Raw genomic sequence first — 72089 nt, 5'->3', positions numbered from 1 at the left:
AGATTGTACTCAAGGTCTGATTTTTCCAGTTAAATCAGCAGGTATATTTTGATGATGTTGATGAACTTAACTTTTCAGTAACCTAAACCCAAAATAGTGTTTATGTTGATAATGTGCTTTATTTGCTCAGCATGACACAACTTCTAGGGTTTTAAAAATATCTCACAAGTGATTCACTTGAAAGGACGGTTAATATTTGCCAGGGGCTGTGAGAAGTTTACACGTTCAAATAGATCCCGATCTCCAAAGAGATCAAACTGGATTGTTTAACATTAACACCGGATTGTTGTTCCAAAATCAGCACTTTATTGATGATTTGTTGATAAATTCACATATTTTTGTAGAACTTCAGCATCCAGAATTGAGGCAGAATTTTTGCTATTGGAACAGGAGTTGCCAACAAGTAGCTACTTGAATTGTGTCCCTCGATTAAATGAAGATCAGAAATCTGTGTGTTTGTTAATTCATAACCTGTAGGAAGCTACCTATTGGCTATACGTAGAAATATTTAGCAGGTAGTGGTCGCTGTAAACAAAACATATTATACTTGTCCTTGAGTGGTGTAGGATCCAAGATGAATTATCTGATTTCCGCCTCTTCCCATTCTTTTTTCCACGGGGGTAAATGGCTCTGCTGTGCTCCGCAGTTTGCCCCAATGCAAGGGATGACACATTTTCTAATTTTTTGTCTTAAAGTATCAGCTCAAGTGGGGCATCGGAGCAATTTGATGCCGAACAGGCGCCTATTAAGGAACAGCCGTGTTCTTTTTACGCAGTTAAATAGGGTTAATGTACACGGATCCCCGCTGTGCTCCGTGTCTATACATTGTGTTCCAAGGCAGATCAGCGGATGCTGCTACTTGCCAAAAATGCTGAAGTGTAAAAACAGAGAGAAATCGGAGACATTACTATGGCAACAAGGCAATATTTTTACTGTTACTATGTGCCAAGGAATATGTATCATTAAGGCTCTCAGGTTGGCTTCTCAGAGAGTCCCTAGTATTGTAATTTTGTTTCCATACATTACCTTTGTAGTTCCATAAATGGGTATTGGGGAACAGAGAGAAACACAATTTTGGTCTAAAAACTCATATTCCATTTAAGAAAAATCCGCATTAAAGGGACAGGGTAAAGCTCTTACCTGACACAGAAGAGGCAGCCCTGCTACAGCAGCTGCCCTACTCCTCCATTGTCTGACATTTCCTGAAATCAATGGAAGCGCTCCCCACGTATAAATAATGGTCTGAACACCCCACCTGCAATATTAAATGAATAAGCACTAGAAGCGACTGGAGGCGAATGTAACACGTGCAGGGAGATGCGTTCAGCCGAACACGCCTCCGACGCACCATTTCCAGGGGATTCTGTGTATGCTTATGGTTTTATTTGGATTACTATTTGTCAGATATAGCCCCCTCCCCTGTAGCTGATCACATCGTGAGCGGTGCAATGAAGCCCTGTATTCCTGAATGCAGTATACATGATCAGCCAGCAGAGGGCGTCATAAATCCGAGCAGGGTCTGGACAGATGCTTTGTCATCATTGACCCCGCTGGAAAGGGAATGTGCAAACATATGGGGAACCAGTGGGGGCGCCATTGCACTGGAGCCAGCAATACCATCATTTGGCCTTGGAGTTCACGGTGGTATGAATTGTCCGGTCTCACAGTGGTAGACTTGCCTTAGTAGTGTTTGCCATCCATCTGTTTGCTTAATAGGCTTACACGTAACCAACCTCTCTGTGGAGTCAATGAAAAAAGCCAGGAAATCTTGTGCATGCAAACTTTAAATGCTTGCGAAGTTATCCGTCACGCGGCTGCCCTCTCCCAGGTCATGTGACTGATGGGTTCCTTTGTTAAACACCTTTTGCCCTATTTATCTCCCAGCCTGTCTTATCCTTTTCTCCCAACAATTTCATAAAACATTTTCTTGACCATTCCCAGATTATTAGCACTGTTACTTTCAGCCACATCAATTTTTTAAAAATTTTTTTTTTTTTTTTTTGTGGTGGGGGTATAAAAATAGATTTAATAATTTCCTCCGGTGGCTCCTCTGGAGTTCATTATCTGTATCTGTAAACACGTTTGTTGTCGCATCAAAATAATATTGATACTAGAATGATTCAGAATAAATGTGAGCAAATCTTCCATAGCCAGTGCCAAAATTTTGAGCTACAGCCGCATGACAATTACTTTGTGATTTCCCGTCGCTGAGCTGACTTGGCGGATGTTCAGTAAAGGCTAAATTAGGTCGTACCGGTTGCTCAGCAGATACAGAGAACTTGATCTCCAATGCACTAGCAGAGTCACAGAGCTGGAATATATATATATATATATATATATATATATATATATATATATATATATATATATATATATATATATATATATATATAGCATTGTTTTATCATATATGTATAAATATCATCATTTTAATAATGATGATCTTGGTCTTCGGTACGGCCCGGCAGCCAGGACTCCCCAACCAGTTTACTGCTGCCTCTAAGTTTTTGTTTCTGTTGATCTTGATGGATAAATCCATTACTGATCCATAAGTGGCTGATTAGGAGGAGGATTCTATATTATATCCCTCCTGAACTTTGGCTTTAGGTCTGAAAGCTTCCCAGCGGGTGGACTCAGAAGGTCTCCAGACGGCCTTGAGGACACTGGGCTTGCATGGCGCTCGCTGCTGGTTTGAGTTACACTGGAGGTGTCAGTCGATCTGGGTTTAACGATTAATCTGGAGAGGCTCTACCCGGGTCCCAATACTATTAATGTTTGAGTTCATAGACCTTGCGCTGTGTGAATGAGTCCAGGGACGTGGTTAAGAAGCCCGTGTGGGTTATTGAAGTGCCAACTAAAACACAGACAGTTAGTGGTTTAGCGGCTCAGAAGTTTTCCTATTACTTGCAGGTCAAGTGAATTTCACTGAGACCTTTGGCTGGGGGGCTCCCATGCACCGAAAACTGGGAGATGATTAACACGGCATCAAAAACAATTGTGTATCTTTAGTGTTGCCCCACTCAGAGGTGAGGGAGTTAAAAGGTGCTTTAGTCCAAATTGCTTGCTGCGAGTCTTGCACTAAAATGTTGCATTATCATGAAACAAAATCTAAACTGAAAATCATATTTAAGGCACTGTATAAAGGGAACCAGCAGAATACAGATAATTATAATTCCACTTTCATATTTCAAGACTTGGTAATTACTCTGAAAAACATATAACAAATATTGCTAGTTTTTGTTGCGTGTTTGGATCATTCACGTGTAATTTTAATACGCAGCATATTTAGTGAATTATTTTGTCGGAGGCTGTTTGCGGATCTGCCTATAGATGTTTATTTATTTGAAATGATCTATAATCATAATACATGGTTATATAGTTCTGGTGTATTATTTTTTTTTTTATGCTTTCTCATCACTTGGCTGGGAAACTAGAGTCTGCTTCCTTCTACAGCAACGGGGGTAGCTGGAAACGGTATTCAGGGGATACTCAGTTAACGTGAGATCCTGGAGGAACTTAATGCTATAGAGACCAGAAACATTCAGCTAATCATTCCTTTTTTTCTCCATTACAGCTTTGGATAAAGTGATGTCTCAGAAGTGACCACATTCACCGCAGTAAGTCCTTTTCAGTCTCGTTACCTTGTGGTTAGACTGTTTGTTGTGTGAAATCTAGTAATTCAGGTGACGGTATATTGATGACATTTGTTTTTGCTTAATGGTCTAAGATTTGTAATTTCGCATGTATTAAAGCATGTTTAAGTGTCTTGACATGCTGAAACATGGAGGCTTGTGCAGGATAACTTCTTCTCCAGACTATCTATGTCTAGCTATTATGCTGATTCTCCACTATTTTCCCTACAATCTGTATTGCCATCTCCCTCTGTTCATTATGAAGGTTACTAAACAGGTACACTTTCGAGAGCACTTCCATAGCCTTTTCATATTAATCTGCTGGTGGTCCCAATAAACATGGCGAATGCAGGTACAGCCAACGGCCAGGCTGTAATACCAGAAGTAGGGACTTTCCAGGAAAATTCAGGCCCGTTGGGAGCTAGATTCCATTCTTCTGGTAAAGAGTTAGAATGCCATGTTCTCTCCCTTCTTGTCGCATATCCACCCCAGCTTCAATCCCTTCTGTGCGGAATCACACAAACCTGTTCCGTACCACGCGGATACAGCGGCTTCCGATAATATGCGGTTTCCTGAGCACTTTTGGAAATGGAGAATTTGTTGTAAGGTGTATGAATAATATTTTGGCAGTTGATATCATTATAAGATGTATCTGGAAAGGCGCTCTGTAATTTGCTAGTCCTTTAGATATCCTTCAATATTTTTGCTTTGCTTGGTTTGCTTTGCGTTTTTTGTGGATTTGTGCCAGCTCAGCGCCTCTTCCATTATAAGCAGAATAAGACAATCACAAGTCAGGCATGCATTCCTCTAATGCAAGGAGATAAAAGGAGTGTCAATGAGATCAGGGGAGGGAGAGCTGTGTACTACAAATAAAATTATAGATATATATAAGACTAGGGGACCAGTAACAGACATGAATACATCACCGACACTGTAATAACTCGGTAATCGATCACAGAATCTTCTAGTCTAGAACAACAGACACCTAAATCTACTTGATTTGTCTGCCAGGGTATTACCTTCTACACCCCGGGACAGGGAATAAGCATTACGCTGCAGTCCCTCTTTGGAACCCAAGTCCTGATGTCCCTCTTCTCTAGGGGGCTCTGAGATTTGCCAGCCCTTGGCCAACCAGTGTCAGCCCTTTTATAAAGTATAGCGAAGCCAAGGAGATGAAACCACAACTCTCCATTTAGTGAGTAAACCCCATGGTGTTTTACCCTTGATGCCAGTCAGTGGCTACACCCTGGCATACTTTATAGAGGCCTCTTTCTGAATAGCTCCCCGGCATAGACATGCTACATCCAGCATTAGAAAGGTTCCTTTTCAATCCATGTTGGCGTTTGTGCCGTTACGGTTTTATGGCACAATTGATGAGATATTCTATTCATTGTAGGCAAGTTAGCCCATAGTACAGATGGTCTTACAAACAGCTCGAAACTTCTTTACTGATCGTTCTTCAGGCTCTGTTTTTTTCATACAATGTGTGATGACGAACAGACCACCTCTGTTTAATGTTCTATTATGCAGCTATTTGCAATGTATGTTTATCTATGTGATTGGGGGAGGGCTGTTTTAGTCTTCAAGCCCTCGTAGTCCCCGGCAGCCAATAGCTTAAAAGAGATGAATGGTATGTATTAGAGTTAAACTGTGTTCTACAGCCATATAAGTGAGAATAATGTCTAGATTAATCAGCAAAACAACGTAAAAAATTTGATAATTTTAATAATATAAAGACACAATTACTTTATAAAAAAAACAAAATGTTTTCTGAAGTGGAAAATACATTTTTAGATCGGAGATCCAGACATCTTATGATTTTAAATAATATAATAAAATGTTGTTTTTTTTCTAGCAACCTCTTCCTTAATTTTGACTTTGTACGGGTAAATCTGAAAAAACTAAACACATCTGGGAATGGTATGGATTAAACACATTCTTGGAAAGTTTTTGTTTCAACTGAGAAAAAGCTGGGAATATTGAATTTAATGTGGGACAGCCATTTCTTGAAATATTGGTTATTGAAGTCCCTTATTGACGCAATTAACATTATTATCTGTTACTTATTGAAGATATTGTGCGTTTATATTACAAAGCGCTGTGCAATGGATATCCCTTCCTTACTAAGAAGTGATACTTGTCCCAGCGAGAAACTGAGTACCGCGGTTCTTCCGACGACTGTGGTCCTTATGAGACGGTCATGATAAAGGCTATGTTCTTGAATGCATTGTAAGTCTGTTATACGACTCCTTCTCCCGTGGGGAGGATGGCAGCCCGTTGGCTCTGTAGTATGTCCATGACGTGTGACCGTGTCTTCATTCATTATATCCTAGCTCCTCGGGGCTGTTTGCCCCGCTGATGCCCCTCATTCTGTGAAACCAGCGAAGCTTCGCTCAAAATTGGCAGCACCTCGGAGTGTATGAGCTATGATCTGGTTTATGTTCAGAGGCGCTGGGACCGCATTCATTCTTCGCTGCTAAAAGGAGAGTTTGCAGGAGAGTCATGTTTTCATCGCCTTGACTTCACTTTGCATTTTGAAGGTCCAACCCAGTGAGTTTCTTCTGCGCAGTGAGCTTGACAGGCCCTGTATAATGTGTAGTTACTTCTCACACATTCAGTTATGCATTGTACAGGGCCAGCTCACCCCTTCTTTCTGAAGAATGAATAGTGAAGGAGTACAAAATCTATTATACATTTTGGGCCACAACTGGAAGGCTACTTGCGAGCAGCGTCTCTTGTACAGGCCAGGAGTTGCAGGAACCCAGCGGAATCATGTGAATGCGTGAATTTTTGGTTTCGGCCAAGTGAATGCGGAATTTTCGGTTTTGGTCCAGAATTTTCATTTCAGTTCATCCCTTGTTTATAGTGTCAGAATGCGTATCTGTATGTATACAGTGTTAGTATGTGCTGTAAGTGAGTGTGGTGTTAGCATGTATGAGCGTATGATTTTGTGTGTGTTGCTGTATGGAATTAGTGTGATTGCATAATAGATAATTTATGTGAATTTAGAAAAATCTATTTAGTTCATACTTTCAAATATATGATAGATAAAAACAACCTATATGGTAAGTATCAATTCTTATAATTAAGAGTTTATTAACTTAGTGTGTTACTCTCGATTATGTCGCTTTAAAACAAAAGTTTTATAGAATTCTGTACTGAGTGACAATACTGTCCGTAAGTAGTGTTCTAACAGCCATATAATAACGATTCCAGTCCCCTGAAGCCTTTACTGGACACCTGCCCTTTAGTTCGCGATTCGGTGTTCTGCGGTCTCCTGTATCTGCAGCTTCCAGCCACCATCTCTTCCTTTCCCTGTAAACAACATCCTGGAAGCAACCTCTGTCACAGGGGGCGTGGCTTCACCGGAAGGGCCAATCAGTGAGGACGAGGCACTTGCGCACCATAAAGGAACGGAATGTGGTGGTTATCTTGTACTGAAATTCAGCTTGGTGATATTTGTTTCGTAAAGGCATTGTATACGGCAGGCGGGTTTGTACAGGGCCACCTGACCTGCGGGAATGTATCTTAACGACAAGCTACCAACAGGGCCGGCCCAAGGCAAAATGCCGCCTGGGGCGAATTTTAAAATGCCGCCCCCCCCCTTATCTACCCTTCCTCTCCCTCCGTCCCTGCCGCCCCCCCCCATTATCTACCCTTCTCCCCCCCCCCCCCTTGTACTTACCTTTCAGCAGTCCTGCGGCGAGTCTCCCTGTTCGGTCTCGGTGCCGGCTTGTAATGCTGAGCGCCGGAAATCTTCCGGCACTCAGCATTACAAGCCGGCACCGAGATCGAACAGGGAGACTCGCCGCAGAGGAGAGAGAGAGAGGCGCCGAGCGGGTACTGACAGCTTGGTAAGCGAAAACCACTCGGCGCCCCTCTCTCTCTTTCGCTTTTTTTAAAAAAAAAAAAGGGCTTGGGGCGGCAAAGTGCCGCCCCTTCAAAAGTGCCACCTGGAGCGGTTGCCCCACTTGGCTCCATTGTCGGGCCGGCCCTGGCTACCAACTAAAATCACATTGTAGAATGTGCCGTTTACGCTAAAGACGTAGCAAAGACTCTTAAAGTACCTCCCGACATGTGAATATGATTGAGACAATTTTCATTTGGACAGAAAATATTCCAGTGACATCTTGCAGTGATAAATTACATTTTATATATATATTAACCTTCAAATGAAATTTCTCTAATAGAGACAATCCAGTGTCCAGTCCCAGGTAGCCTTTTATACAATGAATGCATATAAAAGTACTTTGTAATGGGGGATTCTGCAGAATGGGGGCCACGCTGAAAGTTAAGAAGGACCACTCTGCTTTTAAATGCATCAAAGTGGATATGATGGCTGGAGTGTGTTATTTTATGTTCTGTTCAAAAAAAATGTTTACACCAAATGTACTTGAATTCACAGCAACCTATTGCAAAACGTTATAACTTTTGCTTAAAGTAGAGTTTATTAAAAAAACAAACTTAATTATATGATTCTGCTATTCTGTATTATGCCAGTACTAAAATAAACAATAGCTTGTGTTCCTGTTACCTATGATTTTGAGACAAAAACATGTTTGTTCTTTTTTAAGTATCATTTTTACATTTCCATATTGTGAAGCTCTATGGAACAGCAGGGATATCATTTTCATTTTGCTATCAGAAAGAAATAATCCGGGGCTCACAATTATTATAGCAGGGTGCAGCAGAGTAATTGTAGTTTAATTTTAACATGTGGTGCCATATAATACCACGATGAAAAGGATACAATGTAAACACCTTTAAAAGGGCAATAAGGCCCCGATTTTCGTTTCACGGATTAGTAAACTATTAATTTTAGTGATCCCTGACTGACGGCTAAATAAGTTGTGTTTTCCCCTAGAAAGTCGTTGCCCATTACTGACCTCCTGCCAGAGCATCCACCCGGCCCCAAAGGTGGCCGCCTAGGGCCCTGGTTCTATTGAATACTTTGACTGCATTCCCCTACGGGACAGAATTGGGCTCCCTGCAGAGCATAGCAGAGACGTTCTGCCGTGAAGGGGACGTTCTCCTTTTAAAGGGATACTCCAGTCATCACATGCACTTTAATACATGCAATTGCCGCGTGGTCCCTTTAGGTTTAAGTGCCGTGCCCCCTGCAAATACCTGAGATTCTGCAGAGTACCCCAATACGCATTCGCCCCTTTCCCCACCCCCAGCAATTTTCTGTACAAGAAATACGTGTTGAACGCTTCTGCTTGCACCTGATCCGTAAGGTCCATCTCTGGCACGGTGAACACTGGGGGTGGTTCAGACCCCTGCATGGAAAGTGCAGCCATTGATTTCAATAGGAGTGCCTTCCTCCCTATGTATTCAATAATTGAAGGCCACTCTAGGGTTAACCCCTACCCCTCTGGCATTTAGATACCCATCATAAAGTATTTACTACATGCTTATGTTTTTCAGCAGAAAATGAAACGGCTTTACAATGAATTCCATAAATCATGAATGTTCAAATCAACAACCTTTATACCAAACGAATGCCGGGGCATTCAGTGTTTCTGTCCTGCATCTGTCCCAGGGGGACTTTATAAAAAAGACTTTTGAAATGTACCGTAATGTGTATTGAATTTACAAGAATGCTAGGGAGGGCTGTCAGATGCACAATTCCTCGGGCACAATTAATGTGTCCATAATCGCTAATATCTCTCTTAGAAGTCATTTTGTTGAATTCAGACACTGAATATTCCAGTCCCTATAATTTTTAAAAATCCTCCTTACTAATTAGTTCATGCACGCTCGTTGTGAACATTTCCTAAGATTTTTATGTATTATATGACTGCACAAGGAGAGACATTAAATATCAGAGAAGCATTTGGAATACTTGTGTTTAGTTTATTATGTTTACCAATGAACGTATTTTATAGTTATTTAATGCTTTTTGCTGTTTTTTTTATTTGTGGTGTGGTTGAGAAGAACATCCCTGTTATCCTCCTCAAACCTGCTCGGAACTATTACTGTTAATGTGTTTTTGTTTTTATGCCCAAAACTAAAAATAATAAACCCTATTTCGCTACATCGAGATGTTTTTCCTGGATTTGATTACATTGCAAAATCTGTTTAGACACAAGTGTAAGCAGGAGAAATAAGATGTTTTCTCCTTCTAATTCTTTAAAGTTAATCTCTTTTCTTTCCCAGATTGTTGGGGAGGGGGGCAGGGGGACGGTGAATGAAAAAATATAGAAAAGAGAGGTTTCTTTTCAAGAAAAAAAAAATCGGATAAACTTGGATAAAAATACCAATTATCTTTTATTTATGTAGCGTCAATCAGTTCTATAATGCAAGAAAATGCACATCATAGGCTTTAGGAACGGAGCAGCCAACAGATGGAGCCTCCGTGATCCTCACCCATCTATCCGAATAAGGTTTGAGTGAGGCTAGAGAGTTACCGTCTCCGTATCTCTGGACGTGCTCCACAATGTGCCCATTTATTCCACATAATTATGTTTTTCTAAATATTAATGCAAGAAAGTCCCTTCATTAATGGTCCCTTGATGGATGATGGTGTTCTAACCGGGCTCTCTGGTTGAGACTCCTGTCCCTGTCGGTGCTCCCTTATGAAACATTGATCGTTTGTGACCCGTGTTATGACCTTTATTGTACCAGGAAGCTTCTCGTGGATAGAAATGGGGACCCATTGGCTTGATCATCATGACACTTGGCTGTGCTGTTTACTTATGTAAATGAATGAAAATCCTGCGCTAGGGCTAATTCTTTTAATGTCGTTGTCCATTTATATTCAGCGATGCCCTTCTCTGATTGTATTCCAGAACCCAATTCCACGTTATTTGTTACTCTTCCTTCCATTCTTCTTAAATAAATGTATCTGCAGTCTTCCGCTCACTCGCCCTGCTGTGAAATCTCTAATTAGCCAGATAGTCATGAATGCTGATAGGTGACATCCCAGAATGCTTCACTCCAGAGCAGTATATATCATGGAATGTTATGGATTGCTAATTGTTCCAAGTGCTATTAGGTGGCGCTCATGGGGTGTTTTAATGGCACTATCCATGTGTGCATCCCTATAAGCTGAGATTCTGACACGTATGTTGGCGAGGCACCGCCATGCTTTAACCGTTTAAATTCCAAAGCTTATAACGGAACACGTCTCACTCATCAGTCCTTCTAAGGATTTAAATGCAACGTAGGCAGGCAATTTTTGGCTGTCAGCCACTAGAAGGGTTAAAAGCAGGAAGAAATGCGATTGCTTTTAAAGAATCGGTCTATCTTCCAGTAACGCTTGCCAGCACAGATATTTATTAGGGTGAAGAAGGCTCCCGGGGAGGCTGAATGTGTTATTTCTCACGAGTACAGCGGTGTGTGAGTGTTTCTATTGATCAGTAAATATGCATATGTCATGTTTTTAACGCCATAAGCCCAGCATGCTGTGTGTGTTTTGTATGCTAGTCACAGGAGCAGCAAAGAAAACACACTTTATCTACCAGAGATGATCCAAATACAAGCCGCTCTTAATTTGTAACGATCCTAAAATCTGTTATGATGGTTGTTTTGTTATTTTGTTTAAAAAAACAAACACTTTTATACAAAAAGACCCCAAATGATGTAGAGCTTTTTTATAAAACTCTTTATCACCATTTCTCATGAATTTAAGACCATTTCGATCCCATTTCACAGGATGCAGCGTGCTTTAGCTCCAGGTGCAGTTGCTAGGGGACAATACATGGGAAAAGCATGAACACCTCTAGCGCGTGCGTGCATTAAATTGGGTCTTTCTATCTTTGGCAGTGCTTTCCGTGCTGGCCATGTGTCCAGGGGGGCAAATACATTTGGGGGGGGTCTGAAGAATCATCATGAAAGGGGACCACGCTGCTATCCTATGCATTCTAGTGCGAATGATGGCTGCAGCAACCCTTTAAGTATAAGGGTGCATGGATCTACGCTCTGATTTATTAAAGCATCTTTTCATGCACCTAGCTGTTGGGTTTTAGGTGGCCAAGCATCCTGAAAGTAGGTTAAAGACCTTTTTGGCATTTAGGATTTCCGTAATCATCCTCGCTACGACTGGCTTTATTTTTCAATCCTCGCTACACAAACATATAGACGTAAATTGCTATTTTAATTAGTGGAGCTAATTAGAAGTGACTGTGAGGCCGGTTCACGGATCTCCAATCAAGGGCGAAGGCGAGGGCTGAAATCACGGTGACATCAGTTGGACGGCTTTTCCGGCTAAATAAGTGGTTTATTAGGCTTAATGTACAGATGGCAAAATGAGAGGCTTACGTGCAAATGGAATTTTCTTTTGTATAATAAAATTAATAAGATCAGTGCAGAAAGTAAAACATACAATAAAACATATATGATGTACTATGTATCTGTGTGTAAATGTACCTGTCTCCCTAGATGTGTGATTTATATTTGTGGTACTTTTCCATTCCTATATTATTAATGTGCCTTTAAATTAGCAAAATCTATAGATTTACAAACTCATGAAATTGCATTTGTTTCTGTTAATGCATCCAGGGGATGTCGCTTAAACTGTCGCCCTGATAAAGGCAAATAGTTAAATGTTAACATTGCTTTGTATACATAGTATCAGAGATAGTTTCTCTCCCTATTGTACACACGTATCAGCCTGAATAAAGCCCAGGATAAAAAGCTTGTCGCGAGAGCGTACGTATCAGCGGCTTTATATGTGTATTCAGAGGTGATGTCAAGGTGAAAGCCGAGTAGCAGAATGGTTGGAAATCATTGATATTCTGACTCGGAGGCTACAAATGGCTCCGTAGCAGATGGAGTCTTTGTCAAGGAAGAAAAATGGCAGCTTTGGAGCATCATAGCTTTTTTTTTTTTTTTTCTTGTGCTAGCAGCTCAGCTTACAGGCGGTGACCTTCCAGCGTTCAGGAGATCTCCTGTGTTTTAATAAATTGTCCTTCGTTCCTATCACCTAAAAGTAAAGAAATGACAGTGCCATAATTCAATACAAATTGAGTTGTTTCATTACAAAGCCGCATAAATATGTTTTACTGCCTGCAAGAGTGATCTTCTAAAGTGGCCGGGATCTGTACAAATACCCAGTAAACTCTTTTAATAGGCTTTTTTTTTTCTTCTAGAAAAATTAGCATTGATGATATTTTATCATTATATGGTCTGTTTGGTTTTTTCACTGCGCCAAATAAACGCAACCTCAGTGAGTCTAGAAAGGCAGAAATGTATCTGGAGTCACTTACAAAAACCGCTATATATATATATATATATATATATATATATATATATATATATATATATATATATATATATATATATATATATATATATATATATTGGAAAAATATTGTTATTGTTATATAAAATATTGATTACCAACAGTTTCTGTGAATTTATGGTTTTTGTAAACTTCAATACATAACACATACTTTAAATCCATCGGGCAGTCGAATAACAATATATATATTTTTCCACATATTTCTTTTTTGCCAGCCAGCTATAATGTGCGGGATTTTCCAGGAATATACACCCTGCCTTTCCTCCTCAGATCACGTAGCAGAAACATTCTGTAATTTTTTGTTACAATGTGATTGGCATGCAAGCCTTTTTTTTTTCTTCTTCCTAGAATATTGACTCATTTTGTGTGAAATTTGTGTCACTTTTTTTCAGTTGTAGACTAGCAGAAGCTTTGTGGATACTGTCAATGTTTAACGATTAAAAAAATATAGCAGCAGAAAACCTTCATTGTATGGAAATATCTTGTTTTGTCTTTATTAACCTCCTGAGTGCCAAAAGGAGCAACATCTGAAAGGAGTTAATGTAGGACAATGCAGCAATCAAGTGGGTAACATGTCCGTAGATGGAAACCTTCCCATGATGTCACGGAATTTTAATTTTGTAAACTGCGATGAGGATTTCATTTTTTTTATATGACATTTAAAATAAAAACAACGTGTTTCACTTGGCCCTGAAACTTAAGGGTTAAATTAAGGGTAATGTAGCATTTTTTTTTTTAATTTATTTTTTTTTTACTGGTGCCAAAAATTCCGAGTAACTCGGGAGACCTACTGCTTTCATTAACTACTGAAGTAATTCGTTTTTTTTGTTTTTTTAAATTGTTTTTTTCTCACTTCCCCTCCCCCAACCATCTTCAGCACCCACTGATATTTATTTATTTGTTTGTAACTCCATTGCTAACCGTTTCCCTGCAGTGTACGTAACGGCGATTGGCAAACTCTCCCTGTAAATGTACAAAGCACTCCATTTGCAGCTTCCTTTGGAGCTATGGAACCCGAAAGCAAAAAATATATACCGGTATATTCCAAGATTGAGGGAGAATAAAAAAAATAAATAACCTGAATGAGTCGAGAAATGATGCAAAAAGCAAATGACACGAGGTCTTGGTTTAATACATATGTATTCCAGGTTGATGGTTGATTTCATTAGCAAATCTCATTGTTATGCAATGTCTGTTCTTCTGCAGCAAAATGAATATTGTATTCTCGCAGGCTGAGGGTGCGCACGTCCGTCCCTGTTTATAGATAAAAGCAATGACTGTCCTTCCGCTTAACAGCTCTGCGCATCCAAGACGGCTATCTGCGTGCTTTTAAAAAAATATATTTCTAGAGAATAGACTCTCACACCGTTCTGTCCACCTCTCCAGGGGCCAAGGACCAGGCAAACTACAGTGGACGTTGCCCTGGCATGAGTGGGAGGGCACAGACTGCCCGGGGGGGACCTTAAACTACGTTAAATTATATTTAAGGTCTTGTTTGCAAACGTTTCTTTTATACTCGCTCATTGTGAATATTCAGATTATTTAAGAAATTATTTGTGGCGGTGAGGCTTTGATTTCTGACGCTATCTCTGTGCATTTATTATGTCGTTTGTTGCTCAGGTTTTAAGAGGGGGGGTCGGCATTTCTTGCATTTTGATTTTGACCTTTAGGAAATGGATTGCTGGCGATACGCCTTCTAAATGGATTCTCATTTGTGCTTTGCACGTTTTTGATGTCACAGATCACATTACTGACGGCTAAACAGACGTCCCGTGCTATTTATACATTTACCCATCTGAATCTATTACCCTCATCAGCAGCACCGGAGAGAAATGAACGTCCTTCTCGCTATTATTTAAGGATTGCTGATATATCTCTGTACCAGCATTTTGTCGTCTTGGCCCCTATGCCATTGCGGTGTGCTGTTTAGGAGGAACCTACCCCCGGGGGGCTGCCTGACGCTGCCCGCTTTGTGCTATTGTTCCTGGCTGTGGTAAGATCTGAGTTTGGGTAACCTGGGATCGACACGGAATAATGAGGCGTCCGCCACTTTAAGGCCACAGGCTGCCTTATGACATATGTGTGACCTACGGCTGGATATAACACGTTACTTTTTTTAATTATTATTTGGCTTCCGTAGTGTGTGGCCCGGTGTGCCGAATGGCTTTTTGGTAGGTTGAAAGTCATATTTTCTTCCTGCAGAAGTACTTGCGAATATCTTGGCACATTTCTGCCCACAGTGCCCAGCAGGGATCTCTTTGTAACGCTGCCATGTGCGCCAAAGTAACATTTGTGTTGTGCTTGTGATTAATAAGAAATATGGGCCACCTGCCCATGTATGTGTTGGGTCTGGTAGTCATTTTCATTTATATTTAAGAGCCCCCCCCCCAAGGGAAATGCCAGTGGAAATCGCTAAACTAACCACTGTATGTCTTTTATATGTTTAGTTATTCTGAATGTCGATGGTGGATTCCAGGTCGTTTAAAGAACTTTAATCTCCTGGTTATCAGTTGTAGATAATGGTTCAAAAACGGCCTAGGGGTATCTTTTTTTGGATGGCCTTATTTAGTCTTCTGCCTCTTGTAACCTTTTCCTTGTCTACCCTATTCCTTCTTCCCATTTATTACCACCAGCCCTTACCCCGTCTCCTGCCTATGAATACACAATTTACTCCTTACCCCGATTCACTCTGGCTTTAGCGCCTTATCTCTGAACTTACACCCCCCCCTTTCCTGTTAACCATATTCTACTCTCTCTCTCCTATCTACCCTTATACCATGACATCATATAGCCCATCATGGAATATACTTCTCAACACTCGCATATTATGTCATATCCCAATGTCAGCAACCCTCATGGGGGTCCAAACTTTGGTGATCCATGTCAGCATATGAGGGGCAAAGTGAGCACTCTTGAGCCCAGGGCCATAATGGAGATTATGAGGAAGCCAGTAAGTGGAGGGACTGGTTTATAGTCCGCAGACTCAGTACGATGACAATCTCTCAACCCTGAATATACCGTATTTGCTCGATTATAAGACGACCCTGATTATAAGACGACCCCCCCCAAAATCTGAATATAAATTTATGAAAAAAAAGAAAAAGCCTGAATATAAGATGACCCTATAGGAAAAAAGTTTTACCAGTAAATGTTAATTCATGTAAACTATGTGAACAATTGTTTGTTAATAAAAGCTACGATTGAGAAACATATTTTGTTTTTATTTACTTTTTTTTTTTCAACCTGCCCCCCCAGTTATGCACATCTGCCCCCAGGCTTGCCACTCTGCCCCAGAAATGCCTTATACCCCATATATGCCACTGTGCCCCATGATATGCCTTTTAACCCCCTATATGCCACTGTTCCCCATGATATGCCTTTTGACCTCCCATGTGCCACTCTGCCTCCAGAAATGCCTCATATCCCTATATGCCACTCTGGAATTTAGGGGGTTAAAAGGCATATTATGGGGCAGAGTGGCATATAGGGAGGTATAGGGCATTTCAGGAGGCAGAGTGGCCTATAGAGGGTTAAAAGGCATTTCTGGAGGCAGAGTGGCATTAAGGGGGTTAAAAGGCATTTCACAGAGCACTCTGCCTCCAGAAATGCCTTATGCCCCCGTTTAACACTCCCTCCCCCTCCCTCCTCCAAACTTACTGGTGCTTCTGAGTCCCCCCGGTGCTTAGCCCGGGCAGCGTGTATTCGCATAGACAACTTCCGCTCAACGCGAATCGCGTAGAGCTCTACACGCTGCCCGGACTAAGCACCGGGGACTCAGATGCACCGGAAAGTTGGGGGGGGGGCATAACACAGGAGGATCCAGGTCCCCTGCATCTGAGTCCCCGGTGCTTAGTCCGGGCAGCGTGTAGAACTCTACGCGATTCGCGTTGAGCGGAAGTTGTCTATGCGAATACACGCTGCCCGGACTAAGCACCGGGGGGACTCAGAAGCATAAGTAATTTAAGGGGGGGGGGGGCATAACACAGGAGGATCCAGGTCCCCTGCATCACTGCAGGGGATCTGGATCTTAGTCTCATAGTCAGACCTATTTGAGGTCTGATTTTAAGACGACCCCGATTATAAGACTTGTCTTATAATCGAGCAAATACGGTAAAATACTTTGTCTACAAGTCCATGATTGCAGTGATACGTAAACAGACGCTAGCAGGGGCCGGCTGGTACTTTCCTAAAACTCTTGGGAATGAAACTCTACGACCGGTCCGCCGGCAGGCAGCTGCAGTGCCGGAGGCCGCCTTTTTACTGGGGCAGGCTGTCTTTTAGAAGCCTCTGTCTGTCCATGCTGGTGAAATTTGATGTATTTGGTTGCGGGACTGGAAACCTCCGGCCTCCTTCCTTTCAACGTGAACTTAGACTGCAACTCAAGCAGTTATTAACCTCAGATTGACTAAATCACCTAGAAATGTATCCGTAGCAGCCAAAAACCCAACTTAAAATACTGTAACCAAATATTTACAAAACCCACGTAAATATTGTGCTGTAAATGCGACCCATCATTCACAAACGTGTGAATGATAATATGTGATCATGCTGGTAAAATCAGTGGCATACCTGAAATATGGTGGGCTCCATGTGCAACCGCACCATTCATTCTCCGTGTGGGGTCACGGGTAACGCGTCCACTGATATAATTGTACTTTAGAATTAAAATAATGCAAATATTTAATATCTATGAAAATAGATCAAGTCCCCTTGTTCTCGAGAGCTGCACTTGAAATAAATCCTCCCGAATGCCCCTTTAAAGTCCTGTTTAAAGGGAAAGTGTTTCTAGGAGATGTATTTGTATTGCTACCAGCTGTGCAGAAGATGTGGGTCTGCCATCTCCTGGCCCCAAAGCCACTTCAGACCCTGATTATTGGCTTCCTGCCTGCAGCCCCATTGAGATAACGCACCATATGGATAAGGGTCAGGTCTCTTAATAATTATACGCAGCACTTTGTGAGCCACTGGTGATCTTACGGGGGGGGGGGGGCATATGGAACCCGAGATCGATGGAGGGTCTTATAAACGCCCAGATATGTTATGCATAAACAAATAAAGATAATGACATTTTTGTTTTTAATACTTTTTCAGACTCTATAAGTCGCTGTTGGACATTAACCACACTAGTGTTGAAAGGGTTGACACCTGCAAAAAGGTGATCACAATAGATCCCCCTATTCCTTAAAGCAACCATTTCAAAGGGAAAAAAAATCCTATTTTTACTTCTAATTTAAATATTGGGGACATTCTAAATGTCTTGGTGGCTTTAAGATGATGTCGGGGGGGGGGGGTTAGTAAGTTAAATCACGCGTTTTGCCCGCAGCTGGCACAGATAAGGGTAATAAAACACCCCTGCTTAGGGTAGCAGCGACAGTTCAGTTGGGTCCTGTGTATGGAGCCACACTTAACTCTTTCAGTGCCGTTGCTACCAGTTGTTTATCGCCGTCCGGCACTGAAAGAGTTCCGTTCACGTCAGGTAGAGGCCAACTTGCCGTAAACACCGTGTTGCTCGTCGCGCGGTCCCCGGCTCGGGACATGCTGATGCCGCCACTATTCCTTCAGCGCTGATCCTAGCGCTCCACCTGCCTTTCGCTCTGTTTACCAGGAAATCAAGACGTGTAAACCGCAGGAAGCACTATTTGACCCTCATCCGACAGAGTCTCATTACAATAATTGCTAATCTCTGAATAAGACAGCCATGTTCTCCGTGAGAGGGAGAGAGCAGGGAAGACAGACGGGAGGAGAAGCAGCAGCTTGCGTTAACGAGATGCTTTCTTTCGCTGGAACAAGTAGATTATTGTAAATGGCTTCTTTTATGAGAATCTAGAGTAAGGCATCTGGTGACCTCCGGGGTCAGGAAGAACCGGGACATAATAGCAGAGTGTTCCTTTCACCCTCCCTACCGAAGACGGATCTCGGCTTGTTTTGGAGTGCTGTGTCTGCACTGTTAGCATCAGAAACAATGGCTACTTCCTGATTAATCCTCTCTCCACAGTAAGAACCGCATCTTAAATCTCTCTTTTCCCAGCAAATCTATTCTTGTTTTCTGGTTTTGTTCTGGACGGGGACTGGGATGCAGATCGCAATGAGAATAAAACCGGAGATAAACAATGATCTGTTACTGAAATGCATCTTGTACGTTTAACCCAAAACTACCTGACCTATGTGTCCTCCTTTTTCCTTTTAACTCTAAAGTACATCCAGTATTTTTAACCCTTTACGCACAGGGTTAGGGTCTTACTTTGGCTCTTAACAGAATTTCAGTATTTTTTATTTTATTTATTATTTAGATTTATCCATTGTGTGTGTTACAATTTTCAAGTTTTCAGTTATTTTATAAATAATTTTGTTGTGTTTTGATTATATGTTACAAGGATGGCTGATTATTATTTTATGTATTTGTCGCTGCATCTTATCAACAGATTGTTACCAGTTCTGTATTTTCGGTTATGCTCTACATTTCATTGGGATAATGCTCCCCAAAAATACAGCACATGTAGGGAGTCCTGGGAGTAATTATGTTAAGAGTAATTAGGCAAATTTATAGCAATCGCCCTGCAGTATGCTCCCTTCCCTTTGAAGTCACATATTGCCCCTGCCCTTTTAGATGATCTTTTACTTCTTGGCTTTGTTCTGGGTGGAGGAGCAGCTGAAATATTAGGTGCATGAGGGGGTTAAAACAGAAGAAGGCAGGTCTGTACAAAACCCTAGAATTTAAATGCCCCATCGTTAATTTTAACCCTAAAGTGCACTGCTCCTTTCCAGGGTCACTGGATGGACCTCTTCTATGAACACATGTCCAGTTTGTTTTTTATGTCACTAATATTTGTTTATGAATATTGTTTACATGCGGCTTCTTTAAATGTATACCTTTCCCAATTTTTCACCTGCCACACATCATTTACAGTACATCCTTTTTATTATGTACACCAACGCATTTCACGCCTACTCTGTGGTCCATTTCACTACTGCTCCTTTCTTATTACATTTATATATATTGTGAAACATTTCTTATATATGCTTTTTATTATATATATCTAAAATACAATATACCGTGTAGTACAGGTGTAGACAAATGCATATTGAATTTATGGAGCTGGTTATATTCACGATAATTTGTCGGAGACAGTTTTATATGCAAGACTCAATAATGCAAAGCAGGAGGAATTCAGGTGGTATATATCGCACTTTGTCATAGAGCCGTGAACAAAGTATAAGGCAGAATTATATTCCGTGGAACTTGATGTTGGGCCATTTTTACGAAGAGGGTATTTGAATAAAAATTAAATTCAGCCAAAAGCCCCCCGGACTTAGCAGCGGGAACTCTGCAGACATCTATGGTGGTTGTGACCGGACCACGTTCATCGTGAAGTTTATAGAGCTCAGGAGATTGGGATGCTGGTTAGTGATAGATGGATACATTAGTCTTTCTGTCTGTAGTCAGCCAGCGAGCTTGGTAGCTAAAACTTTAGTGAATAGAAACCATGCTTCATATGGAATGGAGGGTAATAGAGTCTGAAATGTGGATTTGTAAAATCAAGATGTTGGATAAGAGGAAATATAACGTTTGTGACGGTCATAAGCCTTCTAAGGTTTGGATGCCTTACCTGCCGCCAGGATCCACAGAATAATTGGTTACAGTTTTAAGTAAAAGTAATATTAAATAATAAATACAAATACAATTGCACAGAAAACTTACAGAAGTTATATGATGATATAATTAAAAAGATGACACCATATACAGAATAGAAATAAAACTCTGCAATAGAAGGTATAAAAATCTCATCAAAATCCATGATATAAAATTCTGAATAGATAAATAGTATATAAACCCCTTATTCACAGAGCATATTTATACCTGGCATGAAACACTTTTAAATGTCCAAATTTTTAGGGCCGGGGGGGGGGGTGTGTGTGTGTTGGAATTGTGTTTTTTATAAACCCATGAAGGGTTAACATTACTCCAGAGAGGACAACGCCGAATTTACATAATACATAGCATGCATTATTACTGAATGGCGTTTGAACTCCCTTTACAGGTAATAAGAAAGAATGATTGGTATTAATGCGTCAAATAGAAGCGTCTGTAAAATACTTGTGCAATAAATATAATATGTGATCTCACTAATGGGTTCCTGCAGAAAATGACTTTGCTAACTTTCCGGACGTAATTCTTCTTAAAGAAAGGGCCAAAAAAGTACTTCTCTATATATAGAAAAGGTTTGCTACCAATAATATTATATACTGAGAAAATAGTATTGCTATGTCCATGAACTGACGTGTAAATATTTCTAAATACAGTAATAGTCCCCTAAAGCAAGCAGACTATTTCTGCCTCGGGTAGTCTATGAACCTTTGCTTATAACAAACTGAATTAATCCACGGGATGAATAGATTACAACCTATCCGTGTCTGCCTTTGTGTCACATGATGATAAAAAGGCATCCCCTGAAAAATATGAATGAAAAAAAAAATGATTAAATTATTATTTCTGGTGAGGTTGTGGGCAAGCATGTGTGAGAACGGTGTTTTTAATGTGTTTAGATTTGAAAGTGTTAAATTGTGGTGAGTAGGTGGAACAGCATCTTTAAGGTGACTGAAATGAGAAGTACATTTTCTGTGTAATATGTAGATACACAAAAATGTTTTCCTCGTTCTGTTTTTTTCCCCTCTAACTAGTGATGTTGCTTATGTCCGTACCCCGGCTGCCCCAAGACCTGCCACATCTTATGATTCATTGTGTATCTGCTTTGTGCGGACCCCCATAATATAAACTGACCTGTTACAAGAGATCTTTGATCTCCCCAATTGGCCTCTTGAGGGCCGTATCGCATAAAGGAGGCCAATCGCCTACTAGGGGATCGCCCTTTAACACACTGCCTATGGGCTGCCTTAGGCCAAGATATGCCACAACTTCTAAATCTCATCATTGGGAGAAAACAACAAACAATATATGTGTGTGTGTGTGTGTGTATATAATACGGATGTGTGTGGCTTTGACAAATCTTCTGGTCCCTTAATTTTGATAACTCATAAGGTTAAGTAACAGTCGAGAGATTCTGCCATGTGAGATTCCTCTTTTGTGTTCTGGCTAAAAATAATAACTCTAATTTCTTAAGGGAAGGAATAAGGCAGACTCTCTTGGCTTTCTCTCTATAACCTCACCCCTTAATGTTTTTGGCTAATTAGTGGTTTTAGTGAATTTTAATGGTTCATAGCTGCCGTTTTGTTTTATCTCACGTTTTCCATGTTGCTTACACATCTAATTATTCTACGTCCAATCTGCTCACCCCGCTATCCAGCGTTTCATTTAATAACGCAACCTTGGCTTTTCTCTTTGGAGCTGAATGTTTTGTTCTTAATGTCTCAGGGCTGCTGTTCGTTTCCAGATGACACAAACGTTTTGGGCCACGGATGGAAATATAATTCCAACTAGTATACCGTACTATAGGGAAAATAGATACAGCCATGCTGGTCCATGAGAAGATGGAGTCTTTAGTTGAAGGTGACATCTTATAAAAGGCCATTGTAGAAAATGATGCAACATCACACAATCTTTCAGGTCCTCAGGGGTCTCTACGTCATATGTTTAAGATCTGAAGAAGACCCCTGTGTGGTAAATGCCCGTTAAGATATATCCCCACTGACTAAAGACTTGAAACAGAGGTCCACAAACGGAGACGCACCGAGAGGAAGGCTATAAAGCGGCCGTCTGTTCTTGGTGGGTATCTCGTATTCTTTTTGTATGGCATTGCCCGATAAGTGATCTCGCCACCGACCAATGACCGAGACGCAAACCATTATCCACAAACTATATTCTGGTCCTGTGAATTCGGAAGCACACAATGAACTCTACCAGTTCATCTATATGCCTGGACTGACCCCGTGTGAGAATACCCTCTGATGTCTTTCTTTAGGACCCTCGTAACTCTGTCTGGTCAGACTCTGGGTTTTTTTTTTTTAATCAAAAGGGGTACGGCATATTTATAAACTGTAAAAATACATTAAAAACATTTCCCCAAATGGTGCACTTCTTGTTAGTTGGAGTTTTTAATATATACGGGAGCATTTTTATTATTTTTACTTGTAAAAAGCCTTTCTATTGATGTTCCATTTAAGGCATAATATGTGACATTCTTTCGGAGGGACTCGGAGGGACGCATAGTTTCACCCAGAAGTATAAGAATGTTAGGAATTTGGCAGAGAAAAGGAAAACATTTATTGGTATAGTACCAAAAAACTCCGCAGCAAAACAAAACCTCGTTTAAGGACACGGAATGTGAAAGATTAGCGGATTCAGTTAAATGTTGGTGTAGATTGCATGGGAAATGGATTTATTCACGAAAAGTGTGCAACCTCTAACTTTCCTACATTTTCAGATTTCTTTATTCTAGTTGGCTCTTAAACTAAAGCCTTTGTGGTTTTTATTTTTGCCTTTGTGGTTTTGCAAGATCTGCTAAAAAGTTTTAAGAATATTGTAATTGTTATAATGCTAAATATTTCATTGAAATTCAAGGAGTAGTGCAGGATGGTCTTTCTTTCTTTCTTTTCTTTCTATAAAATTGCTTACAATTCTTTAAAATGTCCACTTTCCAGTGTAAAGAAAGCAAATCTTTTCACGCACCTTTCTGAGATTTGGTGCCGTAAAGTGAGATGCACATTTGGGGTTATTTGTGAAGTGACTTTGGGAAAAGTTTAACATGTGGCTTCCATGGCGACCATTGGAATGGTTCAGTGAACACAAAACATATGGAATTGGTTTATATGATATTATTAATACTATTTATATTTTACACCAGAATAGCTCTTTGTGTTTTAGTGGCAGAAAGTGTGGATTATGGCAAAAGCAGTAAAAAAGATTATATATATATATAATATATGTGTGTATGTAAAACAAGTATACTCTTCACAGTGATAGATTTACAAGAAAAAAAATCACACTTTTTGAATGTTATAAAAATAAATAAATTTTTCCCCCAAATGGAAGCGGCACTAATTCTTTAACTTGGTGCCCTAGTACGTGTCCTCACTAATTTAATAGACACAGTTTGTAGGATTTTTATTTAAAGGGCAGTGGAATAGAAATAGCTAATTAAATGTTAAATGAAGTATTGTCCACTGATGCTTAACATTTTGGTGAAATCTGCAATGAAAATGGGCAAGAGTAGCATTTATTTGATTAAAATTCACACGTTCTGTTCTTCCCTCTTATAACAAAAAGTATTATAAAATTAATCACCTTGAAAACCATGATGGCAGCCACTGATATTATCACCTAGCGAACCGTGCAACAGATTGGTGGTCTGTGCAGGAGGTTGGCTCCAGGGGTCCGCATCCTTCCAGAAAAGGGGAGTTTATGGTCGAAACTTATAGTTTGGCAGCTGGCATCATCCCTATGATTCTTAGTCATTTAAATGATAAGGCTGAAAAATATTATTATTAATAGTAAATATATTTTAAAAGTCCCATGATGTTGGCTAATACGTTATTGGCTGATGAATTATTGTAGAAAATTCTGTGGGTAGAGTGATGTCATTTAGCTTTTGTATATACATATAGTTTTGATGCTGGTGACATCATAATCACTAACCTCTACATATTTTGATTTCTTTCATGGTGTTTATGAAAAATCCAGTAGGCTGTATTTGATAAAGGCCCCCCACCAGCAGCCTTTGGCCCTCCACGATAATAAAGTTGGGCAGCACTATTTTGTGGAACGGCTCGTTCCTGGAGGCTCCAGAAGTAAGCTGTGATAAATCTAGAGGGAGCTGCGTTAGTGCCGGGGAGGCTTAATTGCAAAGTGCTTTGTAAATGGGACTCTGTGTATAAATACTAAATATTATTAGTATTAATAGGCACTATGCCGCTTACACCAAACTAAATCACCGTTTTCACTGCAGCTGTCAGGTTGTGACTGTGAGGGAGAAATTACGAGTTTTTAGTTACACCAAGGATCCCTTTTATTTTAACCCATTGTGGGGTCTGGAGCACTAAGGTACCCTGCGACCTCCGTTTATTTAAGGTGCTCTTTCACATTAAGTGCACTGAAGACCCTTTTAGCAGATCTATAATTTTATGATATTCACTGGTTTAATCACATCAAGAAACAGCATAGACGCTTTAAGATGGGTTTTATGGTAACAACCCGCCAATGCCTGCTTTTGTGTCACATGAAACTATCCCGAGAAAAATTCTAAATTGGGCAAAGCTGCTTTCAACAGTACTGGGAATGATTGTTTTTATACCTGTGTTTAGTTATGCAAGTGGTACATTAAGCAGAGTTGGTGGAACTGCACCTTTAAGGAGCTACCTGGTAACCTTGTGTTTACGGTACGTCGGAGGATGCAGAAATATATAGAATATACGGTAATTGTTTAAAACATAACACTTTTAAAGCCTTCATTTCCACTGTGGCGAGAGTCTGCAGGTGAGTTGCTCTTTTAGCTCACTTGCGTTACTAAGTGCTAGGGCCGGTTTTAATACCCCGGTACGGCCCTGATCCCGCAGACTATTATTTTACGGTATAACGCTGTGATTTGCTGGGTAAACGGATTTAAACTTGCCGTTGGTTTGTTTGCACTTTTACAGCAGGAAGCGTGCTTTATTTTACTTTTCTTTCCAATTGCTTCAGAATTATTTCACAATTTAACTGAAAACTGGCATACTTTTTTTCTTTTTTTTTCTTTCTTTTCTTCATTTGGCAAAGAAAAGATGCTGGCCGGGGAAAGGGTGTGTGACGGTTGTGTAATGTTTCAACTACAAAGCTCTAAAACAATGAAGTTACTAAAGCTGTGACAGCGGCGGTTCCCTTTTCTTCCCCTTGTTTGTTTAGAAAACAGAATAATACTAAACAAAACTTCAAATATATTTTACTTAACGTTCTAACTCCGTAGATAAAATCCGGGTGAACTTTGGCTTTTAGCAGTTAAATGCCGATTGATTTACGTGCCGTCTGTAAGATTGTGTCCTTCTTTCTGCGTTTGCCGGGCCTGCCGTCCTGCAAAGTGTGAAGGATGAAATGATGACAAATCTTCACTTTTTGGTTCACTTGATTCAGTGGTCCCTGAACCAACCTCTTGATGGAGTAAACACCCGCAGGTAAGGGTGACTCGAGGTAACACTCAGAGAAGTTAAATCCGTAGGACACGTAGTAACCAGACCTCTGTCGGTAAATCTGAACAGAATGTTAATATTTGATTTCCTTTTTATATTGTTACGCCTGGGAATTTTCTCAATGAGCTGACCCTAAGGCTCCTCGAAGATAAACCCTTTAATAGCCCATTGGCATCATTCAGATTCTATGTAGAAACGTTGACTTGTCGTTATTTAAAGATACACAGTCACCTGCATTCAGGCAGGGAAATCAATCATAACATACTGGTAGAAAAGGCACCAACTGGGAGTCTTAGAGCAACATAGACTATAAAGTCATCCGATACAAACTGTGTGACCCCGAGAGTCTGCCCCTTGACCCTGAGATTGGGGTAAAACCCCTGACTTCCCAGGTGTGAAGAAGCTGAAGGTGTATTCAGTTCATTGGCGCTGCGATGATTAGTATAAGGAGCTTTAATTAAAAGCGTAGGGCGCATGATATGTGATCGGCCTCAGACTTCTGTGTATCCGGCGTCATGTCGTTAGTCAGTGGAGTATCAGGGAGTGGAGCGGACAGAGATGTTAAACCAGTTTGTTGCTGGGAGAGGAGGCAGCTTGGTTTTTCTGTCTTCACCATACAAAGGATCGGGACTCGTTCGCTCCCCGTACATTTCAAATGAAGAAGTGTTTTGTATTCACCAAGACTTTTACAAGCTGTTTTATTGGGCTTTTCTAAGAAGAAAATGTGTTTTACTTTTAAAATGTGACATATAATGATCTTTTCTATTATATGCACACTGCTGTGAACACTGTGATACACTCCCACCTAGCAAAAGCCAAAGAGGGGCATCAGGGCCAAGAGGGACTGTCCCTCCTAAAGGGGATACTTGGCAAGTATGCACTCAATTAGTAAGTTATTGTTGCATTTTAGATAGCAACTTCACGTTTTACCCCCTCCCCCCCTTTTTAAAGTCTAATCTTGTTCTGCCAATGAAGGGTTAACAGCTGTGTACTGCCGATTATCTGATAAATGCCGGTATCGGCGCACTTTGGTTTTACTCCGTATATTCATTTTGCTTCCCTGTTTGATTGCAGCGCCTCTCGGTGGGGCCTTACAAACAGGGCTTCATTGAATAATTAAATTGCGCTGACTCCTAGGGGCTTTAGATAACACGGGTCTGGGAGGAGGCGTGCGAGCGATGGAGTGGATTACCGCGTCTTTACACGACTGCGACTGGTGGTCAGTAAGAAGCTTTATAAAACCAGCCAGACTCGCGGGAGGTCTTCAGCGTATTAACTCTTAAATGGCAAGCTTTTATTTTTATAACAGTGACTAGGAAGTTTAATGTAATAGGATTGTATCTGTATGTCTCTACCACTAGTTATGTAGTAGACTGTAAGCTCTATGGGGCAGAGACCTCCTTAATACCCATTGGAGGTTTTTCTTGTCCGATGCTGTTTAGTGAATTCTGCAGTCAAAAACCTAATATTAGTTACTTTTTTTTTTGCTTTCCTGACATCCACGTATTGCTTTAACTCTCTAAACGAAGACAAATACACTATTTTCTATCTTTAATGTGATGTTTGTATCCTGCGTGTTGATGATGGAAGCTGTGGATGCTGTTTAGATTTTTTTGTTTTGTTAAAATGCATCTAAAATTGTAGCCTGCCTGATAGACCTTCCATTAGATGATATTGACTCAGAGGAAGAGTTTAAAAGCTTTGTCGGCGCATCAGCAATTCTGCTGTTTGTAAAGATATTCTAAATGTTTACTATGTAACTTAAATGACGTGCCGTGCCATCAATCAAACGTGCGCGACGCACGGACACCGTGACACGTTGCAGAGCGGTAATCTCATTGAATTGACTACACGCTAACTGTTGGTGATTGACGGGGTTGGTGCTTTGATGACATTGGCGCTGAGGTATGCAGCCCTTAGCCGGTTTGGGTGCCGGCGTCCGTCACACTTAAGCGGCGTGTGACAGATGGTGGTTAGCATCTGAAGGCCATGGGTTGGCTTATGAAAATCGATCCGGTGGACTTTGTAGAGGGAGCTTCTTTACACCAAACACGGCCTATTCACACTATCTGAACGAATAAGAGAGACACTGCCGGGAAATGAGAAGCTGTAAGGAACATGCAGGGGTAACGTATTAACGGCTTATATTCCAGCGTTTTATAACGGCAAATATATCCGGAAATGGAAATTCCACCCGCTCGATTCCTTTTGTTCATTGAACTGCTTTTCCAGGATGGGTCACTAAATGCCTCCGTTTTATACCATGCGTCTGTAAAAGAGAAACTGTCACAAACTTGTTCATTCTAAAAGTATCCTGGGTACAGGAAGTGCCCTACAACTTCCTGTTGGGGTGATTGGCGAATTCCAACACACACGCCAAGAACTGGAAAATGTAAAACTAACCATTAAGAAATCTAATAACAGAAATGGTGGATTCTTTGCAGTGCTGGATTCTTTTGTGGTTTTACTGTTTTTGGATTTTTTGAGGTGTTTTTTTTATTTTATTTTTGTAGCTCTTTTAGAAATTATTCATGTTGTCGTTAAGTTTTCTTTGTACAGCACAGTCACTATTAATCTCTTTGGTTCAGACCCCAAAACCCTCTTGATCTACCATACGGCTCTCTACTTAGGACCCCACCGTTTGTCTCAATAACCTCGTAAGACCACCATTGCTACCAGGAATTTTGTATGAAAGCCTAGATGGCAAGCTGACGGGCGAGATACACGACTGTTGTGTCTGTGTGTAGATGTATGTTTATGTGTTTGTTAACCACCCCATCTTTGCACAGCGCTGCGTATTATGTTGGCCCTTAATAAATAAAGGATGATAATAAAATTAAAGAGAAATGGGATCCCCGTTGTGCTGCGGGAGTGGGTAAACGCTGAAGATGTAGAATCTCTGACATCATTTACAGTTTTATGAGTGCATTTCCAATGTGAATGTATAACGTATTACCCTTCGTCGGTTTAAAACGATGTTCGGTAGTTTAAACAATGGTGCTTCGGCAGTTGTTTTCCCATTAAGGATTTTTATTGCCCGCCAACGTGAATGCGCGTGTCGGCTTCACCATTTAATCCGAAAGGGAAATGTAAATTCAAACAGCGTCCATATATCAGATGCAGCGCTGTGATGGAAAGGCGCGTTGGCTGGAGGAATATTCCGGGTTTGTGAAGAATGGTCTCCTGCCGATGGCAGAAGATTCAGGACATGATATGCAAAGTTCTGACACAAAGGCCGGTGTAGGAGAGACATTCGGTCTGATGTGTAATTACCATTCCTTCTCACTAATTACCGCTGCAGGGATTATTTTGGTGGCGACCGTCGGTTCTCATTTGCGATTTGCAAAAGACGAGCCATTTTCTTGCATGTGGATAATACCTTAGAATTAATTTCTAAAATACGATCACCACCATTTGGATTGTACGGTACTAAAGAACACAAAAAAAAAAAAAATGAAAGTTAATAAATGACTGCCTGATAAATATGAAGAATGTATTTATGTCCAGAGCTTATTGTGTAAAATCTGAATTTTATGTTTAATTTCTCTTTACCAAAATAAGAATTGTTTTAAGGACATGGTAGAGACCTGAAACCAAGTGTCCGTTGTTATCCACTTGTCTTTTTATTACTGGTTAAAAGAGAATTCCTGTTATTGCTTACAACCCCGTCAACAGATGGCAGGGGTGTTAAGAGAAGGGTACTTTGGACTGTTAAGCTGCTTTCTGGAAACTACTATTTTCTTCCTGGCTGTCGCAATGCCTGGGAATGGAAAATACGGGAAGAATAATTGAAAAAGCTCATTCTTTCAAATTATTCCGTGATGAACGGGTATTGTGCAACAACAGCAGCTGCTTAGATGAGCTCAACCTAATGCCCGTGGCCTGACCAGACTATCAGCGCTTGACTCGGGACCCGCGCGTTACAGAGCATCCCGCGCGCAGCTTACGCACTCGGCCGCGCACCCGCGCTCAACTAGATTGGGGACATCTTTTAGAAATGTATTTTTAGGTAAAATATTTTTGATTAAAATGCTTACAGTTGTAGACCAGACATCTTCTGCTGTTATCACAGATGATTAAAAGCCAAATAATCTTTTATGACATTGCGTGTACGAGGACTTTTATTAGAACAGCTCGTTAGCACCTTTATGGCGCATGAAGCTTTGTGACTTCACGAAAATAGCGAGCTTTTAAAGTTATTTGGATTGGGTGAAACATCATTGGCCAAATAGAGATCCGCGTACCGTTGTACGTTGCTACCTGCTTTCCTGGGGTTTTTGTTGTTTTTTTATCTCTTGATCATATGGTAAAACGTGATCATGAAAAGGTTAAAACTACAATACAGGGAATATCCAACTTTTCCTATTTTTTTTTTTTAATTCCTACGTGCCTTGAAACAGGTACGCTACAAATGAAAGAAAGCTACAATAATTTATTTTGGGATTGAAAATATTTGTAGGGTGCTGAAGTCACGTCGAAGGGCATACCGTGTGATCCTGCCAAGAACTTTCACAACGCCAGACGGCAAACAAACTCCTGCCCACCCAGGGGTTGCTCTCCCACTGTCACACCTAATGTTTAGTGTGGGTCATGTATCAATTCCTATCAATACCAAGTACAATTGGTGCGAATTGCACTGAAGCTGGGGGCGACTTCACTACCCGAATTCTAAGCAGGTGCACGTAGTTGGGCCGGAGACATAATTCGTCTCAAGAAGCCAAGGCGCTGGATATTGAAATTGTTTGAAGGATCAGAACCCGTACGTTTATGTTTCTAGGTTTGACATGCGGGGGCATTTCTTTACTTTTAATCTTTCCTTTTTGAGTGCAGACGCTTGGTATAAATCACTAGCATCATCTCGATAAACCCCAGGATCTGTTTCCAATAGTTTCACAGCAAATGGAAAGCTCCTCTCGGCTTTCGCTTTCACTCAAGCAGTCTTGTTTAACAGAAAGGTTCTAGGAATATAGAATTACGGTGCTTATCCAAAATTATATACATTTTCACAAATGACAAGATGTGTAACAGTCACAGTGAAGCTGAGAGCAGAGCCGCGCGTTGTAAGAGCGTCTCGGCCTATTTCTGGAATGCTTGAATGGGTCGGGGCTGTATTTAAAAGTGGGGTGAAAGGAGAAGCTGCTCATAGCGGCCCTTCGTTTCAGATGGCCAGAGGGGCATTTACATTTATAGGGTATGGTTAGAGGCAAAGATCGCTAGCAGAACTCAACCCAGCAAACATTTGGGTCCTAAAGAGGGGCTGTCTCTCTTGAAGAGGGGCACTTGGGAGGTGTGAGGAGGACAAGAGAAGAGGCATTAAAATGATTGTCATGGACGATGAAGGTTCAACAAGATGTTTCCTGCCATGTTGATCTTCATCACATGAAGCGGCCTCTCCCTTGCTGATGAGAACCAAGCTGTTCGCGGGCGACTTGTGCAATTAGTTGCAGAGAGTTGTGTTTACATTTTGTCTACAATGTACACAAAGTATAATAAAATAAAGAAACGCTCACATGTAGCTTTGGAAGTTGATCTGGCAGTCCTTGTATCGCATATAAAAATGAAATCCTCATTCGCCTTGTAAAGTCCCGATTCTCCGCGCCGCCGCCGTACGCTGAATTCTCTAGCAGCGCGAGTGATATTTGGAGAGTGTCCTCTGTCTGTACATTAACACGGCTTTGTAATGTAAAAAGTCATATCGTTGACGTATTTCCGTGTTGGGCGACGCATACAAATTCCAGAGAAACTGATGTTAATTTGACTTTGAAAAAGTCCAAATTCCATGCGATTTATTCTTTCACTGTAAGAGTTGAGCTTTCTCCAGCAGTCCTTGTTAATCACCCGCTAATACTCATATACTATGACTCTCTACCCTGTTGTTCGGTCAAAAGGGGTCCGGATTACAATACACAATTATTGTAAATTAGGCCCTATGCCGGTATGGTATGCTACCTGTGCACCCCCTGACCATAGGAACAAAAGATGGATTCCGTGGGTACCATTCAAACAATACTTGACCACACAATATTTTCTTACCAGCCTTTTAATTGAGAATTGAGGTGAAAGCTGTGAGTAAAGGTTCTTATAAACCTGTAACGTGCTCTGAGGCTTACGGCTATTTTATCTTTTTTTGCTTTTCACAGATATGGAGTCTGCAGAGAGGTTAACATCCAATTTATCATCAGCGACCTCCTCGTCGCCTTCCACACCATCCGCAGCAGTTACTAAAGGAGGCCTTTCCACTGGAGTGTCGCCCCTCAGCTCCGCCATCACAGCTTGTGGTACGTTGGCTTTACGCTGGGGTTTGTGGTTTTTCACGTGGCTGACGGCAGTAATGGGTTTTCACGGGGCTGTCTAACATCTCAAATGTGGTACAAAGTTCATTTGGGTGCCAACTGGGTAAAAAAATTTGTAAACCATTTGGAGAGGAGAGAATTGAGGTTTAAGGGATCGTGCACTTCACTGACTCCCGATCCCCAGTCATTTAGGGCTATGAAGAACGTTTGCTTCTCAGATGACTTCCATATCTACCTGACTGAATGCAGTAGCCTCATCTCCTGCTTTCAAAGGAAATCATTCACAAAACGGCCAAGCTGTTTCTGGCCCCCAATTAACGTGGAGGGACACCACTGAGTATTAACAGGGCTTTGCATACATAGGGGTCCCTGATTTGATATTCATTGGTAAACAAATTGGCGCCAGAATTTTCACTAAAACTTTCACTAAAGTACTAATTTGTATCAGATTTTCATAAAATCATAGTTTGCCATTGTATGCCCTGCCCCAAAAAATCCTTGGATTTGGTTTCTTCAAAAATGACCAAAAAATGTAATTTGTTTTGTATTATATTCATTTTGCCCAAAGTGTCACTGAAATGGTTCGGTTGCCGTTATTTTGAGATTCACGTTTTTGTTATTCTGGCAGATTATTTCCATACTGCAGTCTGAAATTATTGGGTTATTGGGGCTGGTTTATCGTACCCGGACCCGTCACCTTTTGTTTCTGTACCCGGCATCTGCAAACGATTAAGAACGCGCTTACTATTTATTTCCGGAGAGAACAACAGTGACATTTAGTGGCTACTAACATTCATGGCAGGAATATCTCCATGCCTTTATCAGCACAGATTTTTCGTGGATAATTTTTTCGAGGTGATGTGATCGCGGAGATGGAGATACCTGGAAGGGAGGAATAATGATGTTAATTGATGCCAAATGCAAATTCCATGTGATTTATTCTTTATTACTGTAGGTTTCATCAGTCCCCATTCCTGGCCCGTATTAGTAAGGTGGGCCCTGACTACTCTGTGGCAAATAATGAAATAAAGGTCTGAATTGGGCATGTTACAATTAGACATTTGGGCCAATCTTGCAATGCTGCTATATGTCAACCCTTTGCAGGACAGTCCTTGGGACTCTAGTGCTTGGTATGGGGACAACTAGATCTCTGTGGAGGGAGAGGAGGATGAGCACCCCTGCTGGTGTTTGTTTTATTCAAAGAATTTGATGGAAAAGCAAAAAAATTGGACCATTATTTTCAATGTTAATCAAAGAAGCCCGGCTAATGTTGTTTTTGGCAGAAATAGTGCTACGAATAGGTAAGGGGATTGGAAATTTGATGACGGCAATGAAGATCAGGAAGCCGCTGTATCATACTGATGTGGAATAATTAACCTTTGTCTGTAATGACGCTTGTGTGGTTTCCGTTAAAACAAAAAACACTTATAATGATTAGATTTTCCTGGGGCACAGAAGTGTTCCTTAAACACTTTGATTCCAGAACTCTAGTACTTGAATTATTAATTGGTATACGGGGGGTTGAGCTGAAGAGGGTAATGAGTGTCAGGCCAATTTAGCCAATGCTTTTTGGCTACTTCATGCCTATTATTATTACACAAAACACAAAGTTGTCCATTGAGACACACTAGGGGTTAACCCAGCAAAGCATGTGCAGCCTTTACAAGATCTGCTCCTATATCCTGGTGTAATTGCGATCCTCGGGGGTTGGACCCTGACGCCCCCTGCTGGGGATTGGGCATTGCAAAAGGTGTTAAAAAAACAAGCATGTTTCTGTGATCTATGCTACTATTTAACACCAAGTTGTTTCATTTCAATAACCAGATGTAGCTGTGCAGATACAAGGCATTCTGTAAGCGGCAATGACTTGTGATGTGTAGGTTATGACTTGGTATGGCCGCGTGCGTTTATAAGTCATTTATCACATCGTTGCACCGTATTATTCATTTATTTATCCACATTAGAGTAGATTTCTCCTGGCACTGCGGGTTTTGTGTGGAAATGCCGGAGCCATTGCAGTGACATTTCAGGAGGGAATAAGTTTCATCAACACTACAGGAAAAACAGTATTTAAAATGTCAGCTCTCTTCTAGAGCATTAATCATAAGCTTAATATACCTATTGAGAGCTAAACTCTGCCCACAGGAATGCGTTTCATCTGGGATTACAGAATATTTCAATAATTTACATTTAAATCAAGACTATTTTGAAACAAAATGCCCACCGCAGCGATTGAGTGAAACGCGTTATTTATTAACACATTTACTGACATTTCGTAACGCTCTGTTAAAGGAGAAATGTCGACTTTGATTATAAGATTTTTTATTTTATTTTAAAAAGACCCTAGTCTTATAATCGAGCAAATACGGTATGTGTGTTTCTGTTTGTATGAAAATTAATATATATATATATATATATATATATATATATATATATATATATATATAATGTATATAATATACACACATTGCCATATCTTTGGCTTCCTTGATCTTCTGTTAAGGAGATGTGTCGGAGGCATATTTCATTCTCCTGACATACGCAAAGTGATCACTCTTTATTTAAATGATCATTAATGCTTAGAATTATCATCCAAATTGTCACAGAAATTGGTCACAACTACAAAGCATAACGTATTTTCTCACGTGCAGCCCGTGCAAAGCATAAGAGTTGCTGGAGGTTATCTTCCCCCTGCTGTGAATGTGCATGCGCGACCCCCTGCCTGCGATGCGAAGGTAGCCGCGCAGAGCTCGGTGTGTGCCAGTTTCTGCATGCTAAATGTATTTCAGAGGAATGCAGAGCTAAATGTCACCGAGATTCATGAAATGGCTCACAAAGCAACTATTTTAAGTGTTATTGAAGAAAAAATGCGAAGTGCTATTTACTTAACAAAAGTACTCGGGTAGAATGGAAGGAGAAATCTGATGTTGCATACCTCTGCTATATAGTTCTAAAGTACACTTATAAGATGCTTATCCCTGTCCTTATGCCAGTGTTATATATACAGTGCAATATTCTGATATTGGGGTCATTTAGGAATGTCCTTGTTTTTGAAAGAAAAGCAGATTTTGTCTATTAAAATAATATGAAATCGGTCAGAAATCCAGCGCAGACGGGGTTAATGTAAATGACTATTGAAGCTGGAAACAGCTAATTTTTAATGGAATATCTGCATAGGTGTACAGATCACTCCTGTGTTCCAACGGCCCTTTATCACTCCCATCACTCCTGTGTTCCAACGGCCCTTTATCACTCCCATCACTCCTGTGTTCCAACGGCCCTTTATCACTCTCATCACTCCTGTGTTCCAACGGCCCTTTATCACTCTCATCACTCCTGTATTCCAACGGCCCTTTATCACTCTCATCACTCCTGTGTTCCAATGGCCCTTTATCACTCTCATCACTCCTGTGTTCCAACGGCCCTTTATCACTCCCATCACTCCTGTGTTCCAATGGCCCTTTATCACTCCCATCACTCCTGTGTTCCAATGGCCCTTTATCACTCTCATCACTCCTGTGTTCCAACGGCCCTTTATCACTCTCATCACTCCTGTGTTCCAATGGCCCTTTATCACTCTCATCACTCCTGTGTTCCAATGGCCTTTTATCACTCCCATCACTCCTGTGTTCCAATGGCCCTTTATCACTCTCATCACTCCTGTGTTCCAACGGCCCTTTATCACTCTCATCACTCCTGTGTTCCAATGGCCCTTTATCACTCATCACTCCTGTGTTCCAATGGCCCTTTATCACTCTCATCACTCCTGTGTTCCAGTGGCAATTACGGCCCTGAGCGTATTCGCTATTACAGAAGTTTCCTCTTTGGACGAGTGAAAGCTCTCATACTTTTCACTCCTTGCCATGTTTCCCTTTATTTGTGTTGTGCCAATTTTTTTGGTATGACCCCTACAAATAACAATGGAAGAAGAGTGAATAAAATATACAGTTACCGGGGCCACAATTTGTAAAGCATTCATGCATTTTCTTGGGGTGGGGGCAGGTATCCCCATAAATATTTTAACACACAGATTATGAGACAGAAACAGAATAATTGTCGTAATGAGTCTTTAGCATTAACTTGGGGATGGCCATTTAAACTTGGTTTAAATTGTAAAGGGGCCGACTTATGTTTTGAAATTAGAAAATTGAGCAGAACTGATATATATATATTTTTTTTTTTTTACAAATAAAACCGTTCTTAGGTTTTTCTCCTGAAATGAGTAAGTCCCGAGCGCCTCGCGTCATGGCGAGTTTCTGATTCCAGAGACGGGCTTTCATCGGGTGCTTCTTGATGTCACGTTGTAGGCGACGCGGCTTTGTAAGAGCGTTGACATTTTGGTCAGGCAATGAGCGATTGCTTTGTAATCTAAAGACGACTTTCCGGGCTGAATTCAAAGATAAACCTGATACAGCTTTTTGCGGCGTGCATCTTAAGTCACTTCAGGCCGATTCATCTTTCCCTTAACAAATAATTTATGAGTTTCCAGACGAGAGATGGTTTTATTCAGGATGGCCAAAGTGACCTCCGGTTCTCCTCCCGAACACCGTCTCAAGGTCTGATGAAAAGGGTCAGAATAAAGCAAACAGTTTATTAACGTAATCTCGTTTCTTATATGTTCCTAAATGTAAGCCTTAAAAATCCTGTTCCCCTTAGGCTTTTCATTAAATCATAGCCAGAGAGTTGCCGTGATTTCGATGCACACATATTAGCACCCCCCCCCCCAAAATACGCACTGATTTACACGTCGTTTACAGATGAGGGGTAACTAGCACCTTACTTGTGTATTTATATTGGGCCGTCAATAAGACAGACATACAGTTTGCCACCAAAACCGCTCCGGGATTAGCAGGTTGACCGATATCGTGAAATAAAGGCGTAGCGTAAAACTTAGTTACATGGCATTAATAATTATTGCCCCTGAACCTGCCCTCTAATGTCACCACATCCAATCAGCTTCTACTGAAATGTGCTGTTCCATTTATCCAGAACTCAAAATGCAGCCTTGGAAACGCCATACTTAATCTAGGTGGACCCCCAAGCCACGTCCAAACCAATTCTTTAATCGCAAAGAATTTTACGCCATCTGGATTAGTGTTTTCCAGGGAATGCTTAATTGTCATGTGATGTGAATCAGACACCGGTAGTCATAAGACTACGTTTAAGAAACCTTTCCAGTCTCTAACGTTAAGAGGAAAGCATACAATGGCAGATCTTCCAGGGCTTATCCGCTCGAGGCGTTAGACAGCTCAATTACTGTTATGTCTAAGAGGAACGGCACACGAAATGGAGATGGGAAAAACCCCACACCTTGTGACAACTTGTTAAAATGGCAATTCACACCGGCCCCGGATAATCTGGAATTCTGATCACACGTGTACAAATTGTCTTAAATTGGGTTTATTTAATTCGCTCAATGAAATATGTCTCTGGAGAAGGTCCACCTTACGCAACTTCTGTCTGCATTGGTGGAAAAACTGATCCGTTGGGTTGCCTGCATTGTGGGAGCACAGATAACTGGGTCCCCTCTTTATGTCGATGCAGTATCTCCGACGTAGCCGTGTCTTCCATCATCGGACAACTTACACGGAGGGAAGACAAGCCTGCGACGACGGTCCGACTCCTTTGTCTTACAGCTCGTGTAGGTGACCCACATAGGAGCAAGCCCGTGCGGATGATCGTCTTAATAACATGACCTGTATGCTGTATTAGCGCACACGACGTATGATCTTTAATCATTAACGTTCCTTTAAGTCTGTCCAAATAAGCAAAAATATGAATACATGAATCATGCTATAAAACTTTATGACAAAGCGTAAAGTGTTTAAGTCTGCACACACCTCTATTTCATCCCGCTGGAAAAAGCCGTTACGGTGAATAACTGCATGGAATATTGACCGTAAACCCAATGCATTGCATAGGAAATGCACATTAGTACCGGTTCTGGTAAAGGTACTGTATCTTTGCTGCGGGTAACTAGATTTTTTGTAATCGTGTGTAACTCGATTATCTGGCAAACGATAGTTGATTGGTAATGGCATATAATTCACTTTACTGCTCCTTAAAGAATGAACTTTGTATCCCCATCTTCTGTGCAGAGCAATGATTGCCTACCGATCAGAGGACTGAAATAGTCCGTTTTCACAGATACAGAGTTAGATCTTAACCCATTGCATGCCACATACGTAGCCTTTTGTCACCAACTGAAAGCCTCCTCTTTCAATCTAGTTGCCTATGATGATGCTAAGATGGTGTTTATTGACTGAAAGGAGAGCTGCGGTGTAAATCCCTTCACTATTATAAATGGCCAACCCCAACAAACTTCTCTTGGGTGAAGAGCTGAGCTAGCCATGTGTAATGCATAATTCAATATGTAAGGAAACCTTGATGACTTAAATATACATCATACAGGGCCAGCCAAGCTCATAACGTATGGTGAAGTAAAGGACCTAAAACACATCTCTGCTGCCAGTTCTACATTTAGTGAATAAGCCCCAATAGCTGTACCATAACATACATTAATATGCATGGTATATCCAATGCATTTGGAGTAGCATTTAAATGACAGAAAGCAGCAGAAATGTATCTGACAACAGTGGGGTCCTGGAGAATGTGGAGTACAGGAGGGGGTGAGCGTCTGGACTCTGGTTTTTACTACGCGCTTTAAACAAATCCCCATTTCAAAGAGAATCTCTGCTTGTAAAAACTCTTCTCAATCCGGAATTAGAGGACACACAGCATCGGTTGGCTCTTAAACTTTAAGTGACTATCGTCTCGGTGTGTAACCAGCGACAGGGAGCAAAGGGTTAGAAGAAACGACAAGGCCCTCTTTGGGACCCATAACTCTCTCCTTCACCAAAAGATAATTGTTAGTGAGAATGATTCCCCTCCGTATTAAGAACAGATGTGGGAGCGTCTCCGGCTCCGCGCCGCGGCGGAGGATGCAGCCCATGCAAACAAAGTCATTACGGTGTCTCTAAAGAAACCCGCAAAACAAGATCTAGGAGGAACGCACCGACAGTTACGTTAGGTCATGTTTTTAAGGGAGTGATCGCAGCAATAAATCCATATTAATGGTGATAAATAAAACCTATCTGGGGGGAACTCACCGATAGCTTTTCTCTCTTCTCCATGTGTTTTGCGTATTGCTGCTACGTAGCGCCGTATACCTTATGCTGTAATCATGAAAACAATATTCAGTTATTCAGTTAAAAAAAAAATAAAAAATCTGAACTGGTTGTGTAAAAATCAATAAACACTTTTTTTTCCTGGCCATGAACTTTGTTGCTATTATTGTTATTAATTATTAATAAATATTATTGTTGCTGTTATTAACATAATGATGCTTGTGCAAGGAATGATTTGTGACTTTCTAACAGCGATGGGTGCTGTGTTATAAAAGAAGGAAGCTCCTTGAATATTTATTTAACCAAAAAGGGATTAAACAATAGTGAGATTGTGCTATTAAATATCCCAGCATTGCTTTATCTGATGCTCTTGCCCAAGTGTATTGATAGGAAAATATTGGCAGTCTATTGATACGAATCTGCTCATCGATAAGGATTGTCTGCTCCCGGTGGAAGGTGTTTTGGGCCGTGGTGTGCTGTTTAGCAGACATTACATTTGCTTTGCAAATCTTAAAATTCTAGCTGGAGAGAGAGGGATTTGCAGGCGTCGACTGAAGATGAAAGCTAATTACTATGGAAGTTCAGCGAGTATTTTCATTCTCGCTGTAAATGTAAAGAATGACATGATCCCATGATCCCATGATCTTTGTGTATCAAAGGGACGCAGACAGAGGTTTAAAGGGTCCAGTGCCGTAATTATGTGTCTTGCTTGGATTCTGCCCGAACGCAGATCTTTTGTCTAGACACGGTGCAAAAAACACAAGGAGAAATAGACGTGCGAAGCTGCATAATGTGAGCGGAAAAGCCGGACGGAAGCTTCACGTTTTAGAGAAGACAGTTGACCAAATTATTATGTATTGCTTTATATAGCACCATCCTTTTCCGTAGCGCTGTACAATAGGTAAACCGGGCACAACAAGTAGTGTGTAACAAAACAAATCAACTAACTGGAACAAAAGGTCCTTATTCTTTATTCTACAAAGTTCTGTATGGATCTCTGCCGCATGTCCCTCACAGTTCGCTGCCGGTGTACGCATCGCTGCTGGTTGTGTCTGTTATTTCCGGATTGCTGATCACACTAATCTATTGCTTCTTCACAAATGCAGGACACTTGCCGTTCAATCTGTCGAGTGCCTTTCCAATGGTCAGTCATCCAGTCTTCGGTCTTCACGCAGCCAGCTCAGGGCATTCGGAATTTGGTGGTTTGGGAACCCTTGGGGCAGCCACGGCCTTGGCAGCGCACCCCCAGCTAGCACCTTTTCCAGGTAAGACTTCTCTGAAGGGTATTCTCTCTGAATTCTTGCTTTGTTCTGTGTAGAAGGCGTATGTATTGGGATTCCGTCACATTATGCCGCCATATATTGCTCAGCACGACACTATGTCAAAGTATCCCGAGTTTGGCGAGTCCGATGTAATTTTTGACAGCTATATTTCTTACCAAGGAGCTGAATCAGTGGGACTGCTTTGCATTTTAACCCAAAAGAGACTGTTAAGCCTACTCTGGACACCATTAATGAGGCATCTGTGGTGTTCATTTTGCCACTCTGGGGACAGGTGAAGCTGCCAGCGCGATTACTCAGTGGGCTCAACAAGTCCGGCACGGCAACTGTGGAGGTTCAGGAGCCGGGGAATTAGATCTGTAATACTCAACGAGCTGTTTTATAATGAATATCTGGCTAACGTACCTGCCGTTAATATCCGAATCATCAAAACGTCTGATGACAGAAAACACTACATTTACTTCATTTACTTTCTCAATACATTTAAGTATAACTTAATATAAACACGTATGTTTTTTTTATTAGTATAACGTATAAATACTGTCAGGTAGACTCAGTCTGTAGATGGGTCCGGCTGATGCCTCTGGAAGAAGAGAACCTACTAAATTACACACAAGCGGTACACCCGGATCCAAAGGGTGAATCTCCATCCCCGTCTGCTTGTAGACAGCTTGTCCTTGTTTAATGGTATATGAAGTTCTTTATGTCGCGTGTTGTTACGACCCCCCCCGGCCGTGTTATACCGCTCCTCGGGCACCCTAGAGTTTTACACACACGCTCAGAAGCTATCAAATCTCCGCTTATTGTTTTTGCTTATTTCCACCTCTTTGGAGAAAATGAATGTTGCCTCGACTCTCTGAAGACATTTGGAGTCATTGGCTGCGCAGTGGCCCTCCGGGAGAACTTGTAGGATCCATAATGTATGGGTTTTACTGTACGGGGAGAGGAACTGCTTGTTGGCGCAGGGATGACTTACATTAGACTGGCTTTTTAATGAAATCACTGAAACTTGAGCTCAAAATAACGTGTGTGTATATAAACAGGGGGAAAATGTCTCCACAAATGTCTTAAAATAAGTATCATTATAATTTATTCTGTTACATCGATGGGTCAGAGTCGTATGAAAAGTCTGCCCCACCGCTGTTTACTGTTAAAATGAAAACATGTTTATTCACAGATGCAGTTTTACCAGATTATATGTTGATTTCCATTCATTAATAGAGCAAATGTACAATTAGCAGGGTTTTTACTGCATTTACCCTATTATCTAAGTGAATAACACCTATAATCTTATCATGGCGCCTGTCACTGGGTGGGTTATATTAAGCAGCGAGTCAACGTTTCGTCCTCAAAGTTGATGTGTCAGAAAAACGGACAGCGTAAGCATCTGAGCGACTTTGACAAGCGGCAAATTGTGATGGAGGGACGACTGGGTCAGAGCATCTCCAAAACCGCAGCTCTTGTGGGGGGCTCCCGCTCTGCAGTGGTCTTTACCTATGGAGCTGTAATTGATCCTTTCCTTTTATCTGTAAATGTCCTGGATTAAAGGCTTGTGGTCCCCGATCTACTCCTTCCAAAGTGCCCATTTACTCGGTAACCTTGCAGCCGCTTTGAATACAGGCTCAGTGCAAGATGTGTGAATGAGCGTGTGTAAATGTGTCTGAGTGCGAGAGGGTGTGTGTGCAGGGACAGTTTTGGGCACAAATAGGAGTCGGAACTCAGTAAGGAGACTTTATCCTCAAAATTCGACATTGGATCACTCTACCCCCTGTCCTCTCTTACAGGAGTCACAGCGACTCTTTGTCTTAATCTGTCACTTTGTCAGACCTTTTCAATGTATGTATTCCTTGAATCCCTGCATAAATTGTTATATATATAAATAAAAGATAATAATGATAAATATCAATTACTAATTAAATACCTTGTAATTGTTTCTGTTTGCTTTCCAGGTGTAGAATGGTGGCGTGCTACTGATCCTCACACCCGGGCTGCTTTTTTCCCCCCGGTGCTAGGGATCCCTCCTTTATTCAGTGCTCCGGCACAAAATCACGACTCCTCTTTCCACCTCCGAACTGCAGGCAAAAATGGACGGGGCAGCGCAGAAAAAGGTACCGTAAGGGACATCGGACCGCAGATTAAAAAACAAAAAGTGATGCTGATCTGTGTAATATTCAGTTTCCACGGGCTCGATAGTAATTTGGGTGGTTTAAATGCAATAAACAGCCATAATGATTAGTTATCACTGTAGTTACAGTCACTTTGTTTCCGCAGTAATTATGGTTATTAGTTAAACTATAGAAATGTAATTAGGATTTGTTTCCAGCAAATTTCTTTGATTTGCTCCAATACAGTATGTAATTGGGTGGATTTGTTTTCCTTGTGTTATCTTCTTGACAATCTTGCTTTATTTTTGCCCAGATATGTTTTTGTTTTTTTTGTTAACTGCCCTGATGTTAGATGGTTTTCAGATCCAAGAAATGACACACTTTCTATATTCAGGGCTTTTTTGTAAACTTTGTAAATTTGTAAAAATAAAATTGTGAGCCTAAAGTTTATTTTCCCCTAGAAAGCAGTGTTTTTTTTCCTTAACACCAGATACATTAGGATGAATAAAATGTACCCTATATTTAGGACCAATACAACGTGCCCTTTGTTACAAAAAAAATGATGTCTATGGTCTGAGATTTTCTGTTGCGTTTTGTTACTTGTAGTATTTCAGATTTCGGGTCAGTTGATCGTGAAATAAAGATAGGGGTTTTGATATTTAACGTATCAAAAATATATTTATCTTTTTGGATTCCAATAGAATGGATCTGTACCTTGGTAATCAGCATGGTGTTCTATTTATGCCCTGTAGGTTACAATAAGGTATTTCTAGATTTGTTAAATTATTTATTTAAGCCCATCTCATTGTACAAAATCTAAATATGTTTTTTTTCTTTAAAGGGATAAATGGATCCTTGAATGGAATTAGTCCAACATTAGTCACAAGTAACTGTTCATCTGTATTATCAACAACTAACGCAAGTACTGTAGGACAAGCTAAGAGCGTGTCCCCGGGCATCGTGGGTAGGCCATGTAACCAAGAGAAGGGCAAGTTGGATGTTAGAAGTGAAAAGACTAAAGACAAGGTATTTCTTTCCTAATTACAGACGGCATAGTGTATCTTAGACATAGTGATATGGGGGAAAGAGGCGAATTAGTGGTTTAATCTAATTAACTGAGTAAATATGTGGGACTGTGAACCGTAATGCCGAGTGTTAGTGGGTGGGGAGAAAAAATGTTAAGTGGAATTGGATAGTTCTACGTGATGCTTATTCCACACAGACAAAAACTGCTGTTCCAATAACGATCGGTGCAAAACCGGAATAATAAATTTATCTCTCCAGCAAAAGCAGAGGAAGAAAGCGGTTGAAAGTTCCAGTTCCAGTGACTCTGGATCATCTTCTGACACCTCAAGCGATGGAGTGAGTACTAGTGACTCTGATGACTTGGAGGAGGAGGACCCGAGTATAGACGATAGCGATGACGATTCCGATTCTGAGACCGAAGCACAAAATAAAGCGACAAACAAGGTGCGGCATTGCGTTTCCTCCTAAAAATATGTTGCATCCTTTTCACCTTTTGTGGTATATGGGATCTAACGGTACTCTGAACCTTACAGTGTTAAGCCATTTTAAAGGACGTTGAACACCAAGGCTCACTTTGTTATTATGTGCTATTATCAGGGGAAAAAACATAAATTAAATAATGGCTTCAATTTAATAGAATGCTCCAGTTCTTTCTGAGGACCAACTTCAGTTGTCCTCGAGGATCACCTATGTATTAAGTACCCCTGCTCTAGACTCTTTATATAATATTTCTACGGTGAATATCTTCAATTCTTCATAATCTTGTGTTCATATGAAGCTAATCATATCCCCTTCTCTGCTGACTTGTGTCAGTGTTGGCTGCGTGGGGAGTCTCGTTAGACCCCCTAAAACCCTTGCGTGAGTATAGCAGATGTACGGATTAACCGGAGGTGCTGTGGTCCAGGCCAATGGGTTATGAAGAATTCTTTCATGCATTAGAAAAAGTGCATGCGACGGCTGGATTGTCCCTTTAAATTTATCAGGTACTCTGTGTTCCATATCACAAGGGTTTTCTGAATTATTATTTTTTTTTTTTAGGTGCTATTACATAATATGTCAGAATTAATAACAGAGGGAACTAAAGCTGAGAAATCACAGGAGAAAAGACCACACCAGCAGATACCTCTTCTTCCTGACCCTCCGGCGCACTCACCGTTCCCGTCCCAGCAGAAACACACTCAGGTTCTGTCTCTCCCGCTGGTTTTCCAAAGCTCTCAGGCCAAGGAGGAGGCTGTGAACAAACACACAAGTGTCATCCAGAGTACGGGGCTGGTTTCCAGCACAAAGCCTGTATCTTTACTAGGTCAGTCCAACAAGGACGCAAGCTTGAAGCATGTAGCTCCCTCTTCTGATGGACTCAAAACAGGGAACAAAAATACCTCTGAAGACTCTACCCAGTTACCCAGTGACTTAAGAATAAAAAGGGTAAGAAACGAGTGTTTGTGTTATTTTATTAATGGGATTGTGCTCATTCATTTTAGCTAGAAATGTTAAATTGTCCAACTGTCCATCTGCATATGTGAAGAATTGCTTGAATAGAAACATATATCGGTTTCTCTTAAGATAATGTCCTGTCGCATTTATTATTATTTTTCGAATTCTGCGTACAACAAGTAAAAACAATAAAGCGGATCTCCAAACTCATGCATTGGTCTTTGTAGCCAATTGCCAAAACTGTCTAGTCTCTACGTATAAGTATATATATTTACTTCTTAAAGGAAATCTTGGTAGCAGAAAGTCCTTGCCAGGTCCCCCCCCCCCCGGACCCATCAGCTCCCGGTGGAATTAACATTAAACTCGGCAGTATCTGATCTGCAGAATCATTTGTTTAGGTTAAAGGTCAGGGTACAGAACTGTGTTCATGTCAGTGAATTAATGATTGTTGTAATTTGGAGCTGATGGTTATCTGCCTGAGAATGGAACATTTTTTAGAGAAAAGACACCCTTGGAACTCTGTTTTTATTTTTATTTTTTTTACTGAATTAATTTTACTTTCATGGTAAAATAGGGTATCGCTTTGCATTCGTAGTGGCTAATGCCGAGCAACATTCCTTTATGATTTAATCACTGCTGTTCTCATAGGTAGTATGTAGAAAGTGGCGGCCCGTGTTATGTTCTCCTCCTTTTAATATATATAAAAAAACCTCCTAGACATCAGTCTAGGAATCTCAGGAATGTTCCAAAGTCTCCCAAAGTTCAGAGTAAAAAAAAAAAGATACCTTTGCTTCATTTTCTTTTTAATTGTGGGTTTTATTGATCGGCTGTGTATTGGTAACACGGTATACGTTTGTGTATTTGCATTATTATGTTAAAACCTCGTGTGAATTAATTAGGTGGCATAAATACCATTAGAATAATGTATTCTCAAGCAGGTGGGTTAAAAATATTATCAAAAATCCCCTTTACTGCTTTTAATGAATAGTGTGCTTTATGATGTGTTTTTCATGCTCCAGACATTTTTGATTTGAGGCGGCGAGACTGTTTTAATATGTCTTTATTTAGACAAACACTTAAAAGCAGCTATTTTTTGCACGTATTCCCAGCACAGAAACATTTAAGGAAATTGCAGTATTGCTATCAAATCACTGACATGCCCATAAATCTAAACATAATCTCAGTGGCTAATGACTCTTGAGAAAATAATTTATTCAAACACTACAGACGATAGGCTCTGTTTTACTTGGTTCTACCTCAAACGGTCCCTTAGGGAGACGTTCAGCTGTGACTCCTAACCAAGCCTGCCCTCTTCACAGAGAGCGGAATGAGAAGGTTACAGGAGCGCATCGTGTTAAATATGACTGGGGCCTCATTTATTTATTTTTTATGTGTCCCAGCACAGTCTCCTTACTTATATTCTGCTCGTGAATTTATGGTTGGAGAATGTCACCTGAACACTGGCTTAAAGTATCATTACTAGTATTAAAGTATCTTCCAAACATAAAGCCAATAGTGATATGACCAAAGGAACATGTGAGACTACATCAAGAGACTAGATGGGCCAAATGGGTCTTATCTGACGTCAAATGGTTTTTAGATTTATAACCTACCACATGTAAGATCTCCACTTACCGTACTCTCACGATACTGGCAATAGAGGTCCCTTCTTCTTGGAAACAAGAGACAAACACGTGTAGGTAGAAGGCTCATCGATAGCTTGATGTTTCTGTTTGCTGAATAACTGCTCATAAATACATATTCATTTTGTTGTCTTCTCTTTTTGTAGGATCAGCAGAAGCATACATTCCCAGCACAGTTAAAGAAGCCACATGAGAGTTCCAAGCACCAGAAGAAGACACTTGTAGGTCTACCAGTCTCCAGTGCTGTGTCTAGCTCTTTAGGTCATCATCCAGCATCTTTAGAAAACAACCACTCTAATCCTTTCCTGGCAAATGCATTGTTGGGCAACCACCATCCAAATGGAGTAATTCCATGTGTTATCCAAGATGCCCCCCTTGCACTTACGACCAAGACAAAGAGCCAGGGCAAGTTAAACGATGGCCCTTCCCCATCTCCGTCATCCCCCTTTTCCTCGCCAATTAATCTAAGCTCATGCGTGAAAAAGAACTCTTCATCCAACAAATCTGTCCTTGGGACATCCTCTTCTCCTGTTGTACAAAGCTTTTGCAAAGATAAAGTCCTGGTCAATAATTCAACACCAGCAATAAAGCCTTCCCACCGTCACAATGTCGCAAAGTCGCTGCTGGACAAATTCCGTGGGACGGATTCGGACATTCCCAGCAGCAAGGATTCAGATGACTCCAATGAAGAAGATGACGACGAAGACGAGGATGATGAGGATGATGTAGATGATGGTGAAGAGGATGAAGATGATTCTGATAGTCAATCAGGTTGGTGCTTTTTCTATGAATATAAGTAGTAACGAACAATTGAAGCCCAAGCTCTTTACTCATCTATAGCATTACAATATAATGTTTTATATGATGTGATGCGTAATTACTGTATATTGTAACATCTAAGAGCAAAGGCAGCAGTTAACAAGATGCCAAAGTGCATATCTTAATAGGCACAGTACCTATATTAATTTAACCTTTAGTTTGCCAGGTGGAACTGCTTTGCTGCACAACAGAACTATTGTTATGTTTACCTCGCTATTTTTTTTTTTTATTTTTATTTTTTAGAATTTGCAGTTTGTATTAATTATTAAACAACAAACAGGTCGCATAATCCTATGTATGGAGCAATACATATACATATTGAAGAAATACTCCAATTCATTGTGTACATGGTCATGAATCATACTGTCATACACAAGGACAGATGTATTATTATTTATATACTGCCATCATATTCTACCAGGAGTAGTGATATCAGGTTACATAGTACATAAGGTTGAAAAAAGACCTAAGTCCATCAAGTTGAACCCCTCTACCTAACCTTCCTACTCTTGATCCATAAGAAGGCAAAAAAACTCTAATTAAGCTACTTCGAATTCTGCCACCAGGGGGGGGGGATTTCTTCTTGACTCCAAGAGGCAATCTGATTTCTCCTCTGATCAAGAAGCTCTAAAATATGAATTCTATTTATAGCCCTAACTAAAGGACACAGGGACAAGAAGTATTGGCCTATGTACTAGTGTTTAAACAAATATTCACACTACATTCTGCTCTATCACAATTCAGAGAATACATTTACAGGCATTATATTTTTAATTCTAGACATTTAATATTTTTGATTTGTGAAAGTGTCACAAATTCAGCAAACGTTGCATCTGTTTTATGCAGAATCGGACACAAACTCAGAATCTGAGTCCGACGGATCGGAAGAAGATGATGATAAAGATCAAGACATCTCAGACAGTGATACGGAGGGAGAGAAAACCCCGCTGAAGATTGGCAAAATGACTCCATCTGTAAACAGCACAAACAACAGTATTATATCGCACTCCACACCCCTCAACCTGCAGGTTGTCAGGACTCCTAGCTCTGCTCCGGCTGCTCTCTCACCTGAGACTCAATCCCCAGACTTCCTCGGCACGTCTTCAACTCTCAGTCCAAATACGCCTTGCGGTATTTTTCCCCTTTTTTTTTTTTTTTTTTCTTCTAACTATATATAGGTCTTGGTAGTTTATTCCTGTGTATCCAAATTACCAATAACAGATAATTTTGCTTCCTGAAAAACACTTTAACTATAGGTATAAGTTTTGAGAATATAGCTTTAAATCTTAACTAAGCAGAAAATATTCCTTGGATCCTATTTCCTTCAAACAAAAAATATCTCCAATATTATGTAATTAGAGGAGCGAATATAACGTGTGATTAGAAGACTGAATCCTAAATCATTGATGTAAAAAAAAAAAAAAAGCTAATAGCTAATATTATAACAGCACCATAGAATCAAGTAAGCCTTAAAAATGGCAAAAATATCAAATTCTTATCTGCTACAAAATCTGAAACCCTTTTGATACGGTTTTAAATAGAGTGAAAATTTAATTTATATGTAATGTAATTACTTATATGCAGGGAAACTAAAGTAGCTGTAATTACTTTAATTTAATTCTTTAATATACAAACATCTTTGGCTGGTTTGTGTTATAGTTTATACATTCAGATTTTTGATAATCAGAATATATCTCGATGTAATCGCCACAATTTTTTTCATTCATCATTTCCACGTAGGTTCTGGAAAGAGGAGAAGAGTAACTGATGAACAGGACCTTCGGATTCCATTGGAATATGGGTATGTTGTACCTTGTTGTATTTATTTCGTTCCTGATTTGCTGTCGGTGGGTATGAAGAGCGTGTGTCTGGGGCAGCGGTCAGCCGAGAATATTCCTGCGGGGGTGCGTAGAGAATGTGCCTGCAAGGAGGAGCTGATGAGAATATACCTCCATCGGGGTGGTGGGTTCTGAGTGAACATCTGTTTCATTGAGTCATTTGAGCTTAAATTGCCCAAAGGTGCGGCGAGGGGGAAATCGTTAAAATGTCTTGGTATCTTGGATGAACTTAACAACTTGCAGGGTTTTTAACAGGCCAGCATTGCAGGTGTATAAATAGAGAGAAAAAACATGAATCATTGCTAAAATACCCATTCCTCACTCGACAAGTTACAATAACTTAAAAACAAAGAAGACATTCTTCATGGGTCATAGGCAGGTGTTCCTCTCTCTGTCCCATCTTTTGGTCCGTTGAGTTCCAGAAGCTGACCAAATAAACTGACGTGTTCCTTTTCTTATAACTGTTTTCACATGAGGTACCACTTTAGGTTTAGAGAAAGAACCCCGAATTACGGTGTTGTTTTAGTGCGGAATCTTTCTAAGACCCTTGCAGAAAAGTACAGAATGAGTATTTATTTTAACACCACAAACATATCTCGCACAGCTGGCAAAGGGAAACAAGAATTAAGAACTTTGGTGGACGTCTTCAAGGAGAAGTGGCTTATTACGCTCCATGTGGAAAGAAATTCAGGCAGTACCCAGAAGTAATGAAGGTATTTTATTTATGTAGCTCGTGGTCTACTGTATGTCTGTGTTGTACAATTTCTTGTTGGGTGTAGCTGTTCTTATAATGTATTTCTTAAGAATTGGTGTGTTACTTGTATGTGCGAAGCAGATGTAAAAAAAAAGACTATTTCGATAAGAATATATTCCTTTCCTGGATATAGACATGCTGCTCATTGAGTAACGCTAGGTCACTCGGGACCCCAAATTGCTATATATTAAGATCTTTTTATTTTAAGCCCAAGTATGGTAAGAAGAAAACTACTAAGATTAAATAAATATTAAAAGATAATGAATGAAGAACCATTTAATAACATGGAAGCTGGTTAGCGGTTTACACACGTTTGTAGCCAATGAGAGACGGAATCTCCCCTGCTGGCCTCCCATTGGCTGCCTGGTATTCTGTTCTGGATGGTACAAATTGTTACACTTTTATATATATTCAGAATAAAAACACGAAACTTCTGAAGCATTTCTGTATTTGAAAGCTGAATATTGTAAAGTGTTTTTTAAGGCTATTGAAAGTTATCGTAACTTTTAATTCAGCATGTTCTATATCTGAGGGAGAATGTAGAACAATAAGTCCTTCGATAACACGCTCTAGTGTTAGTATGTACGTTGCCAATAGAGCATGCCGACCTGAAGTGAAAAAATCTGTGATTTTTTCAGTATCTCTCCAGAAATGGAATAATGGATATCACAAGGGACAATTTCAGCTTCAGTGCAAAAATAAGAGTGGGTGACTTCTATGAAGCACGAGATGGACCACAGGTATCCACTTAAAACCAAACTTAATTTTATAGTCCACGTACTTTAAAAAATTAGTTGCAAAGCCGTATTTCTTAAAAATGCGCCTTTTTTTTTCCATATTGGCTACTCGTCAATTTTATGCAGATTGCCGTAAAGTTTCAAAGCCTAGATTTGTGCCATTGTGATAGATTTATTGTCACAATTAGAATAAAAATGTGTGTGTGTGTGGTAGTGTTAGCGTTGTGATGTTGCTTTTGTGTCTTTTAGTATTGTTTTGTGTTCATGTAATTAGGCGTTTAGATACCGCAAATTGTTGAACTTTTGTATAAATCATGTGATGTGCAATAATTATTTAAGAAACAGAATTTAATTTAAAAAATGCAATGTTTGCCATCCGCACTTTAATCCCTGAATGGACCCGTCTTCCAAGAATAGCCTTTTTTTTTTTTTGTTAAACATCTTAATGTTATTTTATTTAGTTTTTGGAAACGTCTGATTTACAGCAAGGATGTTCTGAGTATAAACTGCACCTTCGTTTTAGGGGTGAATAAAAGCAGGGAAAAATTGTGCCGTATATTCAGGACAATATACGGTATTTGTGTTAACTTCATATTAGAAATAGTTGGTATCGCGTTTCTTTCTCCTTTCGGTTTCGTTCTTCTGTTAGAATTGCGGCAGATAACTAGTTACTGTATATGACAGAAGTCTGATACCTAGGAAGGCTTGCGGCTTTTTTAATGTGTACCTAAACTTTATGCGATGCTGGAGGCTTTAAAATGGAAAGCGAGCCATTTAACCTTAAATGCAAACTACTAGCGTGTACTGCGCTGGATCAAACCCATGGACTGAAGTCAAAACGTAGGGGTTCTATTAACAGATAAACCTCTTCTAGTTGCTTTTTCATGCCCTGCGCGCACCGGCCGCACTTCGGATGCCCCCGGTGAGTTTTGCGGCGGGGGTTACCTTGCCTTATCACAGTTCAATACCCATCTCTTCTAAAAGCAGAGAATTTTAACTCAGGACAGACAGACCGACCACCATTAGAAGATCCTGTAAGCATCACTTATCCCGTAATAGTGACAAGTTTTAATAAATTGTAACATATTAGCCCCTTTAATGTCCCTTAGTAAATAATGCTACTTTGGTGCCATGATCGTTAATGCTTGATCAGTTATCTGTTCTTGAAGGCTTGCGGACCTTTTTAACGGGTAAGTGTAAAGGCTCGTGCTGATCTTATAAAGAGGCCTTTCTATAGTATCATGGCCCGTAGCGAAGTATCTCGGACATTTTAATGTGTGTTTACTTGTGCCCGGTGGTCTTGCGGTCTCAGTCAACATCTACTTTAGATTTTACTGTTGGCGGGTTCAGGGGCAGGAGATAACACAATGTGAAATACTAAAAGTTATCACTTAAAAGGAGTGAGTCTGGGTTTTGCAATCAGTGATTTTTTTCTGATCTATTTTGTGACATTTTCACTTACGGACCTCCTTTCTCGGTGAAGTCCGCACTAAGAGAAATCTCACAAGATAGTTTACAAAGATTGCTTAGAAGTCAGAAACGGCTATAGAAATAAAGAAGATGGGAAAGGTTAAAGAAAATATATTAAAAAAACATCTAAGCAAAATGAGTGCTTTAAAGATGTACGTTCAGCCTCTGATTAGACGGCTATCTGGAGAAAGATGATTGGAGTTTACGTTTTGATCTTCGGTTTACAGATAATGCTGCACCAGCGCTTATTATTATAAAACTACCCTTGCGTGGTGTAGGAGCAGCTTTGTTACGTCTCCTCGTTCCCTTCATAAAGTTTTCCAATCTTGAATAGATTGAAGAAAAAAAACAAACAAAAAAAACTCGGGGTGCCCGTGAGGTCCAACTGCCTAACCGCTTGGAACTCCGGCACCCTGAAGGATCGCAGGCGTCGGGGATGTGTCTGCGGTCTCCGCACACAAAATGGAGCCCTTTATTTCAGTAAGGACAATTTCAAATGAAAAATTCATTGAAAATGTATGATTTTTTAAATTTTTTTACACCATACTTAATTGTTTAAACATTTACATTGGGGGCAATTAAAGTAGAATACACTGGGCATGTTTTTGCAAATTTTGAATTTCCCTGGGGTTATACTGGGTTTTGTCATTTTTAAGACAGATCTTATGAGGTTGTTTATGGGTTTTAAAGGAATATACTTCCTATACTTTATAAAAAGGTCAATTTACCTGCATTTACTTATCATTTTTTTTTTTATTTTTTTTTTTTACTAAAATGGGGCAAACATCTGTAGCTTCTGTTTGCTTACTAATTGTTTTTTCACCGCGGGATAAAATGTTTTTCGCAGAGTTTTTAAAATATTAATGATTTGCAAAAGGAGGGAAAGAAATCCTAACTTAACTTTGATTGTAGGGGTGAAGGCCTTAAATATCCATGTCCATGGTATAGCTATGTGATTATATAAGTAACTGCGGTTAAATCACCATGGCAACATATAGAGAGGATGCTCTTGATTGCTTTATTTCTTGATTACATCTTTACATTTTGTAAATGTTTACATTTTTGTTGGTACATAAACCCTAACCAGGTTAGTTTTGTATCCCTGGGTTGTATGTATTCAGCGGTTTACTACCAAATGTACATTATCAGAAATGACTTTTTATTTTTAAGGATTGTGACAGCAAAGTTCAAAATTTCATACCCATTGTACTGTCCATTTTTTAACTCTGTATCATCACATCACTACTACAAAGCATTCATCGCTATCTTAGATGGGGTAGACAGTCACGAGGGGAAACGGGGCAGATTGGGATGTTAAACCTTGTTTTCTCACCCATCAATTGGAAAGCATTGGCATAGAAAACTCATGCCGCTTTATTAGAAAATATTTCCAAACCTAAATGGGGACATGTAGAGCGCTACGGAATATATAAAATAATAATAGTAATCATAATAATGTATGAAATTGCTTCCATGCTGCGGGGTAGAAAATTAAGTCATTATAGTATTCTGTATTCATGGTAAATCTCAGCTCTAACGTCACATGTGCGGTTGCGTGTTATGGTTACATGTATAGTCTTCATTCAATTTGTCTCTGTGAACCTCTTTTAAGGGAATGCAGTGGTATCTTCTGAAAGACGAAGAAATAGTTCCGCGTATTCGAGCCATGGAGGGCCGCAGAGGACGGCCGCCAAATCCTGAGAGACAACAGGCACGAGAAGAGTCGCGGATGAGACGGCGGAAAGGCCGACCACCGAACGTTGGCAGCGCTGAATTTGTAATGAACGATGATGCTAAACTATTGAGAAAACTTCAAGCCCAAGGTGCTCATTACAGCTTAATTATGCCTCTCTGCCTCTTCTCGTTATTGGAATATATTCAGTCTTGCCAGTTAATTGCCCATAACTGGCCCTTTAATGTTTGTATTATTTATTTGTTTTAATTACAATAAGAAAGGATCCCTGAAAAGCCCCATATCACATAATGGGCCCTCTCGTCTGGTTATATCAATGTTTGTTAATCCGTAAAGGTCCTCTGTGTTTCCGGAGTGGCAGAAGTATGTTACGCTCTGAATTGGTTAATAATTCTTGTGAACCCCTGCTTTCACTAATCTAATAATCCTAGTTTTGCTCATTTTCAGAAATAGCCAGACAGGCAGCACAAATCAAACTTCTTCGAAAGCTTCAGAAACAAGAACAAGCCCGAGCTGTGAAGGAAGCCAAAAAACAGCAAGGTATAAACACAATGTTATATTTGTGAGAACCTGCCCTGAAACCTATCCAAAATGTGTAGTAATAGCGCAAAACATGGCTGCCTGTCATCAGATAAGTGCATCGGTTAAAAGGGGACACAGCGAAGATCTGGCTGAATTACGGTCATGTAACGTCTCTAGCCCAAAGTCTTTCAGGGGTATCTTTGAGACCCTAATATTTTAGGTTCTGATTGCCGTTGACATGTTAGCATCAGAACAAAGTGATGCTTGCACCATCTTATTCTTCATTCACACGCATTTTAATGTGACATTCTCTCTTCCCAGCTATCATGGCTGCCGAAGAAAAGCGAAAACAGAAAGAACAAATCAAAATTTTGAAACAACAGGTAAGGTTGAGTTCATTATATATGTATGTGGCTGTTCTTCTGGGCCTTAGTCATACAGATACAAACAAGCATTTCCTTCTTTCAATATTAACTTGGTTAATGGACTTTTAATTTTTAGGAAAAAATCAAAAGGATTGAGCAAGTAAGAATGGAGAAAGAACTTCGTGCCCAACAAATTCTAGAGGTAAAAAAGTAACCAAGTTTTTTGGCAGTTTTGATAATTTTTACAATTGCTCTTTATAACTTCTGCATGTTATGTTTAGTACGTATTAATACATAATTTGTGACGTCACCTGTCCCGTGTGTTAATGGAGCAGCCGCACTTTAGTTTTCTGCTAGTAAAAACACTTACGTTATTAGCGAACACAACCAGTAGCCGATGGAGAAAGTCTGTGTCGTAAACCCTAAATTATTTACTTGGGAAACACCTTCAAATAATTTGTTTAGAAACTTTTGGCATCTTGATGCCGTATTATGCACAGGTAGCTAAGCAGGACCTCTCAAGTGGATAGCGAACAATAATCCCCATGTATTTTAGCCAACAGCTAGCAAAGGATTATAGGAGTTGTAGTTCAACAACACCCATGAAGTTACCCAGTGAACTTACTTCATTAAATAAGTTGCTGCACCTACGTAAAGTAACGTAAGCAGTACTCTGCCCTTGTGGTCCTTTTAATTCAGATATTCTTATTCCGCTAATAGGCGTTTGACCTTTTAACCGTACAGACTTTGTTTAATCGAACGGCTGCGTGCCGGGAGGAATTCTGCTCCATTGTGCGGTATCATATATTGTTCTTTGTCAGCTAGGAAGGCATGTAGCCTTTTTTCATGAATCTGATAAAGTTTGAAGATTGTAGTTGTGCTGTTGCATGACCTTGAGACCTGTTTTGCATGCACAGGCTAAAAAGAAAAAGAAGGAAGAAGCAGCAAATGCCAAATTATTGGAAGCCGAGAAACGTATAAAGGTTAGTTTAGATAACCAGCATCCTCTCTCATTCCAAACGTCTATTATGAACAAATATGCGTTGGGTTCTATGAGAAGGAACTGAGATCCAATTATTTGTTTTATTACTAAGAATGAAGTTGTAGATAGTGAGGTATTACCGTGTATTCAGACATATACCGTGTTTATGTGTATAGCCTGCGTCTGTGTGTCCTTCCGATGTTTCTATAGGCAATACTTGAATAGACAAAAGTTGTACAAGCCAATTTGTTATTTTTTAAAGGCAAGCGTTGGTAAAGCTAGCAAGAGAATCATGGGTAAGCAAGCAAGAGTAATATGCAATGTTTCCCATAGTGTGGAGTTTGAAGAATGAGAGGTTCAATGAGAAACCAAACTACAGACCAATGGGCCTTCTATCACTAACACGCACATTCTTGAAAAATTAGTTGAAAGGAGTGTGGTCCTAGAGCCATGGAGGTTATTGTGTTGTTGTTTCATTGTCCATCCATTTACTGGGGATATTTCACTGGTAATAGGCATAGACCATTGCCCAGCTGGCCAGTGCTTGCCATCGCTTCCCCTTTAACTCCCTCTGTGCCCGGCCTTGTGCGAGAGTCCGCCGCAATCTCTGCAATGTAGCATGCGATTTATCCAGCCATTGGCCTTAAAGTGCCACAGTCAATATTATTGTTCCAGTTTGGTAATAACAAGCAGAATTAGTTACTGATTTCAGACGTAGAAAAGTGTTTTCTGGTTTAAGCACACTTATGTTAGTAATGGATGGAGGTCCTTGGAGACAGGCTTGATGACCGCTATGTCAAGATGTTGTCCTCCAACAGAAACGAGCAGGTAGAAAAAATAGGCAGACTAGATCAGCTGAATAACACGTGTCAGACCTCATTCTCATACTTTGTTCCGATGTGTTAGACCATGAACTGGATATTGCGATTGGCATCAAAGTTTAAATACTTAACGATATTTAAAAAAAGCTTTGCAGATTCTCAAATAAATCTTCTGTGCAGGTGTGCTGAAACATCTGCCGGGATTTAAAAGAGAGCAATTTAAATGTCGTTGCCTGCTAGCGGCGTAAAATGAGCCGATTTGATACAGGATGGAGTTCCAGTATAATTTACCGCATTAGAAAAAGATCAGCTTGTACATTATTATTTTATATATATATCAGTTCTTGTGAGAATGTTCAATTATCCCCTTGATACATGTATTCTAGTGCAGTCTCAGTCATCAATAGCATTGTTTACCACCAAAGCTTGGACTGTGATTATATGTAATAACCGCGTTATCTGTGACGGCCGACCGCTGATCGTAAGACTTATTTCTGTTTTCTTCCAAAGGAAAAGGAAATGCGAAGGCAGCAGGCAGTCCTTCTGAAACATCAGGTTGGTACCTTTTCATACTAGATCCGAATTAACTAGCATTGCAATCAATTTTTAATTTGGCTACTTTGAGGTTGCTGGGATATAACCCCTCCAACAACAAGCAAATCAGCAATGTCTTATTAATTATGACACGTTCTGTAAAGATTCCTGCTTTTGTATGTATTAGCTTGCTTTGGTATTGGGGTCTTTGGGGAGTTGACTTCTTTATAAAGTGGTATTTTTTATTTTTTTTTATCTCTGTTCGTTTCTGTTTCGTAATGATGTGCCAACTCTTTCTACCAGGAGTTGGAGAGGCATAGACTAGATATGGTATGGGTATGTTTATTTTTGTACGTCTAACACCGCATCGTGATTTGGTTGTGATATGGTTCTCATAGCAATGCATAAAGTTAAACGCCGGCTGCTATCATACCGCATACCCCCTGCATGGCTTAACAGCACAGTGCATTGCATACATCTGCTGCTTAATAATACGTCTCAAGCTACATCACCTTCCAGAAAGATAACGGAAAAATAAAATGTCAAATAACGAAAATATCGGATACAGAATGATTTCTTTGTAAAATGACAAAAATATCGGAGGCGCACTACTCTCCCTTAAGTAGAAATTAGTTTTAATTCCACCCAAATTATACGCTCCGTAACAGAGTAAGGTCGACTTCTATATATCCAGAATGCTACATATCTCTACTGTTCTGCATTAGTAGTTTCGGATATGGATGTTCGAGTCTGTTCCTTGTAGGCATCCCGAAAATCTCGTGTTCCCTGTAGACAGGCAAGCTGCAGCTCTAGTTGTTTTATGCAATGCATCCAAGGATGGTTCTTCTCAATAGTCTTCTTCCATTCATGCATGTCGAGCCATACGTATTTGCATTTCTGTCACTTAGTCCACAACAAAGAAAACCGTAATCTCGCAGTTACCCGTATCTTTATAAAATTACACCATTTGGCTGCATATACGGTCAGGTAGATCCTTAATCAATTGGCTTGTCAAAAAAATGTCCTTAAGCTTCCAGAAGCAGATGTAAGGTAATCAGCCTGTTTTGGCCAATATTTATGCTTTTATGTCCTGCTAGCAAGCTTTTAAAGGAGCATCACACCGTAACTGACCACAAGTATACTCCGTATGCTTTTCGTTATATGTCTTCATTACTCATCACGTTCCTTTGCTGCTTCTGATTGTATACCTGCATTCTAAACCACTACTAAAACAGCACGCATTCAGCCTCACCTGTCCTGTATTTTTTTAGTATTCATCGTGTTTCGGAGCCAAGTCTGCAACTCTTGGCTCCGTTTTCACCGAATAGCGCATGTTCTGTGTTGAACCTGGTCTGATTTTATTTCATCTGGCAGGAACGAGAGAGGAGAAGACAACATGTAATGCTGCTGAAGGCAGTGGAGGCTCGTAAGAAGGCCGAGGTAAGTGGTGGGGAGAGACGCCGCCGGATGAATGATCAGTTGAGTGTTCCTTCTGATGGGACCTGAAGATTCCCCCGGAGGCTGTACTTTTCGCTCTAAAGCTGTTAAAATATAAATATAGAATTATTAGTCAGTACTATGGCTCTGATTGTGTTGTCTTCATTTCTTTTCCTAAGGAAAGAGAACGTTTAAAACAAGAAAAACAGGATGAAAAAAGGCTTAACAAAGAACGCAAACTAGAACAGCGAAGATTAGAGCTGGAGTTGGCCAAAGAGCTCAAGAAGCCCGCAGAGGACATGTGTTTAGCTGATCACAAGGTATAAAGTTGCCCCAAATCTTCACCCTGGGAAACTATCTCTTTGAGCAATATCGGCTGCTGGGTCTGTGGGAAATGAAGTATAAATTACATAGCGCTGTGTTCATTGTCTTCCCAGTCAATTCCCACACTGCTCGTCATGTTGTTTTTTTATACAGCTGGGCAGATTAATTAAGTGCAGTTATATATGTTTAACAATGTTCCATATTTGCCCTGTAACATCTTAAAGAAATACTTTCCCACTAAGTAATATCTAAGGCGTCTGCTCTTTCACAGCCTTTGCCAGAACTTCCACGTATTCCTGGACTCGTCCTTTCTGGTAACACATTTTCCGACTGCCTCATGGTGATCCAGTTCCTGCGCAACTTTGGCAAAGTGCTTGACTTTGATGTGCACAACGATGTCCCTTCACTGAGCATTCTCCAAGAAGGGTTACTCAATATGGCCGATAGCATGGGAGAGGTACAGGACTTGTTGGTGAGGCTGTTGTCTGCTGCCGTCTGTGACCCTGGAGTCCCACCAGGATACAAGGTACCAACATCAATGTAATAATCCAGGGGCTCACATCATTTACTGCCTATCGGCCCAGCTCATAGCAGTCCACGTTAACTAAAGCACCGTATTCCTCCTTAGTGTTATATGGAGTTAAGTTAGATTAGCAGCTGTCATCTGTGATATAGGAAAATCCTTCTCATTAAATACTTTTGCACATTCTTTAATTTTGTATATTCTGGCCACATCGTATCCTTGCATACATTATTTTTGAATTACTGATCTATGGAAACGTGTGCATGGTTTAAAGGGGCTGTTTCAATGACTCTGCTGAACCTAACCCCTTTGTAACTCATCTCAGTATTAGTAAAAAGCTCTTAAAAGTTTCTGTTGCTTTAATGTGATTAAACATCCTGAGTAAAGAATAAATGTTGGGAGATCTGTTTATTTGCTAAGCACACTAGAGAATACAATTAATTTTGGTAATTTCAAAATGTATTTTTCTTATTCAGGCAAAAACCTCTCTCGGGGAACATTTAATGAATATTGGCATAAACCGCGACAATGTTTCAGAGATTCTACAGATATTTATGGAAGCTCATTGTGGGCAAACAGAACTTACTGAGAGTCTTAAGACCAAAGCTTTCCAAGCGCACACTCCATCACAGAAGGCCTCCATTCTTGCTTTCCTTGTGAACGAGCTTGCATGCAGCAAATGCGTGGTCAGGTAATTCTGTTTGATGATGATGTATGTGTATATATGTGTGTGTGTGTGTATATGTATGTATATATATATATATATATATATATATATATATATATGTGTGTGTGTGTATATATAATATATTCTCTGTTAGTCAATTTGTTATGTCACATACTACTTGTTATGTCCTGTCTACCCATTGTACAGCGCTACGGAATTTGATGGTGCTAAATAATAATAATAATATATTCTAATTGAGCATGGTTTGGTATTTTTTTATTTATCAGTTCTTTTTTTCCAATTTATAGTGAAATTGATAAAAGTATTGACCACATGGCCAATTTAAGGCGTGATAAATGGATGGTGGAAGGCAAGCTGCGCAAGTAAGTGTGTTTCTTGATTTTGTATTAATCTCAACAACAATTGAATCTCCTTCAATTGAGCAGTGCTGACATTTAATTATTACATTTAAAGGCTAAGAATGATACATGCTAAAAAGACAGGAAAACGTGACTCAGTAGGTGGCGGAGATGGAGGAGACGAGCAGCATTCTCTTGGAACACCAGCTTCTGTCCGAAAACGCAGACGGAAGGGAGCTGACAGTGACTATGATGATGACGAGGATGATGACAGTGATGAACAAGCAGAAGAAGATGACGAGGACGAAGAAGACAAAAAAGGAAAAAAATCAGAAACGTGTGATGATGAGGTATAGAATACACTTTAAAATATGGTTTCAGGCATATGTCGAGAATTCATTGTAACGATAAAGGCAAATATTTTTTTGTAAAGGTAAACATTTTTTTTAATGTTTTAAACATTTAATATTTAGTAAAGGTCAGTCACCCTAAGTGAGGAATTATTCCTTCTAAAGAATACATTTTCTCCCTGGTCAGTCGGTGATTATGACCAAATGTATCCTATTTGTCTAGCAATAATTTTTTTTTTTTTTCTATTACTTGATGCTTTAGACCAGGGGTGGGCAATTAATTTTCCCATGGGGCCACATGAGAAATTGGAATGGTTTTAGAGGGCCAGACCTCTACAAACTACAAACTCCGAAGCCTTGTCCATTTTGTTAACTTATGTGCTGTTTAATAAAGTTATTCAAGCCTACGTCATTGGTAGAGGTGCTTGAATAAGTAAGGCCTGAATAACTATTAGCACAGCACAGAAGTGAACAAAATGAACAAGGCTTCGGAGTGCATACCGTATTTTTCGCTCTATAAGACGCACCTGCTGATAAGACGCACCTAGATTTTAGAGGAGAAAAAAAAGGAAAAAATATTTTGAGCTAAAAAATGGGCTAAAATATTTATTACAATAACTGAATAAGCTATGAACACAGTAAGACACACGCAGTAAGACACACACAGACACAGTAAGACACACACAGACACAGTGAGACACACACAGACACAGTAAGACACACACAGACACAGTGAGACACACACAGACACAGTGAGACACACACAGACACAGTAAGATACACACAGACACAGTGAGACACACACAGACACAGTAAGACACACACAGACACAGTAAGACACACACAGACACAGTGAGACACACACAGACACAGTGAGACACACACAGACACAGTAAGACACACACAGACACAGTAAGACACACACAGACACAGTGAGACAGACACAGTAAGACACACACAGACACAGTAAGACACACACAGACACAGTAAGACACACACAGACACAGTGAGACACACACAGACACAGTAAGATACACACACACACAGTAAGACACACACACACAAACACAGTAAGACACACACACACAGTAAGACCTCCCTCCCTAACCCCCCTTCTCAGTATCTCCCCTCTAACTCCCTAACCCCCCCTTCTCAGGATCTCCCCCCCCGCCCCGGTCACTTACCTTAAACTCCTGTGTTGGAAGCGTGAGGCGTTTGTCTTGGGTGCCGGCGCTTCACTGCTGATCGCCGGCGTCTGACGTCATATGCCGGCGCCCAGCGTAAAGCGCCGGCACCCGAGACAAACGCTTCCAACACAGGAGTTTAAGGTAAGTGACCGGGGCGGGGGGGGACACCGGACTCATTGGTGAGTCACCAGGACACTCTTTGCGGGCCGGTCCGAGCTATTCAGCGGGCCGGATGTGGCCCGCGGGCCGTGCTTTGCCCAGGTCTGCTTTAGACGGTCAAACACACTGGTGTTTTTTTAAATGTATTATTTTATTGAAGTTGGTTTTCTAGTAGTTATCTTCTGGGTCTTAATATCCGTCATTTTGTTATTTTAGGACGATGGGGACCAAACAGCCACAGTGGAGGAACTGGAAAAACAGATTGAAAAGATGCTTAAGGTAACTTATACTGTAATGAATCAAGAACATGAGTTATTGGTTTCTCTTACACATTTACAGTGTTTCGTAGTAAGTTGCATTCACAGGCTGTTTTAAAGTGTGGTCAATTTAGTGGGTCCATGCATGTCATCTGTGTTGGATTAAGACTTTTTGAGGCCCCTAGATGTATGGCTCTTGGTTCTGTTCCTTGGCAAAAAATATGTCAGACACTTGGCCCTATGTCTCCACTAAATACTTAGATGGCTACTGACACCATGCAGACAGTAGCCAAATTATCCAGTACCGCGCTAGGTGCCCACAGACCTTGTGAGCCCCTAGGCAAGTGTTTACTATATAATCTGGCACTGCATATCACACTCATAGGCAAATCAAAATCAGCTTCAGGGTTCTTTTCTTTGGAGAGCTACCATTCCTCCATTAACTTGTGACCTCAATGCAAAGACAGGAATGAAAATTAGCAATGTGGCTGATTTTATTTGTGGTCTGCTGCTGCCATAATATAATGGAACTTTCCTCTAATGTCTATATATTGTACCAACAGCAACAAAATCAGATCAGGAAGAAATTATTTGAATCATCCCATTCCCTGCGGTCTATGATGTTTGGTCAGGATCGCTACAAACGCAGATACTGGGTTCTGCCACAGTGCGGCGGTATCTTTGTGGAAGCCATGGAGAGTGGAGAAGGTAAGCTATATAAAATACATTATATTAACAGCTATGTGAAAAAGTTATGTCCGATAATATGTTTCTGTTAGAATGTTTGTTTGTGGTTAGGGATAAATTACCATAATGAATATGTTATGTGTGCATATGGGAACCTAGTTGTTACATTTTATCATTAATGCTGTGGAGGTGAATTTAATTATTGTTTGTTAAATACATTTTAAAAAATTTTAGGTCCAGAGGAAATGGCTAAAGAGCAAGAGAAACAAAGGAAGGCAGAAAATATCCAGATTAAAGAAGAGTCTTTTGAAAGCTTTCAAGACAAGGTCAATTGTTTGAACCCAGGGAATGGGGATAGCAAGGACACCACAAATTTATTCCTCCAAAAGCCTGGCTCCTTCTCAAAACTTAGCAAACTCCTCGAAGTAGCAAAGATGACTCCAGAAATGGATTGTGTTCTCCAAAAAGCATCTCTTTCTCCAAATGGTGGAGCATTACCCTACCAGAATAATGCAAGGAGTACACCTATTAGTCTACAACCCAGTACATCTCAGAGCAATCCTGAGAAAACTGACTTGAATCCATTTACGCCACCTGTTTGCGGATCTGGGAAGTTTTACAACTCTTCAATAATTCCCAACGAGCAGCTGCTAAAAACTCTTACGGACAAAGGCAGGCAATGGTTCAGCCTCCTCCCCAGGTCACCGTGTGATAACACTTCTCTAACACACATAGACTCATCCACACCTCTTCCACCCACGACACAGCCTCGGGTTCATTCCCAGCCGCCATCGCCCGTTTTATCTCCGGCTGGAAATTCATCATCCGTGCAGAGCCCGATGGCATTAAACCCGTTTACTATGCCTCCGCTCCAGGTAAGAGGACCTACTCAAATGCATTTGTTTTTGGATTGTAGTCTTTTCGTACTCGAGACTAAATGGAACCAAAACTAAATCTGGCACACTTCAGTGTGATTTTCTAAACGTTTGTTTGTGTGTCTGTATAAAAAATATATAAGTATACCTAGTAATTTGTTACATATTTTTTAATTAACTACACAAAAGCTTGAAGCATTATTTGCTTTCTTTTTTTATAAATCATATAAATATACCTTGTGATTTTCTCACAGTTTGTCTTATTTTTTAACTTTCTCCACAAAAACTGAGAGCATGTATTTTTTTTTTATTTTTTTTGAGTTTAAAAATAAGATATAGGTTAATACTTACCACCATTGATTTATTACGATTTACTTTTCCACTTTATATGTGCCAATAAAAAAAATCTCACAAACTTCATATTTTTAACTGATCAGGTAAAGCCTGGAATGCCTTTGCTGGGACTTCAGTTCTGTGGATGGCCACCAACAGTCATGCCGCCAAACCTTTCATTTTCATCACCAATGTCAGCAATAGGGCTTGGATTATCAGAAGGGAACAGCCATTCCTTCCTGACACCAATCATTCCTGCAAACAAAAGTGAATCTCCAGTGCCGCCGAGTGACAAATCCGCATGCTCATCTGCCGTGGAGTTACCCAAACCAGTAGATTTCCCGAGTGCCAGACCCATACCAGAAGGTAAAAGAAGTTTTCTAGCTTGAATTCTATGTGGTTAGAATAGATTACCTACTACTTAAATAAAAGGTCTACTTTAATTTCATGCTGACATAATTATGCTCTTTTCGCTGTAATCCTAATAGAAATGCAGTATGGTTGGTGGAGAATAACAGATGCAGAGGATCTGAAATCTTTGCTGAAAGTTCTTCATATCAGAGGAATCCGTGAGAAGTCATTACAGAAGCAGCTACAGAAGCACTTGGATTATATCACTCAGACCTGCCTGAAAATTAAAGATGGTAAGTGGTTAAAGATCTGAAGAAAAGACATCTGGGCTCTCAAAAGCTATAGGACATTATATATATGTCCTCTTTTGACTAAAAACTCAATGTCTTTCAAAAACAATGACAGTATTTGTATATTTTTCCATATAATTCACAACAGCGTTAAGTACAGAACTCGTTGCCTTTTGTTGATTGCTTCGCTTTAATGTCGTGATATCCTTTTCCTCTGCTCTGTCTATTTCAGCTACTCTCATAGAAATGAACAGCCCAGAAGAATGTGCTTTGAGCCGAGACATCTTCGAGAACTGGTGTGTGGAGGACCAGGAAATGGAGGTAGACATGGCTGTCCTACAACAGGTGGAAGATCTTGAACGGAGAGTTGCTTCTGCTAGCCTGCAAATAAAGGTATCATGTTTACAATGTTGTTTAATTAGAAGAGACTGGAACCAAAGGTATCATTGCAGAGTTGGCTGGCCAGACTAAAATTAGAAAGTCACCCCATAAAATGCCTCTTAACTTTGTTTATTGAAACCTAGAATGGAGGCGGTATCTTTAGAACTCGGCGTAGGCCACAATTTAGGTGTCAGAGAGCTCATAACAACGGAATTACGTGAGAGATGATACGTGAAAACTGGAAATTGTCTCCAAAACGTCCCACTAATTGTGAATAAGTCATAATAGAAAATCTCCAAAATACAATAATTTTACTTCATGTCAATGGCAGTTTTTATAATGGTAACGGGAAATAACATGAAATCTGTAAACGTTGGTGTTAACATATCTGTTGCTGCTTAGGGGTGGATGTGTCCAGAGCCTGCCTCTGAAAGAGAAGACTTGGTATATTATGAACATAAATCAGTCAATGACTGGCACATGGAACATGACGGGGAACAACCAGCAGATGAAGGAAACAATTCAAATATTCTAGAACGGAAGAGTGACAACCCTCTAGATATAGCTGTAACCAGGCTGATTGACTTGGAGAGGAACATAGAGCGAAGGTACCTGAAGAGTCCCTTAAGTACCACCATTCAGATCAAAGTGGATAATGTGGGAACAGTTACTGTCCCTGCTCCTGCACCATCTATTAGTGGTGATGGTGACGGGTAGGTCATTGAAATTAATATAACCAATTATCCTGCTTATTTGTCTCTGGAGCCTATATTTTCTTGCTTGTTGTTTTATATGTCTTTTCTTGTGTGTCTTCAACAGATATTGTCCTGCTGCATGGTGCTTTGTACAGTGTTTTCGTTCTGTATGTCAATAATCCTGCAAAGTTATATCTTTACGTTTTTATCTGTGACTAAGCTTCAAAGCGGAAGGCTGCTCTGTGCTCTACGTTGAATTAATTTGCATCAACTTTGTACATATTGGCTGTTTTATCTATGCTTTGTCACCGCCTGGCTTTCGGTGTCGTTACGTGGCGTGAAACTGGAAGCAAAATCGATTCTCATCTGGATCCAATTATCTCTTTTGCAGAACTGAAGATGACATTGCCCCAGGGTTGAAGGTGTGGAGGAAGGCGCTTTCCGAGGCCCGGAGTGCCGCTCAAATTTCACTGTGTATTCAGCAATTACAAAAATCTATTGCATGGGAGAAGTCGATCATGAAAGTGGTAGGTGTTGCTAAGCTTCTCATTACAAGCTAGAAGCTCCACAAGTATCCTTGGCTGCCAATGACAGTAATGTATCTTCTCTCCATTAATTACAGTACTGCCAAATTTGCCGTAAAGGAGATAATGAGGAATTGCTGCTCTTATGTGATGGCTGCGATAAAGGATGTCACACTTACTGCCATAGGCCAAAAATCACAGCTATTCCCGAGGGTGACTGGTTTTGTCCTGCTTGCATTGCCAAGGTAAATAATATGATTATTAGTATTGTTGTTGTTATTACTGACGGGGAAATATTTAATGAGCAGGTAATATTAATCAGGTTCGTGTGTGCCAGGACTTTGCAGCAGGTCGGCCACCCCTTGACACTTACCTCCAGGTCTGACGTCTTATCTGCTGAGATATGATGTCATATACTGACACTACACGTATTAACTATATCATGCTGTGGAGGCTGTACTAGCTAGCACCTTGTATTATAAGGAAAGAACCAGTCCCAGCTCAAATTGTACCCATCTAGAAAAATATGTTCTCTTGCTCCACAGGCAAGTGGGCATTCACTAAAAATGAAGAAAGCTAACCTAAAGGGCAAAAAAGGTTCTGATCCAAAGAAAGGCAAAAAATCACCAGGGGATACGGAAGATGAAGATCCTGCAATGACTGGGGGTTCTGCGAAAAAGGGTAGCAAGGACAGCAAAAAGCGCAAGACTGAAGACAGCAACAGCCCCTCAAAGCAAGAATGTTCTCCGTCTAAGAAAACCAAATCCACCAAGGAGGATTTAAAAGATCTAACCCTGTGCAGGTACGTAAACCTGGAAACCCGGATCCAGTATTTGGGGATCTGGAATCTTATATGTAGATTTATGTGTGATGTGTACCCGGCTTGTTTGTTGTTTTTGGCAGCGTGATCCTGGCTGAGATGGAGTCCCACGAGGATGCATGGCCTTTCCTACTTCCTGTAAACTTGAAACTTGTTCCTGGTTACAAAAAAGTTATCAAGAAACCAATGGACTTTGCCACGATCAGAGAGAAGCTGAGTAACGGACAGTAAGTAAAATCAATCAAATCAAATGATTATTCTGCATTTTCTCTAAGGTGCGGCCCATATCTAACTTATATAACCATTGTACGGCGCTACAGAATATGAAGGCGCTATATAAAACAAATAATAATATAAACTGTTGTATCTTTTTAAAGGTGCTGTTCCATTTACTCTGCATTCCTAGTCCCTAGTATTTTTGCAGTTTAATGTTTGCGCATTAATAATTTTTGCTGGGAACACCATTATCAGGTGACACAAAAGTAGCCAGTGATTTTATTTATTTGTAATGTAAATCTTTAGAGGGATACCAAAAAGACATGATCTTTTACATACCTGCCACCCTCTTAGTGGCAAAATGCCTTCTTACATTACATCTATGACGCCTGGCCTACTGGTTTTATACCATGACTTATTCTTATTTTTTCAGTGTATTTAAATGACTTATCCTACTCCATTTGACTCAGAGTATCCCTCTCTGGGGCTTTATGCTTTCCCACCCGAGATGTCCTTCTAGAGTAGGTTAGAGAGGGTACAGTCGCTTAATGGAAATTGCATTCCAGCTATAGCAGCTCTGCCAAAGAATTGTTGGTTAACTTCTGAAATATATTGTGCAAAATTGTGTAGCTCCTCCTCCATACACCTTTTTTTGGTCTTTTACCTTTTATCAGATATTCTAATTTCGAGGCTTTTGCTCTCGATGTCAGACTTGTCTTCAACAACTGTGAAACCTTCAACGAAGACGACTCCGAAATTGGTCGAGCCGGACACAAAATGAGGATTCACTTTGAGAAACGATGGACAGAAATTTTCAACATGAGCTGAAAGTGTTCTTCGAGCTTTTACCTTTAAAGAAGACCAGCAATGTGAACGCATTACAAGAGGGTGCGAAGACTATTAGAATATTTCTCAACAAATACGTTCAAAAGACAGATAAATGTCAAGTTTGTACTTCTAACAAAACCAGAGCCCATGTTTTTTGGTCTGTGTGTTTTTCTTTTCTTTTTCAACTACTGTCAATATAGGACAAGGACACACACTCGCAGATTTTCAAAAGGGAGGGGTGTCCTAGTGCAATAGCTATTAAAATTTATAAAAACGCACTGAATCGTCAACCGCCAGAGCTGTACCGAGGCAATGGATCTCCATTCCGGTTCCATAAAGACCATTTTTTATGTTATTTTGTAGCTTTTTTAGTGAGTGTATTTAATTTTATGAATTATTTATAATTACACAATAGACCGAATCTTCGTTTTCTGTGAAAAGGAAGACTAGAGATGAAAAAAATTGCTTTAAATCTTGAAGATACAAGAAGAATGTTTAAAAAATAAAAAAATAAAAATAATAAAATAAATAAAAAAAGCCAAGTAAACTGTTTACACTGATGTGCTGGAGCAGCACAGAAACGGGACTTTACTGTAGAGTTACAAGTACATTTATATAAATCTACATATGTTGCTGCATCACTTGTGTAGTTAAATTGTATTTCAAGATGGTGAAGCCAATTGAGAAATATGTATATAGTGTTCATTATTGTTTATATTAAGTCTTATGTATGATGTGTACATATTGTTTGTAGACATTTGATGATGATGTCTGCCTTAGAAGGATTGTAGCATTTAATTTTAGTCTTCAGGTGAACTCTATAGCTTGTACAGTATCCTCTACCAAAACTGTGGAGTCTCCTTAAATATTGGTAGTGCCTGCCTTCAAAACAGGGTGTAGGGGGATATACGATTTTTTGTTTTTTTCATTCATAGTTACTTTTCTATTTTGTTTTACGAGTTCGAGCCAACTGGGCCTAAAAATGAAAAGTATAATCATTTGTATCCATGTGAAATAAACTTGTGACAATTTCCTACACACAGTGTTTTTTTCATAGATACATTTCCCTTCATTCGCCTCTCCACAGAGTTATTGAGACAAAGGCATTCGTGACCACTGTGTTTTATCTACTGTGTGGTATGGTGGCCTGTTGGAGGCAAAACGATCAGACCTTTTTTGTACCGATTGTACTTGAAGTTCTTTTATTTAAAACAAAAATGTTGTGAGAAGGATAGTTTTTTTTTTCACTAGTATGTGTGGCACGGATACAATAAAAAGACTTTTGCAATATCTGCTCGGGTTGTCGTTTTTTTTGGAGGGGGGGTTGTTGTTTTTTCCCCACGTCTGTATTCTGCCGCATACCAACCAATGATACGAAACTTCAACACTTTGTATTATCTACAAATGACGTGAATGGCAGTTAAAAATAAACAAAAAGCTATTTTTGGTTTTGAACCTTATTTTTATTATTCCTGCTGCAGGATCTATAGTATTGGTGCAGGAACGGAGAGGGGCATCGGTAGAAGCCGTATAATCTGTTCCACTCCATGGAAATATATCGTCGCCTTTGTAGCTTTTAGCAGAACTAAAGTGATTTATCAAAACTACATGTAACTTTTTTTTAACTTTTTTAAGCAGCGTAATTGTTTTGGAGATTTATTTCAAATGGGGCCTGCTTTATCTTAGGGTAGCTGAAATGTGGGCCTGTCCTGCTAAACGTAGGTATAAATATATATATATATATATATATATATATATATATACATATACACACACACAAACGTTCAAAAGTTTAGGGTCACATAGAAATGTCCTTGTTTTTAAAGAAAATTGAATTTTGCCCATTAAAATAACGTGAAATAGATCAGAAATCCAGAGCAGATGGGGTTGATCGTTAGAAAACCCTTTGCTTTCCAAACACCATCCGTTCTTATAGGTACACTTTCAGAAAGTCAGGTGTATACATAGTTAGGTGTATGATTATTTTTTTTTATATTGCTCCATCATATTCTGTAGCACTGTACAATGAGGAACCAGGACATAAGTAGTATATAACATAATTTGACTTACAGAAATGCATATGGAGAGCCCTGCGTATGATTAAACAATTATCTCTATAAAACTTGTCTATTTTTGAAAGCATTTTACTTTACAGCATTTTTGCACACCTGCCTAAAACAGTGCTGTGTGTATGCATACGTACTATATATATATAATATATATATATAAATATGTGTGTGTGTTATATAAACATAGTTCCCGCTTTAACATAATTCTCCAAACTCTTTGTTGTAACGCTTTCGTGCTGCGCTGTGTGGTGTCGTGTGTTGTGTGCTGTGCTGTGTTGTTGTGTGGTGTGCTGGATTGTGTTGTGGGATCCTTTCCTGGGTTCCTGTGACTTGCTGAGCAGCTGATGGAGTAACTGTGCCTGATGTAGAAGTCGGTTTGATTTTATTTACACGGTTTAATTTCTGAATATATCTTCTGCTGGTTTCATTCACATTAACATGACTTTTAAGGCAGGAGAACACTCACAGCTTCTACAGCTTTCTCCTGGAAAAAGAACATCGGGAGAGAAAAAAAGACTGTCGCTCCTGAAAAGGGGCACTTGGGAGGTATGATATGTTGGACTTTATTTTAAAAATAAACATACCGTGTGTGTGTGTATATATATTATATTATATATATAAATGTCAGACTCCTTATTATTGTTACAAAATACTGGGTGATGAGCCAACCTGTGCCCTGCATGCTAATTATAACCCCAGATGTTTAGCATTTTCATTTTTATCGTGTTGTACACCGTATACAAATAATATATATATATATATAAATGTTTTGCATTGTGTTTGCACAGAATGAATTGATAAAGTTTATTAGTTTTAGTTACACAGCACCGGGTGGTGCCTGAACATGACACTGACAGGCACAAGGAGGATGACGTCAGGGAGTCGCAGGCCCCGCCCCTTGCACTTTCCAGTCGCTGTGTAAATCAAGCTCTCTATGCAACGGGGTCCGGACTGTCCCACTTCGCACCGTTACGGGAGGGGGAGTTATATTTCTAAACCTTAGAAACGGATGCAGTGAGGAGCAGCGCAACGTGGAAATCTGGTGTTCTCGCTCTCTGATATCCTGAATGGTTAGTGTCTGAAAATACATCCATGCTACTAAAAGGCCTAATAATAAATAGACCGTTCTTATGCCCCGCCCACTCCACCCCTTTACGGGACATGTGGGGAAAGCCCAGGCAATGATAGCAGCCCCCCGCTGCGCCGTATGTGGTAGAGTTATGTGTTTGTTGGTTGTTTGTTGTTAGTTTTGTGTTGCGTTGCGTTGCTAGTGTGTGTTGTTACTGTGTGTTTACGGACGCAGGTTTAACTGTTTATCGTGCTTT

The 72089-nt window shown here is 40.2% G+C and overlaps 1 protein-coding gene across 6 annotated transcripts; it reads left to right on the top strand.

Moving 5' to 3' along the window:
- Window positions 1-32131: 32131 nt before the first annotated feature.
- Window positions 32132-68695, top strand: LOC149272688 (bromodomain adjacent to zinc finger domain protein 2B-like). Of its 6 annotated transcripts, none has more exons than XM_089506820.1 (36): window positions 32132-32288; window positions 40516-40674; window positions 42645-42797; window positions 43636-43820; window positions 44079-44264; window positions 44859-45245; window positions 47044-47668; window positions 48563-48847; window positions 49457-49517; window positions 50159-50267; window positions 50947-51048; window positions 54128-54338; window positions 54656-54748; window positions 55052-55113; window positions 55232-55297; window positions 56013-56078; window positions 57409-57453; window positions 57736-57762; window positions 58807-58872; window positions 59049-59189; window positions 59465-59719; window positions 60193-60407; window positions 60692-60766; window positions 60858-61092; window positions 62655-62717; window positions 63259-63403; window positions 63617-64257; window positions 64695-64956; window positions 65079-65234; window positions 65464-65624; window positions 66015-66325; window positions 66699-66834; window positions 66930-67076; window positions 67377-67633; window positions 67735-67878; window positions 68542-68695. In XM_089506820.1, the coding sequence occupies exons 1-36, from the start codon at window positions 32132-32134 to the stop codon at window positions 68693-68695; spliced, it is 6543 nt and encodes a 2180-aa protein (XP_089362946.1). The 6 variants fall into 6 exon arrangements, with proteins under 6 accessions (XP_089362946.1, XP_089362945.1, XP_089362948.1 ...); XM_089506819.1 differs by having other exon boundaries at window positions 57736-57768; XM_089506822.1 differs by lacking the exon at window positions 40516-40674 and having other exon boundaries at window positions 32132-32267; window positions 42639-42797.
- The last annotated feature ends 3394 nt before the right edge of the window (window positions 68696-72089 follow it).

The sequence above is a fragment of the Sceloporus occidentalis genome, unplaced genomic scaffold (genome assembly GCF_023333645.1).
Source record: "Sceloporus occidentalis isolate IW3139 unplaced genomic scaffold, rSceOcc1.0.p SCAF_425, whole genome shotgun sequence".
NCBI lineage: Eukaryota > Metazoa > Chordata > Lepidosauria > Squamata > Phrynosomatidae > Sceloporus > Sceloporus occidentalis.
This window is presented reverse-complemented; position numbering and strand designations above follow the sequence as displayed.

What these genes read in the sequence shown, in the direction of transcription:
- LOC149272688 (XM_089506819.1), top strand. Translation starts at nt 32,132, where the DNA reads ATGGAGTCTGCAGAGAGGTTAACATCCAATTTATCATCAGCGACCTCC. An exon ending in TACGTTGGCTTTACGCTGGG is followed by an intron (nt 32,289 to 40,515) that starts GTTTGTGGTTTT and finishes TCACAAATGCAG; the next exon opens with GACACTTGCCGTTCAATCTG. An exon ending in AGATTGAAAAGATGCTTAAG is followed by an intron (nt 62,718 to 63,258) that starts GTAACTTATACT and finishes TTGTACCAACAG; the next exon opens with CAACAAAATCAGATCAGGAA.